This window comes from Mus caroli, chromosome 11, assembly GCF_900094665.2.
Source record: "Mus caroli chromosome 11, CAROLI_EIJ_v1.1, whole genome shotgun sequence".
NCBI classification, from domain to species: Eukaryota; Metazoa; Chordata; class Mammalia; order Rodentia; family Muridae; genus Mus; species Mus caroli.
The window spans coordinates 57,671,361-57,741,907 of NC_034580.1; the positions used below are offsets into that span (position 1 = coordinate 57,671,361).

At 45.1% G+C, this 70,547-nt stretch overlaps 2 protein-coding genes and 1 long non-coding RNA gene across 5 annotated transcripts in view; 2 read left to right on the plus strand and 1 right to left on the minus strand.

The window, feature by feature from the left end:
• The first annotated feature begins 1,998 nt into the window (after positions 1-1,998).
• Positions 1,999-32,441, plus strand: Cdrt1 (CMT1A duplicated region transcript 1). 2 transcript variants are annotated; one of them, XM_021178080.2, is made up of 13 exons: positions 1,999-2,708; positions 5,661-5,831; positions 8,031-8,231; positions 8,343-8,470; positions 10,328-10,450; positions 12,735-12,844; positions 14,914-15,114; positions 17,773-17,894; positions 22,508-22,656; positions 23,995-24,137; positions 28,340-28,531; positions 29,916-30,163; positions 31,580-32,441. In XM_021178080.2, the coding sequence occupies exons 1-13, from the start codon at positions 2,195-2,197 to the stop codon at positions 32,371-32,373; spliced, it is 3,096 nt and encodes a 1,031-aa protein (XP_021033739.1). In that variant the 5' UTR covers positions 1,999-2,194; the 3' UTR covers positions 32,374-32,441. The 2 variants fall into 2 exon arrangements, with proteins under 2 accessions (XP_021033739.1, XP_021033740.1); XM_021178081.2 differs by having other exon boundaries at positions 28,373-28,531.
• A 1,901-nt stretch (positions 32,442-34,342) lies between these two features.
• LOC110304838 (Golgi apparatus membrane protein TVP23 homolog B) lies at positions 34,343-49,055 on the plus strand. Of its 2 annotated transcripts, none has more exons than XM_029484071.1 (7): positions 34,343-34,604; positions 36,867-36,949; positions 38,552-38,696; positions 40,177-40,266; positions 41,270-41,401; positions 45,792-45,920; positions 47,997-49,055. In XM_029484071.1, exons 3-7 carry the CDS (start codon positions 38,649-38,651, stop codon positions 48,021-48,023), a joined length of 426 nt encoding a protein of 141 aa, XP_029339931.1. In that variant the 5' UTR covers positions 34,343-34,604; positions 36,867-36,949; positions 38,552-38,648; the 3' UTR covers positions 48,024-49,055. The 2 variants fall into 2 exon arrangements, with proteins under 2 accessions (XP_029339931.1, XP_021032117.1); XM_021176458.2 differs by having other exon boundaries at positions 34,343-34,483.
• Positions 49,056-70,475: 21,420 nt separating this feature from the next.
• Positions 70,476-70,547, minus strand: part of LOC115032562 — a 2,695-nt gene continuing 2,623 nt past the window's right edge. Inside the window, exon 3 of the long non-coding RNA XR_003838207.1 lies at positions 70,476-70,547. This exon is cut by the window's right edge and continues 384 nt beyond it. This is a non-coding gene — a long non-coding RNA (uncharacterized LOC115032562).

Genomic DNA, 70,547 nt, shown 5'->3' on the forward strand with positions numbered 1-70,547 from the left:
AGATAGTACAGTCCTATAAAATGGCAATATTTTGCAAGAGAGGTATCACTCACACGCTCCATCACATATTACGGTGCATTGTTCTAGTTCATGCTTGGTTGTTGTACTGGCTAGTTTCATGTCAAGCTAGAGTCATATGGGAAAAGGGAGCTTCAACTCAGAAAATGCTCCCAATAGACTGGCCTGTACTGGGAGATTTTTCTCGATTGATGATTGATGTGGGAGGGCCAGTCTCACCATGGGTGGGGCTACCTCTGGGCAGGTGGTCCTGGGTTCTATAAGAAAGCAAGATGAGCCAGGCCATGGTGGTGCACAGCACTTGGGAGGCAGAGGCGGGCAGATCTTTGAGTTCAAGGCCAGCCTGGTTTACAGAGAGAGTTCACATTGTCTCAAAAATCAGAACAAAACACAACAAAAAGAAAAGAGAAGAAAGAAAAAGAGAGAGAGAAAGAGAAAGCAAGCAGGCTGAGCAAGTCACAAGGAACAAGCTGTTGCAGTAATTTCTAACCCCCGTAAGCCTGTATAAAAGACATATAAGCCAGTTATACAGCTATATGCCTAGATTGGGCAGATCTATCACTATACTAACTTATTCTCTAGCTATGAGACCCCTTGCTGCTTGCAGCTTCTCCAGTCCATGTGCTTCTGCTCCATATTGGCTTCCACCTCCTCTTCCTCTGTCTTCTCTCCTTCTCCTTCCTCTGAAACCTCCTGTCCCACCTTTCCCTTCCACTGCCCAATCATAGGCTCTAGCCTTTATTGACCAGTTAGAATGGGGGAAAGGTCCAGTGAGATCAAGAGAGTACTTGATCACTCCTTGTGGGGGTGGGGCAACCCCTCTTGAGGAAGCAGGATTAACATCAAAATACAAACAGCACCAGGGCAATCCACACCAGCAGGCTAGAAAGCAATGCTCCTCTCTGGCTTCCCCACCAGTTCCTGCCTCCAGGTTCCTGCCCCAACTTCCTTTAATGCTAAGCCGAGATGTGGACGTGTGAGCATCATAAGCCTCCCCAAGTTGCTTTTGGTCGTGGTGTTTAGCACAACAATAGAAACAGGAACTAAGACAGTTATTGCTGAATTTTTCTTACTTAGCCTTATTTATTAAAGTGTGTAGGAATACACATTATTTAGGGGTTGATATTACCTTGTAGCTTTTGCCATCCTCTGGGGTCTTAGAACACATCTTCTATGAATAAATGGAGAATCTTGCAATGGTGACAGTGACAACAGAGAGACAGTTAGTGTGTAGTGAGGGCTTACACTACCCTAACTTACACTGTGCTATGATACGCAGTCTTTTTGGCATTGTGTGCAGTGTCTCAGTTCTCACCCATCCTAAGTGCTGTGTGCACAGCGTCTCACTTTATCCTCTGCAAAGTAGAAAGCATCCCCATCTCCACTTTCAGACAAGGAAACTGAAGAAGATTAAACAACCTGCTGGTGTTCGTAGAGCAATGGGCAGCTGGGATGGGGTCCAGACTCAGAATCCATACCCCAGACTTCATAGTCTTCACTACAAAGCTATGGTGAGACCTTCTGCTACATGGATAGGCAGCTGACTGTGTCTAGAAGTCAAGTCCCAACATATCCTTAGGACAACTGAAAATTCTGCACCAGAGAGTGGTTCCCTGTGGAGTCACAGCTAGCACTGACTAGTTAAATAATTTACATTATTGTTAACACATGTGCTTTTACTGTGGCGATAACCAGAGACTGAATATAATATGCAGGGCACTGGAATAGACTCTAACAGCCACAAATGTAAGAAGACTACACCTAAGTTGTATTTATGAATATTTACAAGTCCTTAATAACAGCAACTGAAAGATGCTAACATTTTCTTTTAAATGGACCATGTTATGTTTTACATTTGGTTAACAGAATAGCTGCTATAGAAATGAGATGACCAGCTCTTCCAGAATATACAGCAACTGTCTCTACTTTTGTGGTGCCAGGGTTAGGAGATTTACGGTAAAGCCATGTTTCTAAGGAAGTCAGTACAAAAAGCCAGACTTCTACAGGCAGTTTCTGGGTCAGATCAGTTTACCATCCATCGCAGTGGCTTACGGTGTCTCCAGATGTTCATCCCGAAGAGGCTCCAAAAAGGCTATTTCTCTGCTTACCCTGTCCCTCTGGTGTTTGGTGGGGTTGCTAACGGGCCAGGTTTAAATGAACTGGTCATCTCAGAGTCATGGAAAACACGGAACCAAAACTCAAGCAGGCCCCCTATTTTCGTTGTGAAAAGGGACCCAACTGGGTCCCCGTGTGCCAGAAGTGTGAAGCCTGTGTCTTAGCATGGAAGATCTTTGCCACCAAAGAGTGGTTCCGGAGGGTCAACGACATATCCCAGAGGAGATTTCTAGTCAGCATCTTGGGGCAGTTAAATAGCCTGTATTTGTTACAGTATTTCCAGAATATCCTAGAGACCACCCAGGGCAAGGACTTCATCTACAACAGGTCTCGGATCAAACTCAGTAGGAAGGGGGGAAAGGAGGAGGAGGTGGTAAAGTCCTCCTTGAACCAGATGTTGGATAAAACGGTGGAACGGAAGATGAAGGAGATCCTCTACTGGTTTGGCAACAGCACCCACCGAACTAAGGCAAATTACACTCTCTTGCTGCTGCAGATGTGCGACTCAAGTTTACTGCTCACTGCTGCCAATGTGATCAGAGTCCTGTTCATGAAAGAGTGGAACAGTATCTCAGGTGAGAGCAGAGGGCCCCAGAGACCAGACACAGGCTTGGAAGGGGGCACAGGTGCAGACAGACAGGCTCGGAAGGGCAGAGGCTGCCCAGAGGGCTGGTATGGGACTGTGAACCTTATCCTGACATCCTATCATTTACCAAAGGAGGAGCTGCTGTGTGGCACTTCATTCTAGAAAACTGGCCACTGAGAAAAGCAGAAGGAAGGACAGAGCTTTCCCACTGAGCACTGAACACAGTGTCCTGCCTGCCTTGGGCCCAGATCACTGCAAATGGGTGTCACTTCTTCCTTGCACTAGGGTAGGAGGGATGTGACGGGGAAGCTGTGTTTTGTTTCTTAACTGCCATGGGCAGAAACCAGGTCAAACAACAAAACTTACAGCTTTAAAAAAGTCTCATCTTACCATGCCGCTTGCTTAAGCATGAAACCATGCTTTAAGAGGCCAAATGTGGCTAAAAGTCCAAAATTGCCCAGGGTACTAGTTTATAAGCAATAGTTTGCACCCGAGTCTCCAAATGGATTTGATAAACAAACAAACAAACAAACAAACAAACAAACCAGACTGTGGTCCTCAGCCAAAGCCTGGCCTAGCAGCTGGTCTGAGACCATGTCAAGCTGTCTGTTTCTGGCTATACAGATATTGTTGGACCCAGCGGGGAACCTTCTAGGTCCTGGGTATTGACTGGAAAGTCTTGAAAGTGTTTCACTGGCTGGTTCTGGGCAGCAAAAGAAAGCAGAGGAGAGGCCAGAGACCTGCAATTAGGTCAGAGGTCAGATGTCAGAGACCTCCGAAGGTCTAGAAGGTTTAGCCAGAGGTGGGTAAAGAGTGGGAGGGGTGGTCTCTAGGAGGAATTTTCAAGTTTGAGCTCTGGTCCCGAAGGATATTTGAGCTGTGGTCAAACTTGTAGACTAATGAGTCCCTCCCTGCTTCACAGATAGGGTTTGCTTTTCTTGGCTGGCCTAGAAACTTAAGCCCTTTCCTCCTCAGTCTTCCAAGTCCTGAGATTACAGGCATGGGCCACCATGCATGATTTCTAAAGGAATGCCAAAGCTAGGTGACCTAGGATGATGCAATTAGATCCTTACACAGGAAACTGATTGGTTTCTTTAGGTTTGGTTTTTTTTTTTTTGATATATTTATTTGTATTTTGTGTTTTTTCCTATGGATATGTATGTCATATGCCTGTGGAGATCAAATGAAGGAGTCAGAACCCCCTGGGACTAGAGTTACAAACTGTCCTGAGCTGCCACCTGAGTTTGAGGAGCCAAGCCTCAGTCCCCTGCAAGAGCAGCTGAGCCATCTGTCCAGCCCCTCTCTTCGTATCTTTGGTATCAAGGACGTAAAGGGTCACAAGGATGCTTGTGAAAAAGCGAGAGATCCCAAGTGCACTAAAGCTAAGATTAGTGTGCGGCTCCCTAAGTCTGGGGAATACAGTTACCTAGCAAGGCAGCAGAAAGCCTGCATCAGCCCCCAGCGTCCTCCACTGCAGTGTGCTCTACTGTGCAATGTGCATGCCATGCCCATTCTTCTGTTGGGATGGCTCCATCTCATGCTGTAGGAATCCGCTGTTTACATCGGGGCTGTGTAAGCCTAGTTATAGATTGTAGCAAGTTTCTTCATAGGAGAGCATCTCTCTTAAAATGTTAAAAGTTCTGGGGCTGGAGAGATGGTTCTGTAGTTAAGGGAAGGCTCTGGTTTGCAGATGTCTCTTCTGAAACCCCAGGGCATCTGCACGTAAGCGTACATATCTCCATACTGAGATATAATTAAAAATAATAAAAACAGATATTTTTAAATAGTTGTGATTTCTAATCTGATACAGGGACAGTTATATGTTGAAGGAAATCAGTCAGAGCATCAGAAGAAAGCGGCCCTTCCTGCAGCTCTTTCCATGATCACTCCCCTTTGCATCCTTACGCAAAGAATGCTAGTGAAATCCACAGCATAGATTTGCTGGCAGGGCCTCAGTGGAGGCTTTCTAGGATTTTTACTTGGAAACGCAGAGGCCTTGAATCAGAACAGCAAGCCTCTGTCTCTCTTCTTTGCTTGCTCGCCTTGTGGGACTGAGCAACTGCTAGATTCTTGGATTTCCATTCACAGATGCTTCTGACCATTGTTGGGAAGTTGGACTACAGACTCTCCCAAATGACATTCACGATTCAAAAAGAAGAAGGAGGAACAGAAGTGGGGGGGGGGAGGAGGAGGAGAAGGAGAAGGAGAAGAAGAAGAAGAAGAAGAAGAAGAAGAAGAAGAAGAAGAAGAAGAAGAAGAAGAAGAAGAAGAAAAGGAAGAGGAAGAGGAAGAAGAAGAAGAAGGAGGAGGAGGAGGAGGAGAAGGAGAAGAAGAAGAAGAAGAAGAAGAAGAAGAAGAAGAAGAAGAAGAAGAAGAAGAAGAAGAAGAGGAAGAAGACTATTGAAGAGTTTTACTTGAAGAAGACACTAAGAACCTGGGAATACATGAACCAGAAGACCGTCTACAGAACAGCAAACCTCTGCTTTTTTTTTTTTTTTTTTTTTTTTTTTTACATACATCCTTGTCTCTATAACTGTCTCTGTGTGTGTGTTGGGGTGGGGGTGTTGATTCCAGGCCCTCGGTATTCATAGATGCTCATGTTCTTTTTAACATAAAATAATCTTATATTTGTACAGAACCTATGTAGCCCTTCCAGGAATGTTAAAGTGTCTCTGGCTCATTTATAAAGCAATTACAGACCCAGCACTATGGCCGCTGCTAAGCTGGACTGTTCATTGACCAGTGACCAAAACTCCCTGCCTGTTTGCTGCAGATTTGGGTTTTTAATTTTTATTATCAGTTTGCGGTTGGTTGGATCCAAGACATTCAGGAAATCGGCTATATTCAAACAGAATGAGGAAGGTTAAGACCTTTTCTCTCTACTTCATTTCCCTCCACACACCTCCTTCAAAAGCAAATGTGTCTACTCTTTGTCCTTCAGGCCTCCATGATGACATTCCTGATGTGATGTTCTTCCCTGAGAAAAAGTACAGCGGTATACAGGACACCTCATATGTCTCTTGGTCAGCTAGACCCAAACCTGGGTCATTCCCAATGTCCAGACATTTAGGTAATAAACTCGGGACTGAAACTGTGGACAGAGAAACAACCGGTAAGTCAGGCTCTATGACGACATCTGACATCGCATTAGGGGAGTTAGGTGGCTCACCCTACAGTTTTAAAAAAAAGAAAAGCTTTTGTTGGGTCTTTTGTGACTTGATTGCATCCTACATCAATAGTTTGACTTAAGATTTGTTTTTTTTTTTTCTTTTGGATGGTTATGGGGTAGCAAAACCATTTTCTGAGTCAGTCTTAGTATGTATCCTAGCTGGCCTTGAACTCACGATGCTCTTAGACTCACTCTCCATCACAATCATGGGCACGGACTACTCATGATGACCTTTCCAGGACCTGCGTCAAAGAGCTTCTCTAGATGAACTTGGAAACTCTCAGTGGTGTTGGAGGCACAGGCAAGGCCAGAGAAACCAGGGGCATCAAATGTTAGAAACTAACCTTCATTTAACAATAGGCGTTGGGCTGTTTTTTTTTTTTTTTTTTTTTTTCCTCAATTAATCCTCACGGCTGGTAAGAGAAGAAGGATAAAAACTGGTCAGTATTACCACTAGTGCTCTTGCTTTCACCGCCATGGTGTTTCTATGATACTATTGAAATAGAGATCAGAATGGAACTTTCTAGAACTTCCTTGATTTCTTTTCCTCCTCTGTCCTAGGCTAGTGTGCCCTCTGTGTCCTGGGCTCTGGCTTGGTACATGGTGGCCCTCTAGAGTCCAGTTCAGTTATTGTTTTTGAAGCCCTGGATCCAGTTTTGTGGGGAAAGTAATGTAGTGAATGAATGAAAAAAAAAAAAGAAAGAAAAGAAAAAAACTGAAAGGATATGACTGCCCCTAGGTATGGAGGAGGAGAAAGATTTTTGTTGACAAGAGGAAGAGCAGAGTCAGGCAGAGACATTTAGGAGAGTCCAAGTGAACATGACCTGAGATGGACTATGTGAGGAGAGGGGAGAGGAAGGAAGAGAAAACAAGGGGAGGCTTGGGCCAAGAGACTGCGATAGCCAAAATGGCTGTTATAGGGGCTGGAGAAGTTGGAGTGGGAAAAGCCTAGCTCAATACCTGGGCTGGAGAATTCAGGTATGACAGCCAGGAGGGCCCTGTAACAGGTAGACTGAGGGATGCTGGGAGAAGTTGGTGGCTAGCGGCTGCTTTGATAATTAGTGGACACCTCAGTGAGCCCTTTGTCCCAGGTTTGAGACCTAACAGTGAAGACTGTGATTCCAGACCTGAAGACCTTCCCAAGTTGATCTTTGAAGCCAGGCAAACGTGGTCACTCATGTGGACACTAGTCCAAGTTGGCCTGGAATTTGCTATCCAGCTGACTCTGGGTTTGAACTTGTAGTTCTCACCTGAGCCTCTCAAGTGGTGGAGGTACAGGTGTGCAGCACCACACCCAGTTAGGGATGTGCTGTGTGAAAGGCATTGCCAGTTGATTCTGTCATGTGTGAACCTCATAAAGTCTGCTTACAGAAACCTGGACAGCACAGCCTACTATATACCCAGGCTAGGTCATACATGCCATCATGGCGTGGCACACTGTGTCATTCGTGACAGTCCATGAAATAAGCATGAGAAACACACAATACCTTTTACATGAAGGCTTCCAATTTTAAAGGTACATAGAACAGCATAATATCTAGTCACACACCCTCCTGTAGCTTCAGCAATGGTCAATGGTTTAGCAGTCTTAGTATTTTTATGATGCTGGTGACTGAGCCTAGGATCTCATACTTGCTAGTAAATGTTTTGCTTCTGAGTCAGACCTCTAACCTGGCAATTTTAATTCATTCTACTTCCTGATTCTTAAATTGCTTCAATTTTTTTTCACTAGAGCATTGGTGTGTGTGTGTTTGTGCCCCTCCCCAGTGCTGGGATTACAGATGGGTACCATTGCACCTGGCTTTTAAGTTGATGTTTGGGATCAATACCCAGGTCTTTATGTTTGTACAGCAAGCACTTTATGGACCAAGCTCTCTCCCCAGTCCTCACCGCCACATTTTACAGGAAATTCGGGAGAAGATGCCAGCTCAATCTTTGCTGCTATAACTATCTTGAGCTGAAAAGCACCTGTACATTTGAATCAGGAGGTTCGACTTCAGGTGGGAGAGAGACTGATTAGAATATTCAGTGGCCTAGCGATAGACGTGGAGATCTATTTGGGGGCAAGCTTTGCAGTGGATTTGTTCGGGGACTAGACTTACTACAGACTCAACCATCTACCTTTCTCTGGCTTTGCTCTAGAGGGAAAAGGGGAAAGTTCGCTCCAGTGTATCCATGAAATGAATAGACAGATTTTTGGAAAAGGGGGCACGTCCAGGCTGGGAGATGATCCGTGCAACCTGCTGCTGAGCCTGGATCATGTCCAACTCCTGTCTTCTGGGTACAGCAAATATCGGGACTTTATACGTGACCTGCCTCTCCACCTCTCCAAGTACATTCTAAGTATGCTGGGTAGATGAGGGCAATTCTCAGAGACTTCCCACCTGGGCCTAGTTGGGGTTGGGGGTGGGGGGGCGTGTGTTTCTGGGTCCATCTTCTTTCTTTTTCTCCCAGGAATGCTGGATAAACACAGTCTGAACAGGTGTATCTTTGTAAGCCAGCACTGGGCCACTCTGGCCCAGCAGGTCAAGGTGGACCAGTCCATGCACTCCTTCATTCAGAACCAGATTTCTCTCCTGCAGGTACTTTGGGTCTGAAAGGGGTGTGCCTTGGAACAGCTTTGTTCTCATACTAAGGTTGAACCTTTGTGTCTCCAGGGTAGACTCCCCCAAATGGCGCCTTATCCATATTTGCAGCCTCCCCTCCCCCCCTGTGCTATGGCCTCCCCTTATCTGTCCCTTCAGCTAGCCTGATGGGATGGTTCTGTGGGTGTGGGTGCCTGCTACAAAGCCTAATGACCTGAGCTCAATCTCCTGACCCTACAGGATGAAAGAACAAATTTCTGCAGGTTGTCCTGTGACCACACATGCGCCTTGGCATAAGTGTCGTTCCCCCCCGCCCCCACAACATACACAAAACAAACAACTATACGAAGAAATTCTTTTGAAACAGAATTCTCTCAGGAGCACAGGGGTTCCCTCACCCTCAGAGGACTGGGGCTCCAGCTCAGCGGTCTAGTATTTGTCTAGCATGTGCAAGGCTCTGGGAAGTTTAGGTTGTGAGACAGTCAACTGTCATTAACTAATGAAAGCATCATCACACACAGGAGAGAGAGCACATTACTCTGCACTTTAAAGACTATAACTTACTGTCCTCATCTACTGTAAATTTACCAAAAATAGCTCTCTTGAATGGCCATCTCTCTAACTGAAAGGTCCCAAGCCAACCCAAAGGTAGAAAGGCGGAAAACTCTCCCTCTTCATGAAGAGTTATAGGGGTTACCACAATCACAAAGCCACAGATGAACCTTTGAATCTGCTTCAAGCTATCTACATTCTTCATGAGGCCCTAATGTACTGGATTTAGGTGAACAGGAAGTTTACTCCAACACCGAAGCATCTCCAGCATTTCTACCTTTGTTTCTTGCCTGAGACCTAACTGTGAACCATGTCGCCCAGGTGGTGACAAAGGAAGAGAAGCAGGCTTACACAGTAAGGCAGGCCCTCCTCTTCCAGGCGCTTGGTAGTCATTAGCCATCTGTCCACTCATGATCTTGATGCAACGGAGCAGGCCTGGGCTTTCAGGGGTTGACCATCTCCAGATTTCATCAACAACTAGTTTTCCCCTTCCTCTGGAAGAGTAGAAATGAAGAGGAGTCGTTTCTTTTGTGTGCATGTCTATCTGTGCATGTGTCTCTCCGAGTGTGTGTTTGTGTGTTTGTTCTAAATATATATTTAAGGCTGGGGGATGTATCTCAGTAGAAGAGTGTTTGGTTCAGCCTCTGCACCACAAATTTTTTTTTTCTTGAGATGACAGATGTCATTGTTATGTATTTGTCACACAGAATATGATGGTTTGAAGTATGTGTACATTACGGAATGGTTAAATGTCACTAATGAATGCATTGCCTCACACCACAGAGAGAGCACTTAGTTTTGTATTTAAAAATACAATCTATTATTAGTTATTGTGAATGTACCATGCAATAGATCTCTTGAACCTCTTCCTGCCTAACTCTATGTGTCCTTTGACCATAACCTCTGCCCCTCGCTCCCCGGGGAACCACCTTTGTCTCTGGTAGTCACTATTCTTTCTACTTTCTATGACATCAATTTTGTTAGATTTCATACAAGTGAGATCATGTATTTGTTTCTATGTGCCTGGCTTATTTCAATTAACATAATGTCCTCTACTTCCATGTACACAGTTGAAAATAATATTATTTCTTTCATTTTAATGGTTTGTTGTATTCCATTGTGTGTGTTTACGTGCATACATGTGTACATGTTTGTATGCATGTGTGTATGTGTGTGTGTGTGTACACATCTTTAATGGATACTTACCTTAGTTTTATATTGTAGCTATTTTAGATAGTGTGATAATATACGCAAGGTTACAGATGTCCAAGTGTAGTCTTTCTTTCTCTCTTAACCACATAGGGGTCCTACACAAGGGGAATAGATCCTAATTATGCCAACAAAGTCTCAATCCCAGTTCCCAAGATAGTAGATGATGGGAAGCGTTCACGGTCAAAAAGTCAGAAGTGGAAACTGAGAACAAAGGTGGGTTTCGGTGTTGTCCGAGGTAAGCAGCTGAAGGTGTCATGTTCCCATTGCCCCCACTGTGAAGGCTGACACCCACAAGCGAGCACACAGGCTCTTGGGAGGCACCACTCCCTGAAAAGGCCAAAGTTCATTTGTGTTACTACCTACACATAAGTCTCTCCTTCCACCTAAGCCCTGATGTCATCATCTGCTGATGGTGGGCTTCATCGGGCTCTGCTCTCAGTGGTCTGTGTCAATGACAGCAAGTCATCTGGTGGAGATTTCAGGGGCTGGGAGCAGTGGCAGCCATGCCTCTGATTCCCCTGAGTCCTAGGAGTCTACCCATCTCAAGGGCTACTCGAGCCTGCTGCTTTGGAATGGGAAGGGCACGGAAAGAGGGCTAAAAATGCCAGACATCTCACTACCAGGTTCATTCTGCTGCTAGATGGAGGGAAGAATCAGTCACTTATAGCTCCCCTCACCAGTACTTAGGCAATAATACAAAAGAACAAAGGGAAGAAATCTGGAGCACTGAGCATTTAGTACCTAGGCATTGTAGTTACCCTTAGAGCATTCCATGTCTGCTCCTTCCTCTTTGTTGAAGTTCCATTTATTCTAAAGTCTATTCAGTTGGCAACAAAAAGATACCTAATGAGGGGTGGTTTGACTTGGGTTCCCATAGGGAAGCTGTGGAGTATAATTTAGAGATGATGATGATGGTGTATGTGTGTGGCCAGGCAGAGAACCCAGAGGGAGGGCATGATAGCATTACCTATGAAGGATGGTGAGACTGGGGTTAACTGACAGCCTGCTGCCCTCCCAAAGGCCTAGTGGCTCTGCAGCTCCAGTTAATCATGCCACCGAGGACTACAGAATCTGACCTCCCAGACCATTTGAATTTTCGGGAGATGGTAAAAATTGGTGTTAGGTAAAATTTCTTGTATTGCCAGGTGTGGTAGCATAGACCTGAAATTTCAGCTGAGGGCAGGAGGATTGCTTAGGCTACAAAGTGAGTTCAAGGCCAGCTAGATCTGGCTCAGACACAAACAAAAACAAACAAAAGGAACTTCTTGCTTAAAAGAAAAATTGATAGCAGCCAGTTAAAAGATTTTTTTTTATTTTTTGTTTTCCACAAATAATGTAAACTAAGAAAAGACATTTATCAATCTTATTTACCTGTAAGCTTTCATCTCTGAGTTCGTTCATCTACCTATTTTGTCAGGAAAGAAACTGAGGCTCAGAAAGCTCAAGGGCTTCCACACAGTCTAGTGACTGACTCACACGACTTTTCTAAGTATGTTTCTCTTTTGTGTGTGACAAGCTCTGGAGATAAGGCGGGTTTGCAGAGCATCTCGATGTGATTAAAGATTAAGACGAGTGGACGGAGGGATGAAGCATCTGAAGAAGAGTCCAGGACATGGAGGAGAAGGCTTAGGTTCAAAGAGGCTCAGCAGGGGATGCTCTCGGGCCTGTCTGAGGCAGACAACATGACGATGGATGACGACGTAGGCTGCTCTTGTGACAGTCGCTTTCTTTCCTACCAGCCTAGTGTGACTCCTTCCAGCTTCCTGAAGGGCTGGGGAGAGGAATGGAAGTGTTTGGTTCAGTCATCGATACTGGAAATTTTCATGTCTGACAGGCTGAAGCCATTCAGAAATTGGGTGGTGAATGGCTGGAGGGAAGGAAGGAGGAAAGGGAGAAGAAGGAAAGATGGATTACCCCATTGAGATTTGATAAAACTCAGGTTAACTCCCTGAGTCATCTCAGAAATGTCACCTGTAAGGTGATGAGAGCTCTGTGTAGGCAAGTGGTCGACTTTGTAAGTCAGCTGCAAGCACGACGAGGGTCAAGCATATCTGAGCGCTGGACTCAAAGGCACGGAGGGCAGTGCACTGTCGGGTACCTGGACTGTAAATACAAAGTCCTGGCTTTGTGCGATGGTTGGTCAAAGGCAGCTGTGATTTGGTGTATGTATGCCCATGCCCACATGAGTTTGCCTATGTGAGCTTGCCCGTGTGAACTCATTTTCAGTTAAGTTGTGCTCCAAGCAACGCTTAGAATTCAGCCACAAAAGTGTAGAAAACCAAACTGTAGAAAATTCCAAGCTCAAACATGCGCTAGTACCTTCATCTCAGTGTTTTCTAATGCACAGGTAACTTAAACGTCAGCTTATGGGCCTCTCCCCAACAACCCCAAACATCAGCTACATCCTTGAAGGGAAAAGATTGGGGGTGGGGGCAGTGCATCTGGACCAGAGTAAAGGCTATGATGGCGCTGACTCCATTATCTATCTCTTCATTAGACTGATTACAACTTGTGGAATGCCTACCAGAACCAGGAAACCCAGCTGGTCCAGATGGAGGAGAGGAACGTTTTCTGTGGCACCTACAACATCCGCATCCTCTCTGACACGTAAGTGTGGTGTGAGAAGTTAGATCTTTTAGGACCTTTGAAGACCCCTTAGGCTTCTCTAGACCATCTTTGGCTTGAGAGATAGTGCACCTCCTGCTAGGCTCCAGGCCTAAGAACCTGTTTGAACAACAAATGTTTAATCTGCGCCATTCTCTGCTGCAAGCCCCAACTTCATTAGTTTTGGATATTCGATCAACAGACATTTGACAGGTTACACACATGAAATCTTTGGTTCTTTACAATTTCACTATTGCCTGATTCCAACTTGAGAGCTAATGCGTGCTGACTGGGAGAAAAGTCCTGTAATCCCAGTTAGTGTGTAGAGAAAGTCTCCTGTGTCTGTGCCACTGAGAGACAACCACCACTAATAATTGTCTTAGTTAGTGTTACTATTGCTGGGATGAAACACCATGACCAAAAGCAATTTGGGAAGGAAAGGGTTTATTTAGCTTACATATGCTGAATCAGCGTCCACTGAGAAAACCAAGGCAGGAACTCAAAGTAGGCAGGAACCTGGAGGCAGATACCAATGCAGAGGCCATGGAAGAATGCTTCTTACTGGCTTGCTCCTCATGGCTTCTTCAGCCTGTTCTCTTACAGAAACCAGGAACACCAGCCCAGAAGTATCCCCACCCACAATGAACCCAGCCTTTTCCTGTCAATCATTAAGAAAACGCCCTGCAGACTTGCCTACAGCCTGTCTTATGGAGGCAATTTTAATTGAGATCTCCTCCTCTTAGATGACTCCAGCTTATGCCAATTTGACATAAACCTAACCAGTATAGTATTGAACTATAATCTCCAGAATCATGTTTTTAAACACATAGCACATACTTGAAGGAAATGGGAATATATATATATACATATATATATGTATATATATACATATATATATATGTAATACATTTCTGTAACACAACACAGTAACACACTCTGGTATCTATTTTAAATATGAAAACTTATAATAATGGAACCACATGACATCATCTAGATATGCCACAAAAGACTATTTGTGTGTGTATGTATGTATGTATGTATTTATGCATGTATTTATATATGTATGTATTTGATGCTGGGTTAGAACTCGGGGCCTTACACATGCTAGGTCTGTATGCACCTGCCACTGAGTCATAAGCCCAACTATAAGAAAGTATTTTAATAGTTTTTTCCCCCCATATTTTTTGGCTTCGTTCCTTTCTCTTTATTCACAAGGTTTTGTTGAGTTGCCTATATCTTATTTTTGATCAGCGTGGGGATAGCTTGTCAAATTGTGTGGGGACAGCTGCTCTTTACATGTATGTAGGGGGGTGTCACACTTTAGATGTGACATCAGGGATCAGGAGGTAAATACCAAGATTTCCTCCTGTTTGAAGTGGTTTCACCTTTCTGTTTGCTGGGACATTGCCTCCTTACTCTGCGACTGTGTTGTAAGTAATAGCAGTGTTCTCGATCACAATTAAAGATGGCTCTTTTTGGACAAATTGTTTGGCCATCCTGTTCATATAATACCTAATTCTATAGTAGTTTTCTGATTGGGAAATCCATTCCTCTCACCTGGCAGTGGTGGACTGACTAGAAAGCTCATTACAAGCAAAGGGCAACTCACAATTTCCTATATTGCCAGTGGCGCTTATTAGCACAGAACCCCAGGCCTAAGAACTGCTCCTTAGATGCTGGTTAAGGGGGAGAGACAGGAAGAGAAAATGCAGTGCACATGGGACTCCCCAGCTATATTCCTCTGAAGTTTCTATGAGAAACAGACTTCCACCGTCAATTAAGGTTGGGGACTTTCCACCCAGACTAATCTGATATTGGGGGATTTAGCATACATAAGCATTGTTTTTTAAATATAATTTTATGAATGTGTTCAGGATTTAATCCTCCTTGACACAGACTTCTGTAGAGTGAAGTAGGGATCATCAGACCCTATCATCGCTTGGCCTTGCCTTCTGAACGGCACTGAATTTCTTATTACTCCACCGCTGTAGGCAAAAGTCAGGTGCTGTGTGGGCCTAGGAAGGACACTAACTCTGTCCTCTAATCCATTCCCACCATCTCCTGAAACCCAGGTTTGACCAAAACAGAATCATTCACTATAATGGGGGAGAACTAATGGCCATATCATCCAATCGGAAGATCCACCTCCTGGATATCATGCAGACCAAGGAGCTGCCCATCGAGTTCCGAGGCCACGCCGGCAGCGTCAGGGCTCTCTTCCTGTCTGAGGAGGACAACATTCTCCTGAGTGGGAGTTACGATCTGAGCATAAGGTGAGAGCTATAAGGCCATGATCGTTGTCATGTCTGGGGCCAGCCAAAACTAGGTAGCTTTTGGGAGAAGCAAGCATGGTATGCTTTGTCCATTTTATATTTATGTTGTCCATTTTATATTTATGTTGTCCATTTTATATTTATGTTGTCCATTTTATATTTATGTTGTCCATTTTATATTTATGTAAAGGTTATCCTGAGTTACATTACTTCTAGAATATCTATAAAAGCAGGGTTCTTTTTGCAAGATACAAGCCAGGATTTTACTTACTGTTTAAAATAGATTTGTAAGTTATCAGATGTCGGCGTTGAAAATCAGAATTTTTTTTGTTTTTAAAAAATATTCTTTTCTTTTTTTCCTAGATAGGGTTTTTCTGTGTAGCCCTGGCTGTTCTGGAACTCACTCTGTAGATGAAGCTGGTCTCAAACTCAGAAATCCACCTGCCTCTGCCTCCCAAGTGCTGGGATTAAAGGCATGTGCCACCATGCCCGGCCTAAAAAATATTCTTAAACAAACATGTCTATATATATCTATATATTTAAAATAAATTGTTTCAAGAGAAATTAGTTTTTTATGGGTGGGAAATATAATATGGAAGCAAAACCATGTTCAAACTGGGTATATTCATATATTTTAGTTTTAGAGATTTATTTAAAAATTTAAAAAAATGTATGTGTGTGTGTGTGTACATGCCTGTGGGTGGGTACATGGCTGAGTTCAGCTGCCCTTGGAGGATAGTAGAGGGTGTTGGATACCCTGGAGTTGGACCACTGGCATGGGTACAGGGATCCATCCCTTCAGCCACTCATCTTAAAGAATGTAATAAATATCCCTGCGCCCATTGCTCAGACCAGGAAAGAGCCCTTCCCTGGCTTCTGAGTGATCTCCTCCTCCTTGTTTCTTTTTTTTTCCAGACAGGTATTGTTGCCCAAAGTTTCATACTGATCACTGTCTTGTGTTTCTTTATAGCTTTTGCTTCTTGCTTACATATTTTCAAAAGTCTCAGCTATTTGTTTATACCTCTGCTTCAAGTCAAAATAGATGGAACTGTACTTTGAAAATGCCTGGTCTTGACCTGGGCCCTTTTGAGACTCACCATAGGGTGTGTTCAGCAGTCATGGCTTATTTGTGTGGAGCCATGGGATTTTACCTGGTGGATATTTGTGCAGATGAATATTTGTGTAATTTTGGGTGTCCGGGTCTAGAGTGCTGCTAGGGATGACCTTGGCTATGTCACCTGGTGTCCAAGTACACAAGCTTTGGGCTGTGGTTGCTTTCTTTTCTAACTGTCTAGCTACATAGTCCAGGCTCACAGCAACCTTCCTGCCATAGCCTCCTGATCGCTGGGATTATAGGCATGCAGCGTCATGTCTGGCGTTGCGGTACCTTTGTAAAAGCCCTGTTTTATTTTATTTTTGCCTTTCACTTTCAGGTATTCAGTCTACCTACAATTCATTATTGTTATGACAGCTTCCTGTTTTAAGAGGCTCTTTGTTTGTGTCCCCAACTGTCTCAGCATCATTCATGAAAAAAAAAAGTCCCCCGCCAGTCTGCAAGGCTGGCTGTGCCCTAAGACTCACATCCTCATCTCCCATTCCTAGGCTCTCTGTTGTATTTCACTCTTCCGTGTGGCTGTCGTTGCTCAACAGTGTTTCAATTACTTTGGTTTTAAAATGCGGTGGGGTAAGTCCTCTGTCTCATTCGTCTGTGGCTACTCTCTGACTTTTGTTCATTCTGGTTTATTTTCAGTTTTCAACTTTAGGGAGAGGGAACTGAGCTGCCTGTACATTTCAGTTCACACCATGCGATCATTATCGGTCTGCACGAGGCTTCATTTCTATTTATTCATCCATTAGTTTACTCTTTCATCTCTGCCTTCCCCCCCACTCCTCGGGGTACTACCTAACCTCTACCTCAGTGCTGGGGATTGAACCTGCAACTTCACAAACGCAAGGTACTGAACTCCAGCCACAGCCCCAACCTAATCCTTCTCAATGTGTATCCACCTTTTCTTTTTCTTTTTTTCTCTTTCTTTCTTTCTTTCTTTCTTTCTTTCTTTCTTTCTTTCTTTCTTTCTTTCTTTCTTTCTTTCTTTCTTTCTTTCTGAGAGAGTGTCACTGCTCAGAACTCACCTAGCAGGCTAGGCTGATAGGTTAGTAAGACCCATGGATTTGGCCACCTGCCCGCTGCACGCACTACAAGCACAGGTCACCACACTAGCTCTTCATTATATAGGTTCTAGGGGTCAGACTCAGGCCCTTGTCTTTCTTTCTTACTCAGTTATCTCCCAAGTTCCCTTCTTTTTTCTGCTTAAAACTCTCATTATAACAGTCTAGTGCACTCTTATTAAACCTCACACAACTCCATTCCATTCGGAATGGCATCCTATCCTTATGCTTTCCAGTCAGTTATAGATAGAGGAGTGGTTTTGAGTTTTGCAGGTTGACGTGGGGCCAATGAACTTGCTTACCTGTTACTGGTTCTAACGCGCACACAGTGATAATCTACTTTTTCTATGAAGATAATCTTACCAATGCCAACAGTGACAAGACCCTGTTGCCTATTTAACTATGTAGCTACCTAAAGGAACCCTATATAGTAGGATCCTCTGGACAGTCAGAAAAAAAAATCTCTAAAATGCGCCTTCATTTCTGCAGATACTGGGATGTGAAAACCGGGGCTTGTGTACGAATCTTTTATGGTCACCAGGGGACAATCACTTGCCTGGATGTCTATAAGAACAGGCTTGTATCTGGAGCAAAAGATGGACAAGTGAAAGGTGAGAAATTTGCATTAGTTTCTTTCTTCCCCTCCTTCCCCTCCTTTCCTCTTCTCCTTCTCTCCCCCTTCCTTCTTCCTCCTCCACCTTAGACAGGGTTTCTTGATATAGCCTGGGCTGCTTTGAACTCATGATCCTCCTGTCTCAGCCTCCTGGGTTCTGGGATTTCAAGCACATTCCACCTCACTCACTCATTTCTATAACTAGTCTTTATTTTTAATAGGTATTTGCACATCTATTCATGTATCTGTCAATCTGTCCTTTCAACAACACCTGAGAATCACCTGCCTAGGGAATGCTACCACCCACAGTGGGTGGATTATTTCACCTTAATTGATGTAATTAAAATAATCCCAAGCACACATGTTCTGAGGTTCATCATCCAGGAGATTCTTGATTTTGTCAAGATAATGATAATTAGCATTACCATCACAATCACCGGGACAGAAAAGTAGCCACAATCAGAGCTACAATGAGAAAAATTAGGATTTGAACTGGACTGCCTGGCTCTCAGTCATGTGCTACTAACCACAGGCAGCATTCAAAGGGAACATAGAAGTAAGAGTAAATGAGGAAAATTTTATCAGCAGGACACCACTTGAGTGTGGTCTTAAGGTAGGGAGTAGAAGATACTCCAAGCAGAATGGACAAGGATAGACAGTTGTGCATGGATGGACAGGAGGATGAGGAAGACTGTACTAAGTACTTACAGTTATTTGATATGGCTGGACTGTTGTGTGTGGTGTTGAATATCGGTCTTCTAAGCTGGTTTCAGGGACTGGTTCAAGGGCACTTCCTGCATCATGATGCAACACTGAACCTTAAAGCCATAGGTGTGTTTTCAGTTTGGACCTGACATGCTCTAATGTGTACTTGAGACAGTAAGTCAGATGTGAGTTTGGAGGAACATAGAAGAGGGTGACTATGTGGAGATAGAGGACAAATTAGGACACCTTGCACCTTAGAAAACTGCTGCGGTATCTTCCAAATCCTTGAGAACAAGCTGCATGAGGAAACTCAGATGGATGTGGCTTCATGTTCAACAGTCCAGGCTGAAGAGAGACTTCCAGAGGTGGTAACTGCTAGGACTTTCTCACCAACTGGATACAAAAAAGAAGGCTATAAAAGCAAATAGTAATGCCATTCAAAAAACTCCAAGCTGCCCGGAATATAAAAACACAATTAATGGAAATAATAAAGACTAGAAAGGGAGAACAAAGTAGGGAAAAACTGGAGGGGAGGGCATAGGTTCAGTTTTAGACAAGTTGAGTGTGGCAGGCAGAGCAAAGATCGAGGGAAAGTGTTTACATCCTAACTCTTGGAACTGGTGACTAGATTATCTCATTATCCTATGCTTGGATGTGTTCCCCTAAAGATTCATGTGTCAGAAACTTGGTCACCACTGGGGCAAGAGGAAGGGACATCGGGCCTGGTTGGGAAGTCTTTGGGCCAACCAAGGGCACTGCCCACAGAAAGGATTGTGGAACTCCTGGCATCCAGTTTGGCAGTGTCCCTACACACACACACACATTTCTACCATGAGGTGATACAGCTAAGCAGACCCTCAACAAACCAGAGCTGATGTTAGCACCATGCCCTGGAATCCTTAAGCCTTTGGGCTGAATAAAATCTCATCATAAATACATGATGAGTATTTTAATAAATCAATGGCATATAGGCACATGATAGGTATTTTGTTAAAGCAGTGCCATATAGTCACATGATAGATGTTTTATTAAAGCAATGGCATATAGACACATCGTAGGTATTTTGTTAAAGCAATGGCATATGGATTAATACATCTTGGGAAATAAAAAAAGATTGGTTTTAGATATGATTAAATGAATATCTCCACCTTAGAATGTAGAGGTTATTCTGGATTGTTGATGTTGGGCCAATGTATTTGTACGACTCCATAAAAAAAAACAGAGAAGTGTTCTTGACTGTAATCCAGTGGAGATGTGACTGCTGAAGAGGGTTGGAGAGGTGGAAAACTGTTGACATGAAAGGTGGAAGAATGGATAATGAACCAAGGACAGGGTGGCTTCCAGAAGACCATAGAGAAGGATAAAGGAATGGATTTCCTGCTGTATGGGAGCATATTTATGCTGACATCTTGACTTCAGCCACATGGTATGGTATCTAACATCTATAAAGGACAATACATTTGTATTTCAGCCAGAAACTTTGAAGCAATATGTTCTAGCAGCCTTGGAGAGCAAATACAACGAAGGAGAGATTTCTAAGGACTTTCATGTGAGAATTCCCCAGAAATGGATGCCTTGGCCGAGGATCCTAGATAGATGGATTCGATGGTTGCCAATTTTAGTTGTTTCTCTGTGTCCACAGGAGACTGATACCAGGAGCTCCTCCCCTGGATACCAACCACATCTGAGGATGCACGTCTTCCTATGTGAAATAGCACAATACCTGTATTGAACTTCTATTCATCCCCCTGTATGCTTTAAACCACCTCTAGTTGATATATAATGCATAGTACAATACAAATGCCATGTAAATAGTTGTGGTTCAACACTGTTTAGTACCAGTGATAAAAAGTCTATGCATACTTTCATGTATGCAGTGTCTAGTACAGATGCCATTTTGGCCACCACATATTTTGATTTGTGGTTGGTTAAACCAAGGATGTGGAACCTATGAATATGATGGTGTGAACTCATAATGAAAGATGCAAGACCTAAGTGTGGATGAAATTCCTTCAGGAAAGCAGGAGAAAGGAGAAGAGAAAGCAGAGGGCTAGGGAGTCACTGCCTGTCAGGGATAGGCAGAGAGGAAAGAACATAGGAAAGGGACCCAGAGGTGCTCAGACTTAGTGAAGGGAGGAGTCACGCTCCCGGCTGCCATATATATTCTCACCCACCCTAGTGAACATTGCAGCCATTGGTTTTTGCAAAAGCCATGGGGAAAACTGTCTAGATGAGGGTTTGAGACAAAAGAGCAGCCACAGCCTGGAAGCCATCCAAGAGTCTTGGTCTCCAAGGTCCCCAGTTGGGGAATTCTGACTAAGTACAGGGTTGGAGCTCAAGTCCCAGCGTTATGACCCATGGTGTCACAGGGCTGGTAAGGAAGGCTGCGTGCTTCCTCAGAACCTCACAGTGGGGCTGGGACTGGGGATAGGGCAGTCAGACCCTTACCTCTGGCATAAAATTTGAAGGGCACCAAAATAACTGAAGTGATCAAGACACAGATTTGAGTCCAGCATTTTAAAAGGCAAACTAAGGCTCGAAACCCACAATTAGCAAAATACCATTTCCATCACTCTGTCCTGGGCTGTGGCCCCTAGCCTCTCTGGTCTTTCAAGAGCTCTGCCACCTTCCTGGGCTACCAAAATTTCTTTCTTTCTTTCTTTCTTTCTTTCTTTCTTTCTTTCTTTCTTTTTTCTTTCTTTTCATTCTCTCTCTGTCTCTCTCTCTCTCTCTGTCTCTCTCTCTCTCTGTCTCTATCTCTGTCTCTCTCTATCTCTGTCTCTGTCTCTCTGAGACAGGGTTTCTCTGTGTAGCTCTGGCTGTCCTAGAGAAATTACTCTGTAGACCAGGCTGGCCTCGAACTCGGCAATCTCCCTGCCTCCTCTGCCTCCTGGGTCCTGGGATTAAAGGCGTGCACCACCACTGCCTGGCTAACTTCTTTTTTTCTTTTTTCTTTTTTCTTTTTTTCTTTTTTCTTTTTTCTTTTTTCTCTTTTCTTTTTTATCCCTGGTGATGTTATAAATGGGACAAGATGTCCATGTGAACAAACAAGGGAAGAAAGCACGCTTGCAGAGTGGAGTTCAGCTCACACAAATCCCAGCGGAACAGAGGCCCACATACCTTGGTTTCAGTTCCCAGCTCTCCCCCTCAGTCCTTTTCTAACTTGAGGAAGTTCCCTGAACTCCTGGCCTCAATTTCCTCATCTGTGCAGTGAAAGTAGAAACAATGTTTGCCCCGAGACAATTCCATGGCAGACACCGTAGTTCCTTGCTTAACGTTAATGTTTTGCAAGTCTCAGTTCTGGCCATCCTCCTCCTAGGCTGTCACCTCAGGACAAAGGTGTTTCTAGGGGCTTGGGGAAGTAGGACTTTTTGCTCACATATCCATCCCCTCCCTTCCCCACCCAGTCCCCAGGGAACTAGACAGTGCAGTTGCTCTAACCCAGTCTGCAGAGGAGCAGTATCAAACCCACCCTTGTCTGTGAAAATGATGCCATGAAATCCCCAACGTCTGTCAGAGTCAGGAATGCCTAGAGAGGAGGACAGCTCGCTGTTTGTGGACCACAGGTGTGGATCAGGAAGAGAACACCGGGAAAGCTCATCCCACTAGCCTTGCCTTGGTTCTCGTGAAGTCTGCTCAGCAGCAAAGACAATCCAGGCTTCTTGGGCACGAGTTGTCTAGCACTGCAGTTCCAAGGCAGAGTTCCAGGGTCAGAGTCCTCTGCATTGCTGGTTTTCTCAAGGGCCAGTTGTCAGGGGGCTCCATGCCACTGCTGGTGAGCCTGGAGGGGTGCCCACCAGGTGAAGGTTTCTGGGGGAAGAGTTCCTAAGCGTCGTTTTATGACAAGAAGCAGATCTTCACTGTAACCTTCTCTCCCTCGCCTTCCCTGTCACCTCTCCTTGTCAGAATGGGACATAGAGACAGGGAAGTGCCTGAAGACCTTTAAACACAAAGATCCCATCTTGGCCGCCAAGATCAGTGAGACCTACATTGTGAGCAGCTGTGAGCGAGGCATAGTCAAGGTGTGGCACGTTGTCACAGCTCAGCTGCAAAAGGTGAGTCATGAGTGAGCTGGTACTGGAGGCGGGGGAGGGGGAACACTGGGGAATGGTTCCAAGGACATGAAGGTCTGCTCCACCATGTAGCTCCCAGGACCATCCTCAAGCAATTGAGTTACATAACCAGCAAACAGGGCAACCCATAACCGGCCAAGAAAGGGTCCCCAAAGACAGTCAGAGTCGGTCAGGAACAACCCCCCACCCCCATGCCACCACATCATGCTCCACATCGTGAAACACTGGGTGGATGGAGGCTGCATTCTGACCCTGCACAGTCACGGCACATGAGTCCCAGGGCCTTCTAAGAGAGGCAGAGGTACCCTTCCAGTACTGGCAGACAACTCTCCTAGAATATCCTGCCATGGCCCTAGCTGGTGGTCCGGAAAAATAACACATTTTTTAAAAAATAAATTATTGGTTCTTTTTCTAAGGACCAATTATTTTAGTAAAGCAAAAGAAAAGAAAGTGCTGGAAATGCATTAGAAATTGTCTTAGTCTATTCAGCATTTTGTTATTCTTAACAAAATACCCAAGACTATAGTTTATAAAGAAGAGAAACTTATTGGTATATAGTTCAAAAGTGCAGTTGCTGGCATCCAGTAAAGGCCTTTAGGATGGGCTATGACATGGCCACTGCTCTTATAAAAAAAGTCTCTCCCAGGACAAGACACAAATCCCTGGCTAGATCAATACATTACAGAGAGCACAGCATCACAATGCTATCACCTCTCAGAGTTTGAACATTGGCTTATGGATTAGAAGATTTAATATCTAACGCATGGATTCTGTGTGGTACGTCCAAACCACAGAATGTGTCCACAAACACGTTCTTGCCAGATTTGGACTCCTGGCTTTAGTAGGTACTAGTAAAATCTTGCTTGCAGTAGGACCACATGACCACAGTGAAATGTGGGATCTTTCCACAATGGTCTTGTTTGTAGTTGAGCCTCAGCTACAGGCACTAGAATGCCCCTATATGTCCTCTGAGTTGTGGCAAAGAGCTGAGGATGACAGCCGACAAGAAGGACTTCAGGCTTCTCTGTGCTCCAGGGAGATGGTGCCTGGCCCAGTAACTGACCCACCAGAACAAGAACTTAACTTTAGTCATATTCCTCCTAAGTGTGGAAGAGTCACTGCCAAGAGGGAGGCATTGGCTTCTCTGGCCTTCTTAGAGGAGAAGTTAAGTTAGCTGAGGGACATGCTACATGAGGGGCAGTCACGGGAGAAGTGGGATATAGCTTTGGGGTTCCTCTAAAGACACCTCCAACTCTGGTCAGTGGAGGAGTCATGGTCTAACTTGAGAGGGTCTGAAAGTACTGGCATCTTTTCTTGCAGACTCTCACTGGGCACGAGGGAGCTGTAAAGTGCCTGTTCTTTAACGAATGGCATCTCGTCTCTGGAGGTGCTGACGGCCTGGTCATGGCCTGGAGCATGGTGGGAAAGTACGAACGGTGCCTGATGGCCTTCAAGCATCCTAAGTAGGTGCTGGGGAGTGGGGTGGTACATGTGCAGTCTTCAGTGGATCAGACCCTCTGTGTGCTGCTGCTCTAGTTGGGTGGAGTGAGAGAGTAGGTCTCCCTGTGTAGCCCAGGCTGGCTTGGAACTTGTGATCTTGCTTCAGCCTACTGAGTGCTGAGGTTAAAGAAAACATGTGACACACAATAAACTCACATCTGTTAGCTATCTGGTGCACCGGCAGATTGTCCCAAATAATGCCAACTCTAAACTTAGTATTCTTGAACTTGGTCTTTATGCCAGAGAAATGTGCTTGCAAAACCTTAAAATGATCCACATGTCAAGGCCTAAAAATAACAAAAGACATTTGAAAAGTTTATACTTCAAAGTTTATGGACTAGGTTCTGTTCCAGGCCTGCAAATGGGTTTCATTTTTCGACGCCAGTCCAGATTTAGTGCTGATGGCTGCTTGGTGCCTATTAAGTATTCTGAAGTCACAGCTGGGCTCACTTGGAAGGGCTATTGGGGCCAATTAATGATTCTGCTGTGCCTATGGTTTTACAGACTACACAGATAATGCTTCTAACCCCCCCCCCCCAGTGCATTAGAGTGCCAAGATGCTCTATTACTTAATTAAAAGAGTTAGTGGATTCCTTAGGGGAAGCTATCTGAGGATCGTCATTTAATAAGTCAGGTTCTAGATTTCTGGACACTCTGTACACCCCAGCCTTGTGGGAGGCATGTGGTATACGATATAAGATGTGTGTGTACATCTGAATGCTCTTTGTGGCACATGATAACTACATTATTAGCAGGTGGATACTAAGAACTGTCTGTGCTCAGTGGATTTACCAAGTCCCTGGGAACCTGTGGGGAAGCCTTTCAGTGTAGCACCCGGACAATCAAGCCGTGACCTCAACAAGGGAGTCATCTTTACGATGTCCCCTGAAAAGTATTAACTGTATGTTGTTAATTCTTTCACCGGGTAAGACTTGGCTACCGGAATAACGCTTCAGCCAACCTCACAGTTTGTTATCTCACTAATCCACGGGCCTTCTGTCTGCTAGCAGACAACGTCAGATACTGCCACTCTCCACGGATGTCACCACCCACGTACGGTTCATCTTTGCTATTTACAGACTTTTACATTCTATTTACTCTATTTTATGTGCGACTGTTTTGCCTGCATGTAAGCATGGACAGCATGTGCATGCTTGGTTCCTGTGGGGGTCAGAAGAGGGTGGAGTTCCAGGTGTTTGTAAACCTTATCAGATTTGTGCTGGGAACCATGCCCCATCCTCTGAAGGAGCAGCCAGTGCTGATGGATCATTGAGCCATCTCTCCAGCCTCAGATTGGTTCTTGATACCTGGCAAGGACACAGAAAGACCAGAACTACCTGGAGGATATAGCTAAGGCCTTGCGTGCATGCTCCTCCACCCTTCTGTAATGGTGAGGGCTAGGCATAAGCTGCTCAAAGCTATTTGATTGGCAGCAAGCATTTCTTTATAGAGTGCTTTTTTGAAGGATTCTAGTGATTGAATTGATAATTCATCTTTTGAATATGGTAGACAGTTGCTATCTGAAAGAGGAACTAGAGAAAGGAAACTCCTTTAATTCCATGTTTTCAACTAAAATTGTGATTTTTGATTATAGTGTGGGAGAAGGTTATGAGAGGAGAAGTCTGAGCATGAAAAGTTGGGTTGACAGATGGTGATCTTTTACTCTGGATTTTTTTTTCTTTAAAAATAATCTTCAATGTCTTTCCCACAGTGCACACCATAATTAACTTTTTTATAATTGAGACATAGCTTCCATGATATAAAATTCACTTCACTAGTCTATAGCAGTTTATAGTATATTTAAAATGTTGTACATTACCTACCTATAGAATTTCCATCCATCAGCAGAGATGTTCCCTAGTTCCTTCCTTCTCTCTTGAACCTTCTCTCTTGTTCTACTTCTTTTTCAGTGCTAGGACTTGAACCCTGGGCCTCCCAGCCTAGGCAAGCAGCCTGAGCCACACCCAGGACAGTTCCCCTTGTATTTTCTTGGCCAATTTTAGTAAAGACTTGTTGGATGTCTATCAAGCTTTGTTGATCGTTTCAAAGGATTAACTTTTTGTTCCACTGGTTTGCTGGATTTCTTTTTAAATTAACCCAATTAACTTATGCTATAGTTCTTATTATTTCTTGTCTTCTGCTCGATTTTGGTTTTGTTTTGTTTTGTTTGTTTGTTTTCTTCTAGTAGTAAGGTAAAAAGTTGGAGTAATGTGCATGTTAGTGCTTTCGCTGGTTTGTTTCCACAGGTGGGTCTGGTTATAAAAGCCAAAGCTGGCAGTCTCCTGCTTCATCCTCCTGAGTGTGCTGTATTTCCATTTTTATCTTGGACCTTTCCTTAAGCAGGAGCTCTGGACACGTGTGGACATCAGATTCCCAGGAACACACTCCTGGATCTCTCACTCCCCAGCATTTTCCTGACTTTTTAGCTAGTGTATCATTTGCCCTACTGCGTTTCTGGGACCTCAGGTAGCAAGAGCCCAATTATCTACCTGTGACCATCACCAGCAAACGCTCCTCAGGTAGAAGATCCAGCACTGAAAGAGTTCTTAGGTAACAAAGATAAGCCTTTAAGAAGCCACTAGACAGCACCTTAACTCGTCATGATCGCAGCCAGTTCAGTTCTTACTCACACCAAGACTGTAGCTACTTCTCTCATGGCTATATCTGTAATGAAGAATGGACTAGGGTCAGTTAACACATCACAAAACACGGCATTCTTATCGGCTCTAAGGCCATTTTTCCTGTCTCAATGCTTCTTGGGATACCACAAGCCTTCTGTAGTTTTCCAGGATTCTAAAGAAAAAGTAAATTCTGACAGGCTTTTTTGTTTTGTTTTGTTTTTGTTGCTGTTACAGAAAGGTGGAATTTTGTATAGTTTAGAATAGAGTTCATTTAGGGCATGGGGAGGGGAGTCAAGGGGTAGTAGGGGCAGAGAGAGAGAGAGAGAGAGAGAGAGAGAGAAAGAGAGGACGAAGAAGAAGGAAGAAGAAGAAGAAGGAGAAAGGAGGAGAAAGGAGGAGAAAGGAGGAGAAAGGAGGAGAAAGGAGGAGAAAGGAGGAGAAAGGAGAAGAGGAGGAGGAGAGGGAGGAGGAGGAGGAGAGGCCAGCCATGAGCACATGGAGAGAGAGGGGGGAAGGGAATGGGGAATGGAGAAGGGAAAGCAAAAACAAGAGAAAGCAAGAAAGCAGGAAAGTGAGGAGGGGGCAAACAACCCCTTTTATAGTGGGCCAGGCATATCTGGCTATTGCCAGGTAACTGTGGGGCGGAGCTTAGACAGAATGCTAGCAATGACTAATAGGTTTGCTTTGCATGTGACGTCTAATAAGTTGATGCAATTAAATTCAACTTTTCAAGGACACCAATTAAAAAAGGCATTGTAACGATCAGAATTGAATAAACCAACTTGATCCCTGTAATTGGAGAAAGATCCTTTTGGAGCATCTAACTGAGGTTTTCCCTGGCTCCCTCCTTGCCCACTGGCCATCACAAAAAGGCACAAGTCTCGGGTCAAGGTATACTTTTCTTTAAGGATGTTCACTGTCAGAAGGAACAGAAGTCATTCATTAAAGACCAAAAAGAGAATCTATAAATTTAAGGTGTCTGTTCATATAAAAGTAATCCTTGAGCTATGCAGTGGAGGTGCACACCTTTAATCCCAGCACTCAGGAGGTAGAGGCGGGTGGATCTTTGTGAGTTTGAGGCCAGCCTACTCTACAGAGTGAGTTCCAGGACAGCCGGGGCTATATAGAGAAACCCTGTCTTGAAAACTAGATGATGATGATGACGACGATGATCCTTAGCCTTATGCTGTTCTTTCTTACATACCAAGACTGTTAGACAAGAAACAGTTCTACAAGGAATGAAAAGAAAAAACTCAATGCTCAGCATAAATAAGTAGCTAAGAATCAAAATGCATAGAAAAAATAAATGGCCCTGTGATGTATTAGGCGTCCCTCCTCAACTACCTCTTAAAAGCCCGAAGCAGCACCTTTGTCCCCTGCGACCTGCGATTAAACCGTGAATAACTTACAGAATTGAAGTGGTATGTCTGATGGATGGTACATGATTTAAATCTAGAATTATAAAAGCTGGAACCTCTACCTCAAGGTCAGGGATGGCTCCTATCTCCCAACCCCACCCGAATGCTTGAATCTGTTTCCACCAGGCAGGTGTTGTCGGTCGTTCTCTTCCCTTCCAGGGAGGTGCTGCAGGTGTCTCTCCTCTACCTCCGGGTCATCAGTGCCTGTGGAGACGGCAAGATCCGGATTTATAATTTCCTCAATGGGAACTGTCTGAAGGTGATAAAAGTCGACGCCAGAGGTGACCCCGTGCTATCCTTCTTTTATCAGGGCAACAGGTGGGTGGTAGGCAGGTGTGGAGTGCAGAGGCATAAGTCATTCTATTCGGTCTTTTCCTTTCTCCTCTGGGCTCTGGATTCATTGGCAGAGCACAGCAGGCTGTGCTTTCTTCCAGCTTGGCTGAGGGAAGTAGTCTCCTGGGGGACTAACTGGCCTTTGCCGCAGACTTAGTGATCAGGGTCCAGTCAGAGCTGTGTTTACGCTTAAGTGGGGGCATAGTGGCCAGCTTGGAGGGTTTCCTTTAAGTCACCAGAGTAGAAAGAAACCTGAGGGAGACTCCTTAATCGGACCTGATCCCCCAAACTCTGGATCAGCATTTCCAGCCCAAACGAGGCACTTTTCCAGAGTTTACATTATAGGTGAAAGTCTTAAAAATATAGCACTTAGGGAGGAAATACACACACACACACACACACACCATGGTGGGGGGCGAGGACAGGAGAGTATTTCAATTCTTATAGTTCTAGGAAACCTAGACACACAGAGGAAAGCAGTTTGCTTTGTACAAATGAAAAAAAAAAACCATCAAAGTGAGACGGGCAGTTGTGGCGCACGCCTTTAGTCCCAGCACTTGGGAGGCAGAGGCAGGTGGATTTCTGAGTTTGAGGCCAGCCCAGTCGACAGAATGAGTTCCAGGACAGCCAGGGCTATACAGAGAAACCCTGTCTTGGAAAGAAAATAAAAAAACACAAAACAAACAAACAAAAAAAAAATCAAAGAGAAAGAAATGTGTGGGGGATGAGAGGTGTCCTGGGAGTGAGAAGCCTGAGTTCTAAACCTGTGACGTGAGAGCAAAGAGTCAGAGGCAACAGAAGGTCAACTTGCTTTATAAACTGTCTCCACTATATCCAGAGACCCCGGAGGATGCTGGGAAGTCAGGTGGAAGCTTAGCAGAGGAAAGGAGACTTCCCCATTGAGAGGTTTTGTTGTTGTTGTTTTAATTTCAAGGGTAAAAATAGAAACACTTGAGTCTAGATATTGAGCTCAAAAAGAAGAAAAGAGTGAATTTCCTGACATCTGTGTGAGGAGTGTCGTCTAAGCTTTTGTCTTGGGCATCCTAGGTACTTGGATTAGGTACTCCAGAACTGGAAATTCACTGGAGAGGTATTCCAACCTGAGTGGTAGAGGAATCAGAACATGTGTGTCCCTTTCATGATTAATTCACAAAGAAAAGAGTTACAAAACTACCCACCCCTGCCTGATGCTCCACTTCCTCCTGGCAGCACCCTGAACCAGCCCATTCCTGGGGCCACTGCCTGGCCACAGCTCCCTCAGCCTAGGGATTAGACAAGACCCAACTGCCATGCATGTTCTGGTGACTGCCATGTATGCTCTGGTGACCTCCATGCTCCTTCTGTGGGCACTCTCTCATTTTGGTTCCAGGATGGTGGCCCAAACGGACAGCAACATTCTCGTGTTCCAGTTTGAAAATGTCAAGTGGCAGTACAGCTCAGACAAGAACAAAGTAAAGAAGAGCAAGGACAAAGAGGAGGAGAGGGAAGAGACCAGCCTCGGGGATGATCATTCCAAGTCTACCATTCAGGGGCACAGCCTGAAGGACTCTGTGTCTAGTAGACAGGAGTTCTCAAAGTCCTGGGTTCACCTGAAACAAACCAAGAACCTATCTTCCGGTGAAGCAGCAAAATCAGTTTGATTTTGGGGCGTGTGTGTGTGTTGAAGGGGAGAGATGGGAAGAACTATTATGGACATTTAATTAAGTTATTACTTATATCCTCAAGAGACAGACCCAAAGTTACTATACAGGGAAAAAAAATTTATACAGAATGTATTATCCTTAGACTTCTGAGAGAGAAGATGTGCACCTGAAAATGACAGTTATAAGGCATGTGTATGTGGCTATGTGGGTGGGGGTACATATACTGTTTAAGCTATTTATGACATCTAAAGAGCAAATCATGTGGGTTATGTTTTGTAAAGTCAGTGATGTGTGTTGTAGGTGTGGTGTGTGGGAGGGGATGCCTCAGCAGGTCCATGTTGAGGTATCCCTCATTCCACTGAGGTACCAGCCATATGATGGGTCTGGTATAGAATAGGGTTTATTTGGGGGCATGGAAAGCGGGGGTTGAGAAGGGAGTAGAGGCAGAGAAAGAGAGGGGAGAAAGGGAGAAAGAGACACACAGAGAGAAACAGAGAGAGAGAATAGGCCAGCAGGAAACACATGAAGAAGAGGGGAAGGGGAAGGGGAAGGAGAGAGAGAGAGAGAGAGAGAGAGAGAGGGGGGGGTCAGAGAGGGAGAAAAGGGTCAAAGAGCAAAGAGAGGCCAAACTCCTTTTTATAGTAAGCCAGGCCTAGCTGCTGTTGCTAGGAAACTGTTGGGTGGAGCTTAGAAGGAATGCTGACATACTAACATTCCTCCATTTTGGTTTAATTTAAAAACTGAGAAACTAGAAAAAGGAGATGGAGAGGCAGGATCCTTCCTGTGGCTTCCTGCTGACTTTGTGGTGATGTGTCTTTGGGGATCCTAAGAAAGTGGGGATGTTTGTTGGTTTTCAGTCTCAGGAGAGTCGGCTGCCTCCTTGCTGTCCAGGGTCTACAGACCCCGTGCAGGTAGGAAGGTGCAGGCCTAATGGAGGCATCTGTGAGAATAGACTGGAATATCTGTGGGTTGCTTCTTTGGAGCTGTCCTGGATGTAGATTTTGAGTAAACGCCTGAACTTGGCAAGATGCTGAAACATATATACATATTAGAAGCAGAAAATAAAGTTAAGTAGGTTTGGGGAAAAAAACCCCTTTTTCTTAGTCATACATTTGAAACCCTTAGGTCTTTGTGGTTGGGGTGAGGGGAGTCCCCAAATTCGGGAATAAGGGAGGAATCCCACTTTCTAGAATAGGTAACAGGTAGGAACTTAAGTTATCGATTGGCTAGTATACTGCCAAATACTGCTTTCATCCAGAATGTTTGATGGCCTGCCCTTTTCAGCAACAAGACCTCAGTGTGCCTCAGACTGGCTTCAAATTTCATGTATTTATGGCCCCTCCTCTCCACAGAATACTGACGTGCTTCTGTTTTGTCTTTGAATGAGCAGATGATATGGAAACTCCTGTAGGCGAAGTCAGTCATCCGTTGCAAAAGCCCTGGAAATTCCCTATGACACCTGACCGATTCCTTCTGACTATCAGTGCCTTGCAACAAGCCCACAATTCTGAAGAGTTTGCCTATCCCCATAGGCCCAGACCTCAAGTCATTGATGCTTGGGGGCCTTCCATTCCATATCCGAGGAAAGTCCTAACACTCAAAGGAAAATCAGTTCAACACGCAGTTGATCAGCTGCGATTCAGCAATCTTCCTACAGGTGTGAGACAAACCAACATTCCCCTTGAAATCCAGAAACTTCAGCCCAACTTGAAAAAGTCCTTGCACAGTCCCAGAGTCCAGGCCACTGTACCCCAGCCCAGTCTCATCCGTCCCAAGGTCTCTGACAGCTTAAGGGGTGACGAGCACTTGACCAGTTCAATTGATGGGACAATGCGCCGTGCAGGCCCCCTGACCAGCATGCAGGTCATTAAACCAAACCGAATGCTCGCTCCTCGAGGCGGCACAGCCACCCTGTCTCCCAAGAAAGAACGGCCTCGTTTCTACACAACCCTTGATCCTCTGAGAATGAACACTGGGTTCATGCTGATGACTGTGAAGGAGGAAAAAGAATTTGCCGAAGCCAAGATGAAAGAATATGAAGCCAGTGTATCCACTAAAGAGGTAGACCCAGGAAAAGCCAGCAAAGCTGCATGGATCCGTAAGATCAAAGGCCTCCCTATTGATAATTTCATGAAGGAAGGGAAAACAGCGGCCCCCGAACTTGGACAAAATGTGTTTATCTAAACCAGGCTTGGGAAATTACAGCAGCATTACAACAAACAGAAAACCAAGTGAGTGTTGGTTGTTCAGACCTTTCTTTTTTGACATTGCTTTGGCAATTCATATGAACCTTTCTATGGCTCAAAGAATGGGTAGGGTTACACCAAGACACCAGGAGACAGGGAGAGAGTGCCAGCATCCCACTCAGTGAGGTGTAGGCAAGGTCACTGACAGGCATCTGTGAAGAGGTGGCCATGTGCAGTTAGACTCCATTCATCACTACCAACTTAGAGCTATCCTTGCTTCCAGAAACTTTTGAACAGCAGCTGTCAGGATACTATATAAAAATCTCCTGGTATTTTTGCAAAGACCAAAACTCAGTTTTGGTAAAGGATATGGGGAGATGAAAAGGCAAACTTGTATTTAGAACACTGCATGTGATCTAACGGGTCAGAACACACTCCATCAGAAGAAAAGGAAAAAAAATGAAGAAAATATGCTTCATTTTCTACAAAGGAGCCTTTACTTTCAAGTATATTGAGACTCCTATTTAAATACTCAGGGGGTGGTGTCAGGGGCAAAGTAGGTAATTTTGTAAAGAGTAGTTCACGGACTCACTGAAGGGCTCAGGACCTGGACAAAGAGTACAGTCCCTACATAGAGGCTCAACACCCCAGGCAGACTTTCCCCGTCATTAAGTTCCAGTCCTTTGGGGGGGGGGGATAAGGGCAAGGCAGGAGGGCAGAGCATCTAGTCAGTTGGTACTAGGAGGCAACACCCTGTTTCAAAAGCAAGCAAAGAACCACCCTCCCCCACCAGTCCTTCAAAAAGGAAAACAAAAATCCTCCTAAAAGGTGGGAAATTCACTTTCTGGTCAAATGTTCTATATCTTAAAATATGGTAGTGAATTCAAATTGCATTCATATAAAAAGTGAGAACCAAATTTTTTTTCCACACAACCTCACAACATGGGGTGAGTCACCAAAAACATTGTCCAAGCAGGTTAGGACATAGGTCATCTGTCCAGCTTCACAGGAAGATGCACAATTACCTTGCCTGCCTTCTCTTTTTTGGGAATTAGGTCATTATTGTAACACTGGGTTTGACATAGTGCTGGCAAAGAACGAGATAAAACCCCGGGTTCTGTGAAGAGTCCCTTCAGTGAAGAAAAGGTGAGAGGGACATTGCATGAGCCTCCAACAGTCTGACATAGTTGAGCAAACAGAATATCTCTATCATTACAGTTGCAAAGATGGCTTTAAATTCTCTGAATTTTAGGTCTAGGCATGATCATGCCATCAGCAGGTGACTTAAAATAAAAACAAATTTGTGCCACTTTACTAAATGCTCTGTAAAGCCATCACCATCCTTTCCACTTTACAGCCGAGGAAGGATGTACATAGAGATTGGTTATATAATTGGTACATAGAGTACAGATGCGCCGTACTGGCCTCTCTTCTTCGTCTAAGGTTATGCCCCTTACAGCAGTACCCCCACTGCTTACGCTAGTCCTCTTGTCTCTTTCTTACTCGTTTGTTTTTTTATTCCTTTCCAAGGATACATTTATTTCTCAATTATCTTTTAACATTTAAATCGCTTAAGAAAGACTATACTAAAATACTTTTACAAGGTTAAATTACAAAGCCCAACCTCTCTCAGGGCGTCCCCGCTGGTGGTAATGACTCACAGTTTGTACTTCTTTGGTAGCAAAAAACATTTTCCATTCATAACCCAAGAAACTTCGCTTTAGAACCCATTAAGTTAGCCAGTTTACTCCCAAGCGTTTTGCTTTTCCTTAGAAGTGCAGCCCTTGCCCCGGCTCACGCTTGCCCCGCCCACCCCCACCTCGGCCCCCTACTGAGTCTCTGTGGCAAGGCCCCGCCCACACACCCCGCCTCCTACTGCCAGCGTCCGCCGCGTGGACCAGCTCTTCCCGCCCCGCCCACCATGGAGCCCCGCCCCCGTGGCATGGACCCGCCTACCGCCTTCCGGTCTCTGGAGTTGCGCCCTCCCACCAAGTGGCTTCCTGGTGCGCTTGTGACGTCGGCTGTAGAGCTGGATCGCGTGGCAGCTGCGCTGTCGTGGCTCCCGGAAGTGGGGGGCGGGTTGGAGCAGGGTCGTCATGTTGTCGCAGGTGAGGGATGGCGGCCGAGCGCCGGGAGCCGGTGCTTGCGTTGGGGCTGGGGGTCTTGCCCAGTCGCCCGAGGCTGTTGGGTCGGTGTGCCCGCCCACTGCCTGAACTGTAGGAACTGCAGGTGGGTGGGTAGGAGGGCCGGCCCCGGGCAAATTGTCGCTAGAGGGTTTGTGGACTGTGAGGGATAGGGTGCACCGGTGACCCCGGAGGCACAGAGGCCTCCTGTCAGCGGGTGTGGAGCACACTGGCTGCAGGATCTCTGGGTGTGAGGTCGGGGGTAACCCGTCTCCCCATAGCCTGCCCGGATAAGGGGAATGGCCAGTAGGGCCCTGATACTCAAGTGCAGGGCGGTCCTGTAGGGAGAGATTGCCAGAGCCTTGGGTTCCAGTGTTACCACGCTGTACACAGATAATCACGATGGTTATCGCCTTTGTACCCGTAGAGGTCGATGTAGCCAATTGTCTTTCGGCCAGAGATTAGTACATGTAATATATTTTCTTCCTTTAAAATTTTACTGTGAAGCTGGGCGTGGTGGCGCACGCCTTTAATCCCAGCACTCGGGAGGCAGAGGCAGGTGGATTTCTAAGTTCGAGACCAGCCTGATCTACAGAGTGAGTTCCAGGACAGCCAGGGAAATCCTGTCTCGAAAAACCAACCCAACAAACAAAAAAACAAACAAAAAAAACAAATTTTTTTTTTTTTTTTTTTTTTTTTACTGTGAACTCCCATGTAGATTGTGTCACACAGGTTTCATTGTCAGGTTGGGGTGTTCGAGGAGATGGGATCTGCAAAGGGTAGGATGGCCGGCGGTGGGGGTTGGGGTGGGGAGAGGTTAGGTTGGGGAACAACATATTTTCGGATCATAATAATGAAGACATAGTGACATACCAAGTGTCTCAGGATGGGCCAACTAGAATCTGTGATAAGAAAAGTCTACTTTGTGGAAATGTGGAGTAGAAAAAAATTCATTGATGGTTTCAGATCAGCTCTGAAGGTGCACTTATATCAAAGGAAGCTGTGGAAAGACAACCATGCAGCCTTTTCATACTCTTAAGTCTGTGACCATAAGTCCTTCCACCTGCTGGGCATTTGACATCTTTATAGTCATTACCTTCCTTCCCCCAGGCAACCTGTGCATTAAAATATCTCTGCAGACTTAAACATCTATTCCCTTGTGTTTTTTTGTTTTTTGTTGTTGTTGTTTGTCTGATAATTTTCTTTCTTATTACCTAGAAGCAGCCCCTCCTCCTGGGATTTTCTTACCAACCCCCTCCCTGCATCTTTGCTAATCACCCACAGGTTCTTCTGTGGATCCTGTGTACTCCACTGTTGGGTTACAGCTGATTCACCTTTGTTCACTGGGAAGCATTCATGAGATGCACTGTTGGTAGCCTTCCATTGTTCCCCCCCCTTCCCCGTCCCCCCCCTTCCCCGTCCCCCCCTTCCCCGCCCCCTGAAAAATCTTGTTGGTGTTAGCTCAAAGCCATGCTTTAATTTCTTCTATTTTTTTTCACCCTTCTCCAACTGACTATAACTGTCTTGACTCAGTCTTTCAAGTGCTGGCATTACAAGCAGAAGGGGCCACAAGTGTACTCTATAATCTTAAAAAAGTAAAAGCTCTCCATATAACTTGGAGAGTTATATGTCTTGGATGTCTCTCCATTCATTGTCCTTACATACTTAGAATTCGTTCTCCTCCATTCTAGTTGGAAGTTCTCCGTTCCCTGCTGCTCTGTATCCGTTCTTGCCTTTTCCCATGACTTTATCACTTTACATCCCGACCTGTTCTTAGGAGTTCACAGAAGGATGTTAGAAACCCAGCAGACTTTTAGGAGTCATCTTTGGAGTAGCATTCTTCAGGTGTTGGGATCCTCCTGGGAGCACTTTATCCCTCGTCCAGGATCATCGATTTGGTGTGAGAGGTTTTATATATTAATTAGAAAGAGCTACTTGAAAGAATAGGAAGAAAATGATGGAGCAAGTCCTAGAGGCATGATGGTGGTTATTCAGCCTCCGATAAGAAGAGAAGGCATTGTGAAGGAGCCAAAAGCCATTTAAGTGTATCCCCAATAGCTTCAGTTTTCTCTGTGACTCGGGAGAGATTAGCTGACAGTGGATGTTGGTATTGGGGAGCACCATCTGCTGCTCCTCTTTCAGGGCTCAGGCTGCTGTTAACTGATTATTAGATTCTCACAGGGGGTTTTCTTCCAATGACTGGAGTGGGGGTAGAAGATCTCTAGGTGCCTTTTTTCCTACGCTGTGAATCCCTAGTACTTGTGACTCATGACTTCACCTTCCGTTTTGAGCATTGTGTAGGTTTGTGTGTAGTAGGCACACAAGCACTGGATTTCCTTTTTATCATAGATATTTACTTTGCTAACAGGACAGTAATGATGACACTGAAGATGTCTCACTGTTTGATGCAGAAGAGGAGACAACCAATAGAACAAGAAAATCCAAAATCAGGTACAAGGTTGAGTTGGAGTTATGTTACTGTCTATTCTGTCCAAATGTTGGTGCTAGCTGATGGGATTTGTGTTGGCATTTTATTTATTTTTTTGTTTTGTTTTTGTTTTGACACAGTTCCACTATATAGATTTGGTTGGGCCAGAATTCAGAGAGATCGCCTGTCTCTGCCTCCTTAGTGCTGGGATTAAAGGTGTGTGCTACCACACCCAGCTCCCTGTCCCACTTTTTGATATGAGAAAACATCTGACAAAATCAGAAAGAGAGGGGGGAAGGTGTAAGGTGTGTTGGAAGTCTCAGTGCGTGGTTGCTTGCAGTTTGGCTTTGCTTCTGGGCCCTTGGTGATGCAGGACATTGTGGCAGAGGGCGTCATGGCAGTCTAGAAACAGAAAGAACCATAATCTGCCTTAGGTGACCCACTCCTCCTAGATAGGACCACCTCTTAGGGTCTCCCACACCTCGAACACCAGTACTGCTGTCTAGGGGGCAGGGAGGTTCTGAGGTTCAAAACAAGGCAGAGTAGGTTAGGCATGCCTGTTGGTTTGGCATAGGATGAGGGATAGGTAACTTGAGATTAGTAGCTGGCATGCAGATTTTGTTCAACACTGAACTTTCAGATTAGCAAACCTGTAAATCCGTTATTTGAGCACTGATATTTTAAAGTCCATGCTGACCGCTGTTTCCTGAAGATGCACTATTTCTTTAGCTCAGTGGTAGAGCTCAAGGCTCTGGGTTCAGTTCTCAGCTTAAAAAATAAAAAACAAAAAACAAACGAAAACTACAAAAATAAGGAGATTATAATTTTTATAGATACATTTTGATTTCTTTTGTAAATTTCAGAATTACATCTTGTATAAGTAGCACAAAATTAAATGTACATCTAAATGTATTTCCTGTAAAGAAATTAACTTAAGTCAAAATTCTACTTGAATCTTGAAAACACTGTGCTAAGTGAAGGTGTTGGTCACAGGAGGCAAAATGTTGCATGATTTTACTTTGATGGAGTGTCCCTAATGGGTGAATTGGCAGAGACAGAAGATGATTGGTTGCTTAGGTCCAGGGGGTTGGGAAGAACAGAGGGATGATTGCCAGTGGGGACAGCTTTGCTTTTTGGAGTAATAAAGTATTGTTAAATTGATTGTGGTGATGGTCACACAACTGAATAGATTAAAAAGCATTTAATTTACAAAAACCCCATACATACGTGTATGATGATGTGTGCATGTACTCCCGGAGGCAAGGACAGGAAGAGTATGAAGGTGAGGGTGGCCTGAGCTACCTAGTGAGATCCTATTTGTCATGAGGGCAGGGGGAGGGAAAGAAAGAGACAAAACTGTACGATGACTTTGTCGTAATGCTTGAAGTGATTTCTCACCCTGGGGCTCTTGTGGCGTGATTAGATAATCTAAGCTGGTAAGATAGTTTATACTCAATGAGGTGTTAGAGTCAGTTCATGTACTCTGTTTTCTTGTGACGGTATAACCTAGTGTAGTGGTGGGCACTTGAGGGTAAGCTGCTGGCTTCCTCTTCCCCTTATCTCATGGTTGTGGGTTGCTGGCTCTTGCAGTGAAGTGTAACGGCGCTGCTGTGCCTTGCTTTTAGGCACCCCGTGGCATCCTTCTTCCATCTGTTCTTCCGGGTCAGTGCGGTTGTGGTCTATCTCCTCTGCGAGCTGCTCAGTAGCAGCTTTATCGCCTGCATGGTGACAATTATCTTGCTGCTGTCATGCGACTTTTGGGCAGTAAAGGTAGGTTCTGTTTCTATTTTAAAACTGTATTTAATATGAATTCAAATAACGAATAAATTGAAAGGAACAGGACAGCATTGTGGATTGCTGTTAGTTCATTCATTACTTTAGACCTTCTCTGTGTTGAAGTGCCAGGCACACCGTTCACATAAACACTGCTCAGTTGTGGTGCCCTGTGCGAAGCTACAAATATCACTAGCAGCCATAGAATCGACATGTTTTATTCTGATGAGATTTATGAATAATCTGGGTATAGTGTCTATGTAAAGTTCCAGTATAGTTTGCAGATGTTTAAGAAGTATCCTTTTCTTTTTTGTTTTGTAAAAGCTCCAGGAACTTGGGCCCTGGGATCAGTCTTCACAGCCAAGGGCAAGTTTGCCTCCATAGGTTATTTTTCAATGTCTGAAGCATTTCCATGCTTACAAATGGGGTTTAGAAGTAAGGGCACATTTGTTTCAGTAGTAAAAAATATACTCTTAAGGAGATAAATATTGTTCAAAATCCCATTCTGAAGATAAGAATTCTGAGATTGGGTCAAAATCAAGCTCTGACCAAAAACAGTGACATTAGATAACATCAGACCAATTCAAACACAAAATACCTTGGTACTGTAAGACGAGAAGAACTGGGGCCTCGGATGGGCATGTGCTGTATGCCTGTAATCTTAGCGCTTGGGAGGCAGGAGCAGAAGGATCACAAACTCAGACTAGCATGGTCTACATAGTGAGTTCTAGGTCTATGATATGGGACTCTGTACTGGCTAATTTTATGCCAGCTTGACACAAGCTAGAGTTGCCAGAGAGGAGGGAACCTCAGTTGAGAAAATGCCTCCAAAATACTGGTCTGTAGGCAAGCCTGTAGGGCATTTTCTTGAATAGTAAATTATAAATAAATAGTAATTCATCAGGGAGAACTCAACTCATTATGGGTGCTGCCTCCTCTGGGCACACAGTCCCAGGCGCTTTACGAAAGCAGCTGAGCCGGCCATAAGGAGCAAACTAGTAGGCAGCCTCCTCCATGGCCTCTGTATCAGTTCCTGCTGTCAGGTTCCTGCCCTGCGTGAGTTCCTGCCCTGACTGCCATTAATGATGAACTATAACCTGGAAGTGTAAGCAGAATAAACCCTTTCTTCTCCAAGTTGCTTAGGTCATGGTGTTAGTCTTAAAAATTAATCTTAAGATTAAAACTAGAAAGAAGGAAGGAGACGTAAGAAGGAAATAGGGATGTGGCGGAAGGACAAGCATTCCGTCCTAGGGAGAAGAAAGAGTGCTGCTGTGGGTGTGCTCGTTGCTTATCCTATGCGCTGCATGCACCCTGCTCTTGGCATGGCCATTTTTGTTTAGTTCTTAGTCAGGCTTGGAATGTAGGGTTAGCTGGTTATTCTGGGGAGAGCTGAATTAGTGAAGTAGTACACTAAGAAAGGATTTATATTGCTTCAAATAATCATTTAAAAATGTGTGTTCATATTACTCTTTCCCAGAATGTCACAGGTAGACTAATGGTCGGCCTGCGTTGGTGGAATCATATTGATGAGGATGGGAAGAGCCACTGGGTGTTTGAGTCCAGAAAGGTAAATAAATAGTGTGTGCACGTTCCTCCTGGGGACCGAAGGGTGGAAGAGTCCAGGCCGAAAGCACTGTGTATATCACCTGCCCTGTTAGCACGAAGTCAGGTAGCCACCAAAGTACAATGCTTCTGCTGCTTCTGTCTAGAAACAAGGCGGACTCAGGCCAGGCTCCTGAGAGCAGGGCAGGCTGCCTGTCGGCCTGCTGACGAGTCTTCCTGGTTGCCCCCAGCTTTGTTGCGTTGCTGGGCATCGCCTTGGATCTTTCTGTGTTCAGCAGACACTTTCTCCCATATATTTTTCTGTCTTTGCCCCCATGGTCATTTCCCATTTGTCCAGAAGAAGATTGCAGCTGGCTTCAGGGTCATGATTGGTCTATTCTTTAAGCCGGTGCCCTCGTAACTGTGGGGAACTTGTTTGTTTTGGGTCACCCTGCTTCCTAATAGTGAACATTTCACTTTCTTGTGGAATTTTTTTTTTTTTTTGGAGACAGAGAAGAAGAATCTTGGCAATCCTACCATGTAAATTGCCTGCCCACTGCTTAGAAGAGCCTTCCAAGTTCTACATCTCAGAAAGCAACCTCGTGCTCAGTGAGCTTACATTCCTGACATCAGTCTCCTCGGAAATCACTCATTTCCTTGTCACTTCCTGGGTTTGCTGGGACATGCAGTCTCTGAGAGGATGCACTGATTTCCTTACCTCACCTTTCTTATGAATGAACAGCACTAGTGCAAGAAGAATTGAGTTTCATGGCTGTGAAAGGCCATGTCTTCCTAGTCTGTCCTGAGTTGCAAAGTTCCTGAGTCAAAACAAAGTCTAATAACTTGTTTTATTAAGGTCGTTTAGTGGCAGAGCCTCTAATTTGTGCATTTGGTTCTAACTTTGGACTTGGATCGCCTCTATCAAACTTAGAATTTAAGTACAGTGTGTTCTCTGTTTAAAAAGCGACTTTTACTGATAAATCTGACATCAGTGGTTGAAATGATGCTTGTGTTGTTTGTTTTTGTAGTCAACGCCTCAAGACAGCAAACCAATTTCTGAGGCCGAGTCACGAATCTTTTGGCTAGGACTCATCGCCTGCCCCGTGCTGTGGGTGATCTTTGCCTTTAGTGCCCTCTTTTCCTTCAGAGTGAAGTGGCTGGTGAGTATCAGCGTTCAGGGATAACTGTAGTTAGTCATCATCTGACCCATCCGCCAGGCCCAGCCTGACTGGGCAGCTTTCTCTTGTAGTTCTGAGTTCCGGTCCTCACCTCTGTTTTCCCTTGAGCACAGGGCACAGCCACACACCAGCCTCCCTGGTGTCAGTGGTTGTTGTGTTTTTTTTAAGGAAACTGGTTGGTAATCTATTCTGCTTGCTTATTTTGGCTAGTAGATCACCAGAGACCTCAGGAGCTTAGAACAACTGTGTGCTGGCTTCACCGGCGATTGGGTCAGGGCAACCTTTGGGGTGTCCAGCTCACTGGTTGAGTCGCCGTGTGAACCTGTCACTATTGCTGCCGCTCACCGGGGTCAAGGAGTGGTCATTGGGTTCTCTTCTCTGGGCTTAGGAGGATATGGAAGACCATATGAGACAGAAATACTATTCCTGCTGTGTTTGAAACCTACAGTCTGTCACCCGAGCCAAACTGAGTCTCTGTAACAGTAGAGTTTGCTGCATTTGACAGGCACAGGCTTCGTGCACTGTAGTCGTAAGTGGATTCCTGCTCCCCAGGGGTTAGTGTGTCCGGCCCCTGTCTTGTTGTGACAACTTGGTTTTGTGTGTGTACACTCATATTTTCCTGTTATGTAGGAGTTTTGTTCATTTTTATTTTGTAATCATGTCTATATATTTGTATCTAATCTTTTGCAAATTAGGCAATATCTTCAGTGTTTATGGATTTTCTGCAGTATAGTGGAGTCAGCATTTATGGTTTCTCACTTGTGGGTCTTGTGATTTTAATTTAGGCGTAGTGCTTTTATTTATCACTCCAAGTACTAAACTTGAATGTTTTTACTGACTTAAAGTAGTGGTCCTCTGCCTCCCTAATGCGGTGACCCTTTCCTCATAGTGTTGTGGCCCCCAACTTTAAAATTATTTTTGTTGCTACTTCATACCCAGAATTTTGGACTGTTATGAATCATAATGTAAATATCTGATAGGCAGCCCCTAAAGGGGTTGAGACCCACAGGTTGAGAACCACTTACTTAAAGACTTGCTGTAGATGAAAAGAAACCTTCTGCCCCTGTCTTTTTTCCATTTTTGTTTGTTCCTGTGTTGTTTGTTCCTGTGTTGTTTGTTACGATTGAGAATAATTACCCTTTAAAGTACTTTCTGATTCTTTGTTCTTGATCTGCTCGTGAGTGTGCATGTGTTCCTGTGTTTGTGTCGAGGCAGCACATGGGTGTGTGCACCTGTGCTTTGTGGAAGACAGCACAACTGTTTCGGGAAATATTATAAAAAACGGCACCATCCCGTGCTATACCCTGCTATCTACTGCTCCGGCAGTCAGTCAGTCTCTCTCTCTCTCTCTCTCCCCCCCCCCCGGCAGTCAGTCTCTCTCTCTCTCTCTCTCTCCCCCAATGGTAAAAGTGCCACAGACAGGATATGTCTGCATTTATTGTGTACCAACCATTCTGGTACCCTGTGCCCATTCACTGTGCAAACTCATGTTTTGCTTTAGCAGGAAAACTGGCATCAGTTAAGCCTTGACTCTCGCCTTCAGCTTCTGTAGGCCCACAGCCTTGGCCCTTCCAGCATGGATTCTGCCTTGCCTTTGGCAGTGTGCTGCTTCGCTGTCTGCTGCTGGGGTTTTGTGGAGTGGCTTTTCTTTTTCTCTGTCCATTTTGCTGATACTCACAGTGGCAGCTCTTCTGTGACCATCTTGCCCATGCTGCTGCCCTGTAGGGGGATTCTTGATGTTTTCCATGCATTTACTTAGGTTCATGGTCACTACTGTTATCTGAATGGTAATGCTGTGATCAGGGGTCTGCACATAAATGTGAGAAAGAGTGCAGCTAGGCCCTGCTGATTTGGCTAGCTTGTGTGGGGCTTACCTTCTAGGGATTGCCATTTCTGTCTTCCGGTTGGCTGTGGACACTTGCCTGAGCCTCTGATTCTGCCATGGCTGCAGCTCGAGAAGCCTCAGTCCTGTCTTGCATTTCTGCATTTTCTCTTACAGCTGTGCATGTCCTTTGACTTTGTGCTTCTCTTTGAGTTGTAAGGTGATAGTCATTAGTTTCTCTTGGAGCTTCTTGCAGAGTGACACCAGACTGACCCTTTCTCTGAGCAGCAGCTCTTCTCTGTGTTTATCTTAGTTAGGGTTTTATTGCTGTGAAGAGATAACACGACCAAGGCAACTCTTATAAAGGACAACATTTAATTGAGGCTGGCTCACAGGCTTAGAGTTTCAGTCCATTATCATCATGGTGGGAAGCATGGCAGTGTCCAGGCAGACATGGTGCTGGAGGAGCTGAGGAGTTCTACATCTTGATCCAAAGGCAGCCAGGAGAAGACTACTGTCTTCCAGGAAGCTAGGAGGAGGGTCTCCAAGCTCACTCCAAAGTGACACACATCCTCCAAGAAGGCTACACTTAACTCCAACAAGGCCACACCTCCTAATAGTATCGCTCCCTGGGCTGAGCATATTCAAACCACTACACTGGCTTATTTGTTTTCTGGGATGACAGCTCAGGGTAAAGTGCTTGCTGCTCAAGCAAGAGGACTTGAATTGAATCCTAGCTTCCCCAGTAAAGGCTGGTGCAGCAGTGTGCCTCTGTAGTCTCAGTGCTGGGGAGGCACAGGGGAGAGGAACAATCCCTCGGGCTTTTTGCCCAGCCAGTTTAGACAACTTGGCAAATTCTGGATTCAGTGAGAGGCTCAGTTTGGAATCAGGTGGAGAATGAATAGGAGAATGCCCAGTTAACGTGAGCCTTTACATACATGTGTACACACGCATGTACACACACATACACAAGTAGAATTATAATCATTTTAAAAGCCTACTTGTTGCCTTACAAGGAGAGGGAGATTATGATGTGTGACTTCACTCTCCGTCTTCAGTTTAGAAATCCATTTTAAGGTTTATCTTCATTTAATCTGGTGGTTCGGCAGGATCCATGCTCCATCTGCAAGTGGATTTGCCCCATGGCATGGGCACATATGCCCAAGAGCAACCCAGTGTGAACTTGGGAGGCTACCGAAGTAGGCATGAGGTTTTACATTTACCTAGGCATCCGGTAATTATCTTTAATCTTCTATGTGTTTCCATGAGATGTAAGATTAGAACAGAGTATAAGCTCTGCTTCTTTTTGGTTTTCATTTTAATAAAGTTCTTTCAGATTACCCTTAAAATATATGAGCTAGTCAGGCCATTTTCCAGTGTTTCCCAACTTGGCTGATTATTTTTAGGTTTATACATACTTGTTTCCTTACATGGTGTCTTCTTAGATCCTGTCTAGCTGTTTTGTTTTTCACAGCGGTGGTTCCTGCATGTACTTGTTGCTAGTACAAGGACTTAGAGCAGGGGCAAGCGCGCTGTGGATTTGAGGCCGGTCCAGCGCACATCTGTTCTTGCACACGGCTGCTGAAGCACAGCTTGCTCTGTTTGCATGTTGCCTGCGGCTGCTTTGAACTAAAAGTGGGACTTGAGAAACAATAGACTTGAGTGACAGGCCTTGCTTTTGGCCCATGGGATTTCAACTGTGTGTTGTTGACTGAAGTTGTTCGCTGAGTTTTGTAGAGTATTTAATTGTAGGATATCAGCTTGTCAGTTAGTTCTTTTAAAATCATGTTTAAGAGTGAGCATGAGTCTCCTGTCTCCTCTCAGTTCTAGGTGTCTGGGGTGGCCCCAGGGCCAAGCAGCTTTGCACAGTACATTCCTCCTGCTGTGGGAGAGCAGCCTGTTCCCTTCCCATGAACCAGCTGATCCGTGCTTTGTCAGTGCACTGCAGCTCTCCCTGACCTGCCCAGTGTGCTCAGCGTGAAGGGAAGATGAGGCTGACTGTGGATGTGTAGTGGTTGCTCCCTACAGTTTCAGGATTAAGAACCATGGTTGCCAGTCGGTGGTGCTGTTTGGCAAGGCTTCAGAGTTGTGTGCCAGCATTAGTGGGTACAGGCCTGGGGAGTTTAAGGCCCCAACCTACCGCTGGTTTGCTCTCTGCTTTGGGCTTGTGGTTTGGGGTGGGAGCCCTCAGCATGTGCTATAGCTGCCATGCCTGCCTGAGCTCCTGCCTCGCCATCACCAACTCCATCCCTCTGGAACCATCAGCCAAAATAAATGCTTCCTTCTGTCTGTTGTCTTGGCCGTTGTGTTTTATCATGGCAACAGGAACATAGCTACAAGTGTGGATGAAAATGGCGATTCCCAGTGAAGGCCAGTGCCTTGTACGGAGCAGTGTCAGTGAGGTGTCTTCTGCAGGCGGAGGAGTCTCATTGGTTTGACCTCTGACATGCAGCACCTTGTTTTATCACCACAGTCAACCCGGTCTCATTTATCAGTGTAGAGAAAAGTTGGTTTGGGGCTAGTAACTGTTGCGTGATTCCTCTCTCCTAGGCTGTGGTGATCATGGGTGTGGTGCTGCAAGGTGCCAACCTATATGGTTATATCCGGTGTAAAGTGGGCAGCAAGAAGAACTTAACCAGCATGGCTACGTCGTATCTTGGAAAGCAGTTTCTAAGACAAGTAGGTGTTCTCTGGGTGTGATCTGGGACTGATCGAATCATGTCTGACTCTTGGAGAGTTTGCTTATTTTCAAATGGTTGTTTTCAATCACTAATTGTTCTTAACGTACAACCTCTATGTCTGTAAACCACATGTGCTCAGTGCCCGCAGAGGCTAGAAGACAGCATTGATTGGATGCCCTGGACTGGCATTGCAGACAGCTGTGAGCTGCTATGTGGGTGCTAGGAATCAGACGCTGTCTTCTGGAAGAGCGACCAGTACTCTTAACTGCTGAGCTGTCTCCCCAGCCCACCAAATGCTTTGTAGCTCTTTAAGTTTCACAATTATTTTGTCATGAGTTAATGACAGGGATATTTTACTTGTTCTTTGGAGGCTTTTAGGACATTCCAGAAATGTATCATTAGTTCTTAAAATTATTTTGAAACCAAGAGAAATAAACTATCCTTGACAATCACCCATTTTCATAGATTATCTCAGGTTTCATTAATGATGGCTGTTTTAAATGAAAGGTCTGGAAGAATGATTATTGTATGTTTTTAGGCTTTATAAGCACAAATAAATTAAAAACACTTATCATTAGTGTTGCTTTAAAGTAATCCCCAGTCCAGAACACAAGATTTGTTTGTTCATTCACTCATATTTTGTTTTGGGTGTGTATGCGTGTTCTGCCTAGCATGTCTGTGTGCTACATCTGTGCATGGTGTCCACAGAAGCTAGGTGGGGGTGTCCAGAAGACTCCTCTGAGACTAGCGCTATGGATGCTTGTGAGCAACCATGTGGATGGTAGGAATTGAACCTGGTCCTCTATAAGAGCAGCCAGAGTTTTAACCCATTGAGTCACCTTTCCAGCCCCCACAAAGCTTCTTTATTTTCTTCTTCTCCAATATGATGGTTGAAATTAAGGCTTTCCGTGGAATAATGAAGTAGTTATGCTTACACATTTGGATAAATGTCTTGGGAAAATCCTCTAGATTTTCACGTGAATATCCTCAGTGAGGTTTAGTGTAGTATCAATGTTAGGAAGGACAGTGGATCTCAGAACACACCCAGGAGGCTTCTTATTCAGCAGATATGGGCATGGTGTCATGGTTAGCATTTCTAATGCATTGATGGCCGAGCATTACACTGAGTAACAGAGTCCCTGAAAGGTGCCTTGCTCAGGAGGGCGGAGCCTGATGGCCACCTGTGCTCGGAGAGTTAGTCCTCATTCCACCTCGCAGTTCTTGTTATAGACGATAAGGACTAGGGAGAACTAATAGTTTTTTAAATTACACTTTTTTATTAGTGTGTATGTATGTGTGTTTATGTGTATATATACATATCTGTCCGTATGTATGTGTATACATATACACACACACATATATATAGGGGGTTTGTGTGTAGGTATGTGTGTGTGCAAGAGCATGCATGTGGAGGTCAGAGGACAACCTCAGTTCTCTCCTTCCCACTCGGGTCATGGAGATCAAACTTAGACCATCCAGTGTGGTGTTGTACAAGGCACCTTTACCTGCTGAGCCATCTTAGAGGGCCATGATTTCCACTGTTGGATTTTACATGGCTAATGCTCTGGTCCACTTGTTGTGTATGCTTTAGTATTGTGGGATTTTCTTTTTGTTTGTTTGGTGTGGTTTTTTTGAGATATTGTCTCACTGTGTACCCTTGGATGGCTTGGACCTTGCTATGCAGACCAACCGGGCTGGCCTCGAACCTCATGGAGATCCACCTGCTAGCTAGGATTAGAGGTGTGTGTCAGCACATCTGACTGTAGTGTTTTTAGTTGGGAGGGACTTTGGCGATTGAACCTTGGTAAAATATTACTGTTTTATCTCATGAAATCTGTCAACACTTTAATATGACAAGTTGGATATCTGAGTGGGTGATGGAATCCACAGGTTTTCTTTTACATTGTGTCTACTTTTTAAGCATGAAAATTATTATAATAAGGTATTGAAAGTAATGTAATGAAGGAGCTGGCACAGTGATAGATGCAGTTTTCCTTGGTCTGGTACTGTGAGCTCCATGGTATGTGAAGTGAAATAATGTTGATATTAAGAGGTAGTTTTTTCTCTATTGCAGAACACTGGAGATGGTCAGACTTCATGAGTAAAGATGAAGACTGTCATGGACTCTGGGAGCAATGGACAAGATTCTTGGTGTTTAGAGCTTGGTCTGTTGCAGACTGGGGTGTGTTTGTTACTTAGAAGCTTATTCAAAAGAAGGAAACCCCATGGGACCAGGAAGTCTGTGTGTCTGGAAACAGTGTCAGGTGTGCCTTGGGTATCTGTATGGACGGTCCTGTAGCAGCAGCAAGTCCTTCGCACGTGTGAGTGGACCTTCGCATCTTGACCCATAGACTGTAGGAAGGGGTGTTCAGTCTGTCTCAACTTCTGTGTTTGCATAGCATTCCTGTACATGGTTTTTGGGGGTAAGTTTTGAATCAGTGGTAAGGGTGAACATGTTGGTTTATGTATGAATTAGAAAGTTATTAATTTTAATGTGTTCTGTATGGTAAAGTTCCTTATCTTAGACTTATATAAGCAAGTAAAAGCTAAATTTGGGCACTAATGTTAACTGATTTCTAAAATTTTGGTTTTAGTTGGATATGAGTCATTTACTCAAGGTCCATTTGGCGTAAGTGGACCTTTGTAGCTGTGGTGGGTATACAGGGGCTGCTGTTGCTATGTTTCTTTGTGACCATAGATCTCTCTGGAACTGTCTAAAATCTCTTCGTGGTCTTTTCGTTAAGTTAATGAAATACTACCTTTTAATAAGAACATCATTCTTATGAAATAATGAGAGTAATTACTTAAGTACTTGGCATAATAAATGCCTATAAAACATTGTATGAATTTATTTTTTCTTTTATAATGGGGATATTGTAAATCACATATTTGTATTAAGGTTATTTCCTAAGACAAAGCAATATACTATAGACTAAACCAAATGTAAACTACTGTAGGCAGCTGGATTCTTTTGTAGTATTGTAAATTTTGTTGGAATCTTTATATTATGTCGTGAATACACTTGTCCATTGTTGGCACATTTTAAATGTCTTGTTTATTAAGTATCTTTATTGGATTGTAGCTTGGCAGGTGTATAGCTTTATATTTATATAAAACTGCTGTTTACAAAGCATTAGATGCGTGGTCCCATTTAGTCATGGCACTGTGACACCTTTGAGGGGACACAACCTGGGGATCATCTGTGGGATCTAAAGCAGGATGAGGCTGGGGAAGAAAAGCACACTCCAAAGCCATCGTCTTCCTTTGGATGGGTTTACTAAGTGCTTGTTCGCCATCAGACTGACCAACGAGGATGGCCGTACTTACTAAAGATTGGTTTTTATTTGATCAGAAAGACTTAAACCTTGAGGATTGGGAGGCTAACTGGCATCAGTTGGGAGTGACCATAGTTTTGAGTCTGAAATTCTAAACCAGGATGGACTTACTTTTGGACTCTGCAGGATCCAGCGCTTGCCCCCCTTAAGTTTGTTTGTTTGTTTGTTTGTTTTAACTTTATATCTCGATCACAGCCCCCCCCCTTCCTTCTTTCTTTCTAGTCCCATCCTTACAAATCCCTCCTCCCATTGTCCCTCCCCCTTCTCTTCAGAGAAGGGGAACCCCTCTTGGGTACCACCCTCGGACATCTAGTCCCAGCAGGACTAGGTACATCCTCTCCCACTGAGGCCCAAAGAGGCAGTCCAGGTAAGGGCAAAGGGATCCAGCGGGAAGGAACAGAGACAGCTCCCACGTCACTTGTTAGGGGACCCACATGAAGACCAAGCTGCACATTTGCTACAAATGTGTAAGGTCCAGGTCCAGCTCCTGTATGCTCCCTGGTTGGTGGCCCAGGCTCTGTGAGCCCCATAGCCCCAGGTTAGTTGATGCTGTGGGTTTTCTCATGGTGTCCTTGACCCCTCCTCCTTGCTCACTTCTATCCCCAACTCTTCTACAAGACTCCCTGGACTCCTCCTGATGTTTGGCTGAGAGTCTCTGCATCTGCCTCCATCTGCTGGATGAAGCCTCACCAGGAGACAGTTACGCCAGGCTCCTGTCTGCAAGCAGAGCAGAGTATCATTATTAGTAGTGTTGGGTTGGCTCTCTCGCATGGAATGGGTCTCCAGTTGGGGCAGTCATTGGTTGGCTGCTCCCTCCGTCACTACTTCATCTTTATCCCTGCACATCTTGTAGGCAAGACAAATGTTGGGTTGAAGGTTTTGTGGGTGGATTGATGCCCCCGCCCTCCTGGAAGTCTTGCCTGGCTACAGCAGGTGGCCACTTTAGTCTCTCTATCCCCCTCTGATAGGAGTCTCAGCTAGAGTCACCCCCATAGACTCCCCATATCCTCTCCTGTCCCAAGCCTCAGTTACCAGAGATGCCCCCCTCCCCAATACACACTATTTAGTTTCCCCCTCTGAGTTTTTTTCCTTCCCTGCTGGAGCATGGCAACCGATTCCTAAATTTCATCAGTGGGACTTGGTGTGGCCATGTGGCCAGGTTCTGGCCAGTGGCTACACTTGTAGGAAACAGCTTGGATACCCTCATCCCCTCCTCATTTTCATCTTTCTGTCTGATGTTTTGAGGATTCCTTCCCTGAGGAGATGGAAGCATGTTTGCTCCCTCCTTAGAAAGGCCCAGTGGCAAACTAAGGGTGATTTTCTCAAGAGTTCAGTGTGGTGAGCCAGTGCGTTTCTTGGCTTCCCTACACCACATGCGAACAAGCTGTGGTGCTTACTCACTGAATCAGTGGAGAACGGGTCTGAGAGAGGTTGCCGGTTAGTGGTGGTTTCTTGGTTTCTTCGTACTGTCCCCATCAGCCTGGATCCGATAGCTGGAGTGGATGCCACCGCAGCCCCTGGTGTTTGCTCCTTGACTTGTGTGGTGTAAACAGAGGTGTGCATAGGCGTGAAGGCACACTGACTCCATCACATTGTGGGCTCAGCATTTTAACCGTGTGTCCTCTCAGTGTTTAGTGAGGGTCCCCTATAACCTCAAGAGGGAGGAAGGAAAGGATTGTCAACCAAAGCTAAGCAAAGCAAAATGATCACCAAAGGTTACTTGTGGTAGGGACACTCTGCCTACCAGGGACTCCATTTGTTGTTTCCCAGGCCCCTTGATTCGTTGAGGTCTTGTCTTTGTGGCTAATGAGATTGGGGTGAAAGGGCTGGCTACTGTAACTGATTCTCCAGTCTTTCGTTCCCTATCCTAGCATCTAGTAGTGCTCAAGGTGGTGGGGCCTCAGGCAGCTGTAGAGACTGGGACAACAGAGTCCCTCTGCCTGGGTCAGTGGGGCCAGACTGTTAGCAAGGAGAACAAAAAACATAACCCAAAAACCTGTGTTTTGGATTCGATTGAATCCATTGGCTTTCTGGTTAATTGGTTACTACAGCCCAGCAGACGCTGCATGGCAGAACAGCCTGCTGAGCCAGCACAACTGCACAGCCAATAGAGCACAGTTAGTATTTATTGTATTTGTTTGGTGTTTGCATGTGTGCCTGTGGAGGTCACAGGACAACTTGCAGGAACTGGTTCTCCCCTTCTACCCTGTGGTTACTGTGGATCAGACTCAGACCATCGGGCATGGCACCTTTATCCACTGAGCTGACTCACTGGCCCTAGAAAACATGTTCTAAGAAGTCTCAGCTCAGCAACTTTCCATTGTTTGATGCCCTCTCCTATTCCAAAGAAGTTGGATTCCTTGTCCCTTACTGCAAGGTCACTGTTCAGGTGGGGCCATAAAGACTTTGATGGGTGAGGCCCACCAGGTCCCTACCCCATCTGAGTTGATAAGATGCTTTGCACCTCCAGCCTGTCGTCACAGACCATGCCACCAGGACTTCCAGGTTCTCAAGAGAAATGGAGAATTAATATGAAATCTGACCTATATGAAATGTAAATTCAATTTAAAAGGGAGGAAAATACATATGGAACCAAATTAAATATACTCGCGGGTCATATACAGCCGAGCTCACTTTGGGATAGTGTAATAATCTCTAGACCTTCACACTTAGTGGGGCTCCCCCTGTGTCAAAGCCTGGCGGCACTAATCAAGCAGATTAGCTCCTGTGAAAGCTTGCTTGGAGGTTCCGGAACCATGTCAGCCCTCGCCACCAGTTTTCAAACAGCTTCCTGGGTTTCTTGGGAGAGAAACCAGAGTCTATCCTGAAGACTCTGATAGTCACCTGAGACTTTCAAAAAAGACCCTAGAACACCAAGACCTATGGAAGTCGCCAAACCCAGCTGAATGGATCAATAGAGTCAATAGTCTTTAGCTAGCCTGGTAAGGCAAGAGGGAGGACTACGATTAAAGTTAGAAGCAAAAGGGGATGTCCCTGCTGCGGCAATCACTGAGCACCACGTACATCTGGATGGAGCACGGAGTGTTGGCGTCTGCCTAGGTACTACCCTGGCCGGTGACTAACCTAGTGCTTTCTTCACGTCCCGTGAATTGTTCCCTCGTTAGTAAGCAGGAGCTGTCGTATTGAACAAAAGGTAATCCTGAACACTGGATCCACGTTTCCACCTGGCTGAGAATCTGCAAATCATCAGAGGGCTTACGGTGAGGCAGGAGGTTGAGCCATTCATGTTTCTGTGCCACAGGGGAATAGTTCCTGAAGATTAAACAAGAGGATCTCTGTACAATGTTCTGAGTAGTCCAAAGCCTACAGTGATCACTGCTAGTGGTCATGTAAGCAGAATGGGAAACCGTTCCTTAGGTGGCTAAAGGCCAGAGCTCAGGAAATCCAGGCTCACCTTAGGTTCTAATTCTAAGCCAGGACAAAGCACAGAGGCTCCGAATGGAGCGAAGCAGTCAGTTATGGGAAAGGAGGTGGACCTTTGTCCCTAGTTTGCTTAAAACAAGTTAGGGATGGTAAAAAGTGTGCAAAACACGCAAGTAAGTTATGTGCCCTCAGGATGGGCACAGGTCCGGCATGCTCTGCTGTGAACACAAGCACTTGGCAGAAGGAAAACGCTGAAGAAACAAGAATGAAGATTGTCAGCTGACTGGAGGCATCACTTAACTCTCCCCTGATTTCACAGATGGTCAGAGGTAAGTGTGGCTTGGTGTGGACCGCTGGCAGGAGGCGCTCTGACTTGATTTTTTTTTTTTTTTTTTCTTTTAGAAGTTTAGGGGAGGGTTGGAGAGATGGCTCAGCGGTTAAGAGCAGCATGGATTGCTCTTCTGGACGTCCTGAGTTCAAATCCCAGCAACCACATGGTGGCTCACAACCATCTGTAAGTGAGATCGGATGCCTTCTTCTGGTGTGTCTGAAGACAGCGACTGTACTTATGTATAAGAAATAAATCTTTAAAAAATTAAAAAAAATTCGTTTAGAGATGAGCTCAGTCCAAATCAATGGTCCCTGAAAGGGTTTTGAGAGATCTAAGATATGAGCTGGTAGTGTACTGTAGTTGTTTGGTCCTAATTATTTTTATAGTTGAAACACATCCTGCTCTCTGTTCTGTTCCTTGACAGATGTTGAAGCTTGGTAACGTCTTTGCAGTGTTTAAAATTATTATATTATTTTATTTATTTACCTTCTGTCTATGCTGATCTCACCCTGAATGCCCATGATCTCGTCGTCTTTGCGGTTTTAAATAGCTCTAGGATGATTCCTTTCGCTGCCGGTTGATCTCTCTTTGTGTAACTCGAATTTGGTTCACTAGATGGCAGTATACCAACGTATGCTGTACATTGTTGGGTACTTCGGCTGCCAATGGCTAGGTCTACTTGGGAAACAGTTGAGTTCTAGTTTGCCTTCAAATGATGCAGGGCTAAGTTTTTTTTCCTCCTGTTGCTCTGTTAATTGAAATCACTGTTAATGGGTGGATAGATGCCGAGTGACTAGTATGGTGACAAAGTGCCAAGTGAGGTGCTGCAGACAGAGACTCGGGAACCGCTGATATGGCTGTATGGCTTGTGCCTTCCCTGTTATTGCCAAGATCTCAGTTGGAAAGTGAGAAGACTGTGGCTGGTGGGTCTGCAGCTTTCCCAGGGTCCTGTGAAGCTGGGACTCCTACAGGGAAAGGGAAGGTGAGCAGGTAAAGGAAGTTTGGGAAGAGCCGGTGTGGAGGACAATGGGTTGCCACTAAGCAGAATGTAACCTTGGGACTGGCTGGGCCAAGGCTACAGAGTTCAGGACGTCTCAGTTATCCAAGCAGAAAATCTAAGACCCTATGGTGTCTGTAGCAAAAGTGGTAAGAAATATTTCAAGTGCTAAGGGGCAAGAAGATGAGCCGACAGCCGAGGTTAAACGTGGGTTTCCTAGTTACCAGTTGTGTGCTCGTGAGCAAAACACCTCTCTGATTCCTCTCAGAGTGACTCCAGGAACATTCATAGGCTTAGAGAATGCAGTGATAGATCCAAGGTCTCAGAACAGCTAGACTAGACGGATCTAAGATTCGGATCTGAACAGTCTGCCCTAGATTAACCATCACTACATACAAGGTCTCCTTAACCTGTAGCACCCAGGACTGGCTGTGCAATCTCCTCACATTAGAGTTTCCCAGAGACACGTGCGAACACAAAGAGGTTTAGGTCAAGGGTTTGACTTTAGTGACAATGGCAGTTGGCAAATTCCAAACCCGTAGGGCAGGTTAGGTAGGCCATCCTTGGAAACTGCCTGTTGTAGCCTCAAGGACAGCTCTTCTTCAGGAAAAGAAGTCTCTTGCCTTTAATGCCGTCAGCTGGCCAGACCTACCCATTTAAATGGGCTAACTTATTTTTTAGACAGACTTTCATTCTTTAGACCAGGCTGGCCTTGAATGTGTGACAATCCTGCCTCAGCCTCTCAAGTTCTAGAATTTTCTAGGATTACAGGTATGAAGTACTATACCAAGCAGGGTGTATAATCTCTTTGATGATGTTAACTGTCTACATAATACTTTCACAGTAATAACTGAGGTTGTTTGATTAGCTATCCACTATTGTAACATTGACACAGAAACAGCACACCCGTACAGTATCTGTGGACAGTGACATCAGGGGTCTCCCTTGTCATCTGCATCCCGTGCATGGGCAATTTACCTGTTGGCATTCAGCAAACAGTAGGTGTGTGCTACCCCATTCCAGCCTTGGTGAAGGCCACCATGTTCTCACCTGTAGATGTGAGCTAGGCACAGAGGCTCAGTGTGTCTAACTCATGCATTGCTTTCTCTTGGGCTCCTTCCTTAGCACAGTAGAAGGACTTATATGGAAGCAGGTGGGTTTCATCTTTGAGCATCCTTGTCTCATGGTAAAAGCATGAAGGTTTAAAACAACAGAACTAACTAACGTAGGCTAGATCAGCATGTGTGATTGTGGATCTGAGGGTATCTGTAGCCATGGTGTTAATCCTTTTGAGGTCAGGCTGTCCTTTCCGAGACAGCAGATAGGGTTGTGGAGAGCACCCACTTGGGGTGAAATTATCCCTTGGACAACCTTTTGTTTTATTCTTCTATGGCTATGAAGAGGCACTATGACCAAGGCAATTCTTAGAAAGCTTTTAATTGGGGGCTTGCTTACAATTTCAGAGGGTTAGTTCATGAACATCATTGAAGAAGCAAACAGACATGGTGCTGGAGTAGTAGCTGAGAGTTTTATATACTGATTCACAGGCAGAGAAAGAAGAGAAAGAGGGGGGGGGAGGAGAGAGAGAGAGAGAGAGAGAGAGCGCGCATGAGCACGAGCTGAACCTATGGGCTTCTGAAACCTCAAACCCTATTACCAGTGGACACACCTCCCCCAACAAGGCCACACCTCTTAATCCTTCCATTGCCTGAAGACTAAGCATTCAGTCTGGGAACCATTCTCATTCAAACCACCAAACCTTCTTAAGCACCTAATCACATACCTTGCCTCTCCACCCCAAAGAGAAAGACATCTTGTAGTTGACGAGTTTAAACTCATCTTAGAACACTGTCTCAGTGCGTCCTCTCTCCTCTTCCTGGGATTGCATCATACATAGGCTCCTAGAACCCACATTACACTCCTTTCTTGAGATTGTATCCACACAGATGATCTGGCAAGCAGCCATCTGTGTGCTTGTGGCGGTTGCAGATTGCCTAATAAAGCAGGGAGAGCCCATATTGAGAGTGAAGCACTTCTGGAGGGTGTTACTGTTCATAAAAGGTGCCATGTTTTAAAAGGTGTCCAATAGATGGTGTGAAATAAGCCAGAAAGCCATGCAGAGGTAGCACACATCTTTAATCCCAGCATTTGGGAGGCAGAGGCAGGCAGATCACAAAGCCAGCCTGATTTATAGAGTGAATGCCAGACAGGGCTACACAGAAAGCCCCTATCTCAAAAACCAAAATAAATAAAATAATAAAAAAATAAAGGAAAGAGAGAAGGAAGGAAAAGCCAGAGATGTGTCAAGGAGGGCAAAGCAACATTTCAGGACATTTTTACTAATTCTTGGAATAAAAAAGGACATACTGAGTCACAGGGGCCATACCTGCAAAGTGGGGTTCACAAGAACATGTACATGTGTGCACAGATGGACGCGTTCTGTTCCCCACCCCTCTCTGCTGCAACTACAGGGAACACCTGCATGCTCTCAGAAAGTGCCAGGCTCACTTGGCACAGTGCTTTCCTGTGTGTACAGGACATGTCCCAAGAGTTAAGAATATGTTTCTCTGGTCTGTAACTTCACCTGTAACTGTGTTCACCACCAGCTCCTGCACATAATATTCCTCTCCAATGGGAAAAAAAATCATTTTCCTCACTATTCCAGCCCACCACGATCCCAATCATAGGGACACAAGCTGCTCAAACGCTGTAGCCATGTAGGGGAGCTGGCCTCCCCTACCCCCACTTTTCCTCACTGCCAACTAATCCCTGCCCTTTGCCGCCTTCTGTGTCAGAACTGCACTCATTATTCGCAGTCTCACTGGCATTTCTTCCACATTCCTGGAGCTGTTGGTGACTCATTCTCTCTTGTCATCAGGGACCATCACTGTGCTGTACACGGTGCTCCACACGAAGTTCCTGTTAGCTGTTCTCTGATACAAAATGTCACCAAGGGGCTCTGAAGACTTCATTTGATGACCCAGAGGCACACCTTGATGGTCTCCAGTTTTTATAACTGGCAGGGTTAAATTCAATAACTTGCTTGGCCCCTCTTGGGAGGGAGCCAGGTCCCAGGGTCATAGGACATTCATTTGAGTAAGGGGACATCGTGTCCCTAGCTCCCCAGGCCTGTCTTAGAGGGATCTGGTTGAACTTTCCCACCAAAGTCCTATTGACACACAGGCCTCTTACTGTAGTGTCCTTAGATTCCCTGGGAATGTTTTCACTTCTCTGAAAAGAAAAACAACAACAACAAAAAACCCCTGCTCATTCACTCAGATGAATAGAAACTCAGAAGGCTGCTGTGAGAAAAGCACCATGCGTCTTCCTGGTGCTGATAAAGCCATATAAAATAGCAAAGTCCTAGAAATTGCATTCAGCATCCTAGCTTCATGGCTGCTGTGGTAATCTTCATTGTCAATTTGACTGGGATTAGATTTATCATGGAAACACACCTCTGGGTGTCGGTATGAGGGTTTTTCCAGAGAGGTTTGACTAGGGTGGGAAGACCTCTGTGGTGGTTTGAATGTGCTTGGCCCAGGGAGTGGCACTATCAGGAGGTGTGGCATTGTTGGAGTAGGAAGTAGGTGTGGCCTTGTTGGAGAAAGTGTGTCACTGTACTGGTGGGCAATGAGACCCTCCTAACCACATGGGAGCCAGTCTTCTACCAGTGGCCTTCAAATGAAGAGGTAGAACTCTTGGCATCTCCTGCACCATGCCTGCCTGGACAATGCCATGTTCCCACCTTGGTGATAATGGTCTGAATCTGTTAAGCCAGCCCCAGTTAAATGTTCTTTGCTGTTGATACACATTGCAGATGTCACTCTGAACTACTGATGAACACTGAAGTTATCAGTCTCATATAGTTTTTTTTTTTATCTGTCATATCTGAGAATCTCTTACCCTAAGACTATATTCTCCTACATCATGCCTGAAAGCTTCAAACTTCTGCCTGTAAACTTCTTACATGAACAGCCTTGCTTTAGATAACGGGATATGATGTATGGCACACATACAATGAATGTATGGTTTATCCCCTTCAGTTCCTCACCTGCAGCAAGAGAGGTCCTGCTTGCTCCAGGCGGTCAGTGCTCCTTACAGTTCAGCTCAGAAGGCATTGTGTTGTATACTTTTAACATCGACACTCCAGAAGCAAAGCAGGTAGAGTCTTTGTAAGTCTGAGGCTAGCTTGTGCTATATAGTGGGTTCCAGTACAGTCAGGGCTACCTAGAGAGACACTATCTTATCTCTAAAAAATTAATATAAGAGACACATAGCATGGACCTGTATCTAATTTGAAATATACCAGTTGACTTGGTTGAGATTTGTCACATAGCATCATGGTTGTAACATGCTGGCTGACACAACATCTAGTTTCTTGTCATTTTTCATAAGGATAGTCGATTGCTGAAGCATCCATTCTTCCCACATTGATCACCTGCATTGGCTCTGTCACATACCCTCTGTAAGGGCACCTGTTGGCATTTCATCTAGGCTTTGCCCCATAGTTACCTAGCAACAGTCAGGTATGCCTGCTGAAATATAGGCAGGGCTCCTTACTATCTTCTCCTCTCTTCTCTTGTTCCTGTACCCTCTTCCCTCATCCCTTCTCCCCCCCCCTCTCTCCACACACTCATGCTGACCTCTATTCCTCCCCCCTACCCCTTCTTTCTCTGTTTTTCTCTGTCTCTACTCCCTCAACTCCCTTTCCCATGGCTTAAATAAACTCTATTCTACTATACTTTCATGTGGCTGGTTCCTCACGGGAAGGGATGCCTCAGCATGGGCCCACAGAGGCACTCCCTTTCCACACAGCATACCAAGCATCCACCAAACATACCCCTGTTTTTTTGTTTTTTCTTACACAACAGTGTCTGTGTCTGGATTCACTTTTTCCTTCTGTCCTTCTATCTGAACATCCAACAGCACACTAAATCAGTGTAGACCTTTTTTAGTTAATTTTTTTTCGGATTTTAAAATGTTATGTGTATGAGTACGCTGCCTAAATTTATGTATGTGCACAGTATGTGTGTCAGGTGCCTGTGGAGGACAGAAAAGGACATTGGAGCCCCTGGAACTGGAATCATTGATGACTGTGAGCTGCTATGTGGCTTCTGGGAACTGAACCCAGGTCCTCTTATGAACACCCAGTGTTCTTAGCCTCTGAGCCATCTCTCCAGACTCTGTTGGAGGGCTAAACTACTCTGTAAGAAACAGCTCTTAAACTGGGTGTTAGAATTTAGAATCTTTATCATTTTGCATTCTTCTATATACATTTTATAACCAACTTTGTTAAAGACTAAAGAGCCCTGTTGGCTTCTCTCATAATTTAGTTGAGACTGTGAGTTGGTGGAAGGTCCCATGTTTGCAATATTGAACCTCCTGATCCATAAAACCTGTGACTCTCCATTTCTTGATTTCTATCAATAATGTAAGTTTTTCACAAAGACCTTTCATCTCTTTGTTAGGATTTATTGTTGGCTTTTTATTTATTTTGTTGCTATGATTAATAGTATCTTTTATAATCATATTTTCTATCCTTTCCTTTTCTTTCCTGAGATAGGATTAAGTTTGGACTCCTCATGCCTTGGTTGCTACAATGCTGGTGTTATGGGTACCTGCTGCCACACCCAACTATAATCACATTTTCTTAATGTTTTTAAAAGTGTCCTTTGGGATTTTTTTTTCTTTTTGAGTATAGATATATTTGCTTTTTCATTTCCAATATTTATCAATTTATTTATTCTTTGTTATACTAGCCTGGAATTAATATTATAATAATATTAACATTATATTAATAATATAATATAAGAACACGTCAGAGTCAAGAATTCTTGCTACCAGTATTAGAGGGATTAAAAATAATAATATCACATTTAATGGTAAGAATTTGAAAGTACTGACTTAACACTGCTAGTCACTTCCCACTGTGGTGTGGTAAACGGGAGGCCTAACTGGCTAGGAAGCTGGGCACATGCATTGGACAAGAGGCCATAGGTGCCTGGGATCCAGAGAAAGGGCAAGTCTAGGAAGGAGTGTCAGGGAGGAGATGGAGAATGGTCCAAAGATCAAGCTCAGGGTAGGCTAGGTGACTGGGAAGTCACATCGGTAAGATGGGAACAGGGAAGATGCAGCAACAATGTGAGAACTCTTCGGAGGCCACAATCAGAGGTCACAGTGACGGTCGTGCTGAGCATGTGTCCTGGAAGACACCTTGGGAACTACTGGAGAGATTCTGGCTGAGTTCCAGCAAATGCTTTCTAGCCACCATGGTTGAAGAGGCTTGCTTCCTGCTCCTGGGGGAAGAAGGAACGGAAGGAGCGTGCAGGTTGATGCTGGTTAACTGAGCCCACTCTTAGACAGGGACACATTCATACTTAAATTTTTGTGACTTGATGTTTACAACTTGGCCTCTGGAACCAAACTCACCATCACATTGTGAATGGTTTCTGGCAGCCTTGCACACCCTGAATTGGTAGATGAACACCTAACCTTTTCATCCCTCATCATGGGACTGTGCTCAGAGATGAGGAAGCTGGAGAGATAAGGAGGGAACTCCAATCCAATGTAACTGGTATCTTTGTAGAGAGGTTTTGGTACAGGCTCACAAAGAGAAGCCATGGGAAACTACAGGGAGAAGCTGACCACCAACAAGCCAAGGAGAGCAGCCTGGGGTACCTACTGATACTTGGGTCTCAGACTTGCAGTCCTCAGACAGTGAGAGAGGAATTTCTTTCAAGCCCTGCAGTGGTGTTGCATGTTACAGTAGCTCTAACACTAATAATCTGAGCATCTCTATCCCAACTCTTACATCCAGTTACTCTTGTGACAATCGCCAACATCCCTTCTCCATTTCTGTCATCATGTCCTGGCTCTGCACTGCTTCTGTGACTTTAACCCATACAGGGCCTTGAATTCACCCTGCTAAGGCCTTTGGCCCAACTCCGTAGTCCATCAGAGGGGTGCATTTGTGTATGCATCTGTGTGTTGGTGGGGAGGCATGTGATAGCTGGATTTTAGGGTGACTGTAGTCTTCACTTCTTCATCTGCTTTTCAGAGGCGTATAGTGATTGCTGGCTTCATAGTTCAACTCTTCACAAGTGAAACGATTAAAAATACTACCCCGTTCCCACTCCTACCTGAATCTAAGCCTCTTTGGTGACATTTCAGCATGAAATGTTTCCCCATTGTGTGTCTCAGCCTTCTGCTTAGGCCTCTGGTTCTGCTCCTGTGAATGATGGATTCCCCAGCAGCACCTGGCCTGGTGTCCACTTCACACAAGTGTTTGGCATGGGCCATCTCCAGGAACAGATACTGTGTGAATGTTCCTGTGCAAACTGAGGTAAGACTCTCTTAAGAGCGTGCTCACCACTAGGCTGATCGTCCACATCAGCTCGAGGGTTGAGCATCTCTGCTTCTAGCAGCTAGCTGAATGTAAGTGGCTGCTATTCCATTCATGGTTAAAGAAAGTGCTCTTGGCGGAGTACAGAGTATTTCTCTTGCTTCTGCGGTCTCCTGGCTGGTGACAGGCTCTAGGTTTTATGGTTTGAATGTGCTGTGTTCCCCTGATGACAGGTCTTGGGTGTTCTGGTTAGAATCTGGTGTGTCCCCCTGGTGACAGGCCCTGGGTGTTACAGTTTGAATGTATTGTGCCCATGGGATCGGGTATTGAAGGCTTAGTTCCCAGTTGATGGTGCTAGAGGTTTTAGTAGTTATTTTATCCTGAACTATGCCTAGCAGGAGGAAGTAGTTTACTAGGAAATGGGTCTTTGTGGGTATTTTATCTTTGCTTCTTGCCTCATTCTCTGTTCCCTGTCCAATATGAGATTAAATAGCTTTTACCACGGTCTATTCACCATGATGTTCTATCTCACCATGGGCCCAGAATCTGTGGGGCTAAGCAATATGGACAGAAACCATAAGCCAAAATAAAGTTCTTTTCTTTTTAACTCGTTTATACCAGGGATTTTGTCATAGTTACAAGAAGAATTAGCTAACTGAAATTCCAATACTCAGGAGGCTGAGGCAAGAGGATAGCAAATTTGAGGCCAGCCTGGGCTACATATCAAGATTCTGTCAACCACACTAAACCAAACCAAACTACCACTTCCACTATAGAAGCTACCAGCCACACAGGTTCTGGTCACGGTAGCTAGAAGGGCTGTTTTGCCTCCTTTTCTGTTGGCCCTTGGATTCAGGCAGGGCTCACTTAAGAAAACCATCTTGGACACTGTATGCATCCTAGCTCCTCTCTTACCTGACTCAGTCTTACTTTGTTATAATGGATATTTGCCTTCCTTATATCTGCAAGTGTACATTAGTGGGGACTAGGGAGAGAAGTTGCCTTTTGTTTCCTTTCCAGTCGCTGTGACACAGTGCTTTGAGAAAGGCAACTCAGAAGGAAGTTATAGTCCATCACTGTCTGGGAAAGGAAGGCAGCAGGAATCTGAAGCAGCTAGTCACACCCATAGTCAGAACAGAGAAGGGAAGGAATGGGCACAGGCATAGTTTCAGCTCTCTTTCTACACTCTTAAACCCAGGCAATGGAATCTTCTCAGGGCAACTGAGGCAGTCAAAAACCTCGCAACCATGCCCACAAGTAGGTCACCTTGATGTACACTGTTCTTCCCTCATCAAGACTCTCCTAGAGTGATTCTAGACTGTGGTATTAGCAATGAAAAGTAGCCATCATTGCTGCATAGAGCTAACATCATGGTGGTAACATAGAGCTATCCTTTTGTCTGGAATGTTTCGGACCATTGACAAGCCCATGATTTGTGTCTTGCTATGGAAAATCAAGCAATATCAGAAACTAAGTACTTGGCAGACACAAATTCGGTTCCTGGTTGAAAATGTAGATGTCCTTTGTCTTGCCGTCTGGCAACAGTGTTCAGATGGGAAAGAACACTGTGCTTCAGTGCTTCGAAAATGCAAATCATTTAAGAAATTAAAACTTAGAAGTTTCTGTCTCCTGCTATGGAAGCAAGGATGAAAAGCCTTTTGGGTCATGATGTTCACCCTAGCCCTATTGGAGGCTCATGCAATCCCAGTGACCATCTAAATGCAGGAAACAGATAACTCTCAAAGAAGAAACACTCAATTGTTTTCACAAAGAACATTTTTTAAAGCACAGTTTAAAATTCAGTTCACTTTTGGAGGATATTTTTAGCATCTTGAGAATGTTCCAGATTGCTGACTCAGTAAGCCCAGGCTCTTAAAAATGCATGTTTTTAAACGCCACAATGCAGCATTGTCTAAGCGCCTTGCCATTTGAGACTGACTGTATATTCTGAAGTCTGTCTTGGTTGCCTAGGGACTGTTCACAGCCTTTCTGGGCCCCAGACACTCCCTCTTTCCCAAATGTGATGAGAGGGCACGTTCCCAGCATAGTACAGAGAAGAGGGGCCCCAGGAGTGGCGTGTGAAAGAACAGAAAGTTACTGTGCTTCTGGCTCAGGACCTAAGGGGTTTTTCATCTAATGAAATTTAGCATCCTAGCTTTGGAGAGAAAGAAATGAAGGCCCGGGAGCAGCGGCCCATCTCCATGAGGTCCCCACTGAGCCCAATTTCTTTCTCTCCACCAGCCTTTTGGGAGGGAGAGTGCCATGAGATGTGTGGACCATCTCCCTTCTGGTTTGGTGCAGCCCCTACTTGGGTATCGTTCTATGGTTTGGTTAGGTTTGGTTAGGTTTGGTCACAAGCAGTAAGCCTGAAGCACAATGGCTACTTCAGGAGCCAGAAGCAGGAGGTATGACTCAGTGGCCCCTAGTCTGAGATACACCACATTAATAAAAACGTATGCACTGTCTTCTCCAGTTTGTTTAAGATGTACATGACTCTACAGACAGGGAAGTACAAGTTTGATTGGTTTGATTTACAATGCTTTGACTTCATGAGGGTACAGAAGCCAACTCATTACCATCGGGCTGCCTGTGTTCAGAAGGTGTTCAATAGTACCCGGCTTTTACCCAGCTGTAGGCACTCTGTAGCACCCTGGCATGCTGAAGGCAGACAAGGCTCAGCTATCGTGTTTAGGAGGCTAATCATATTAAAACACAGTTCCGAAATAGAACACTTTAAACTTACTGTGGGTCTATCGGGATCCTAACTGAGGACTTACCTATCTAGTTTATCCAAGCAGGAAGTTTATCAAAGCACAGCAGAGGGGATGACCCTCTATAGTCTGGGGATAACAGACAACTTTCTGCCACCTGGCAGGACAACAAAACCCTTCCTGTGAACCCCTAAACATTGCAAGGTTTTGAGGGAGAACTAATATTGTTGTATCCTCCCAGCAACCTTGGTCCCACTGAGTTCTTTCAGGGGAGGCCCTGTATAATCCCAGCGTCATATGGAGGCAGAACAAAAGATCTAGGTCTCATAAGTCCTAGATTAGCAACAGAGTATGCCAGGATATGTCTGAGACCGACTTTAAGGACGTGCCATGATTTGACTGAGAAGTGTACCCCAGTGGTTCATGTATTTGAACACTTGGTTCACAGTTTTGCCATTTGGAGAGGTTTTGGGGTCTTTAGGAAGTTGAACCTTGCTGGAGGAAGTCATTGGGATGGGCTGTGAAGGTTTATAGCCCTGCCCCGCTTCCAAATCACTCTCCCTTCTCTTGGTTATGGTTGAAGATGTGATCTCAGCTTCCTTCTCTGGCTTTCTGGTGCTATGCCTTCTTTTACATTATGTACTCTCCCTCTGCAACCGTAAGCCAAAATAAACTCTTCCCATAGCTGCTTCTGCCACGGTGCTTTGAATCACAGCACTAAAATGTAATTGTTACAGGAAGACTATTGACAAAGGTTTCCCAGATGCACCCCCGTCAGCATGCTCTGTGGTACATTGCCTGGGTTCAGTCTCCTCTACACCCTCCCTTCAGCATGCCAACAATCCTTGTCTCAAGAGAAAAGGGAGAGGAAGCCTCTGGATTTGTCCTCACTGCTTCTTCCAATAGCCATTTTAATGAGTGAGTGTCCGAGCAGGTTCCCAGGACCAGTAGTTTTAGCACCATCCTGGGAAGTTTCTAGAGAGATGAAAGACCGTGTCCCATCCACCTCCCAAGGTTGGCCACTCTGGGGACGAGGCACGGTGGGCTGTGTTTGAACACTAAATCCAGGTGAACTCTGGAGAATCACTGTTGTAAATAACCACAGTTTAAGCCACAATCTACAGCCATGAGTCTTCTTGGCTTTTCTATAATTTAAGTCTGATATTGCATGTTAAAGATATCAGGTCAACTTTTACGAAGTAGACATTAGAGAGCCTAATATGATACTAATACTTAATAATATCATACTAGACACTGCAAATATCTAGCGTTTTCCCAGAGAACTTCAAAGTGCCATTTAAAGGGGGGAAATAGAGTGTATTTGCCATTAGAGTGAGTGTGTTAATATAAACTGGGCCATTCTGATTTGGAGAAGGAGAGAAATGGCAACAATTTCCTATTTACAGCCGTAAACATAAAGCTCTCTACAATCTGATTTATTTATGTGTGGGTGCTTACACAGCAGAGCTACGGGAGCCTATCTGGCTACTTTGTATCATTCGTGTGCTCCAGGACCTCAAATGAGTTTGTTCTGGTTTCTGGAACCTAGAAACTTAATGAATTAGATGCTCAACATTTCCAAAAGCTAAAATAGCAGGGCAAAGCTCATGTCTTTAGATCAGGGATGCTATCATCCAAGACCACACCTCAAAACAGGATAACAGGCACTGGCTGCTCTGTGCTGCTACTTCTCTGCCTCGGTGGTTTTCTGAGCACTTGGGCATTTACTCTTCTATTTTGCCATCACAGGAATGTCTTCAGTGTGGACCAAGAGCCTTTGATTAGTGTTTGTAACCCTGTTTCTTTGGTTACAAGTTGCAAGTAGCTGCTGGGTTAAGGGTCTCAGGAGCTGTGGGCGGCGCCTTTTGAAAATAAAAACATCCAGTGATTCTGCAGTTTCATTTTTATGGAAGATAAATAAATCTGTAAACACACACACACACTAAACGTTGCTAGAAGTTGGTGAGTGGAAGCAAGCATCATCTCATCATTTAGTCTGGGGACTCAGCTTTTTGGTGCCACATAGACCATTTGGAGTAAGAATGATAAGAAGACTGGAATAGCTTCAGACTTCTTCCCCCGAATCCTGAGCCAGTAGAGGGCAGCACAGATGACCTCACTTTAATCTCCTGCCCTGGTCTTTGGTCCCTCATCTTATTACCTTGCACTTGTTTTTCTAGCTCCTTTCCTGGGAGGCTACACTAGACTCTTTCCTAAGCCTGGTGCATACAAATGCCGAGAGTGCCATATGTCCCTTGTTCTGATGGGCCGAATAGCATTTATATCTTTTAAGTTGGCTGTGGTAGCACACGCCTGTACTCTCAGCACTCAGGAAGCTGAGACAGTAGGATTGTGAGTTTAAAGACATGGGGCTAGGTACATAGTGAGACCTTGTCTCAAAGTAAGTAATGTAAAAAAATAATGTAATAAAATAATGTCAAAGTCTCTGAACTAAGGAATATCTTACATATGGACACGTGCACTAGTTGTTTTATTGCTGTGGGAAAACACGGTGACCAAAAGTGACTTATGGAAGAGTTTATTTTGGCTTTTGGTGAGAGAGAGAGAGAGAGAGAGAGAGAGAGAGAGAGAGAGAGAGNGAGAGAGAGAGAGAGAGAGAGAGAGAGAGAGAGAGAGAGAGAGGGAGAGAGAAAGAGAGAGAAAAGAAAGCATGACACAGGTGTCCAGAGCAGGGACCTAAGAGCTTACTTCTCATTTGCACAGCGAAGCACAGCAAAGCAGAGAGGGGAAACTGGAAGTACAAAGTGGCTGTGAACCCTCCCCAAGCCCACCTCCAGCAATCTACCCTCTCCAGGAAGGCTGCACCTCTAGAAGGCTCTGTGTCCTCTTCACATAGTACCACTAACTGGAGGCCAAGTGTTTAAATACCTGAGTCTGAGGGCGGGGGCACATTGTTTATTCAGTTCAAACAACGCTGTTTGTTTGAAACACTGCTCTCTTCCCTCTCGAGGAGCCTCAGTCTTCATGGTATGCCTGGAGAGAGTCTGCAAGCCAGCCACCCTGCTACACAGCAGAGAGAGCTGAGGGAGTATTATGGTTTGGATAGGAAATGTCCAACAGCGGGCTCACCTGTTGCCGCAGTTCATCTAGAGGTGCAATTTAGGGAAGTTACGGAGACTGGGAGGTGGGGCCCAGCTGGAAAAAGTAGGTCACTGGGTAGGGCCACTGGGTGTCACATGTTTTCCCAGTCCTCATCAGGTTCTCTTTGCTTCTTGTTTGACATTGTGCAAGTAGCCTCAGCTCCATGCTCCCAACACCATGACATTCTGCCTCTCCACAGACCAGAATCAGTGCACCCAAGGGCTATGGGCTTTCCCCTTAGAAACTGTGAACCCAGACAAATACATCTTCCCTTCGGCTGTTCTCTCAGGGACTTTGGCATAACTACATAAGATGAGCTGACACGGGAGAGTGCCAAGGATGGATAGGATGAGGCAATGAGCACTTCCTCCAGCCCCAGAGAACCAGAGGGTTGTGGATGGGAACTGGATAATCTGAATTTGACCTGAAAGATGAGTGGTATGCTAATGGGAAGGAGTAGGCAGGGGTGGGTGTTGGAGGAGGTAGAACGCCTTCTGGAAACCTGCAAAGGTTTGTTCCGCAGAAGCCACCAGCGAAAGGCTGGCAGTCAGAGTTCGATGGTTAACGTGGCTGGAATCTGTCAACTTTCTGAAATAGTTCTTCACTGCAGATGGGTGTAGTCTGATTTGTGGTGTGAAACTGATGTGCATTCAGTACAAACCATACCTTCAGTTAAGAGCCCCCCTCATGATGGGCAGTGGTGGTGAGCCGAAGCTCTGACCCAGCCAGTGATCATGAGGGGGAAACACTTACACTCAAGTGTCCCATGTTTCTAAGCTACAGTGATGGGTAGGTTGAGTGGCTTGGATTCCACTTGGGCCTGATGTTTTCATCTCATGCCATTTATCAAGACATCACCCATCTTAAACAGAGGAGCACCTGTCGCTGCAGTCAGTGGCTGTCTCAAGCCTTCCCATGTGTGTCATCACCATCAGCTTCCACTGTCCCCCACCCACCAATCTACCCATAATCAAGCAATAAAATCTTGACGCTGCTTCATCCCTGATCCTTTAGGTCCCCTGACTGGCTAGTGCCAGACTTTTCTCTTTACAGTTTAGTGAGTGATTCTCATACTGCTGTGTGTGTGTGTGTGTGTGTGTGTGTGTGTGTGTGTGTGTGTGTAGGGGGGAGCCACTGATGAAACCCGCCCTGAAGCCAGATCCAGAGAATGACACAATCCTGGCCACCAGCTTTTGAAGTCGTGCCCTTCCATGTTTGCTCACCACAGTTGCACATCCTCAGTAGCTATGTGTTTGTTTACAGAGGGCAGCAGCAATTGCCAGGCTGTGCCCAAAGAGAAGTTTAATAGGTGAGATTCAGCAAGGGGAAATCTAAGAGCAGCTTTGGTCCACCCGACAGTGAGCTGGGGTGGGGGGGCGGGAGGGGCGGGAGGGAAGAAGGCAAGCACTCCTCAGTTGCTAAGTTGCTAGGACACTGTTGTGACTCTGCAGACACTAGGGCTAATGCTGGTCAGCGGGGTCCTCGACTCTTCTCATTGAACAATTGAAATAGGATCCCACATAGATTTGCAGAAGTAGCAAGACCACTTCAGAGTGAAGCACTAGTACAGATCAGAGAGGGGCACCTCTCAAGATTGTACCAATGGGTAAGAGCACGTGAACCCCCACTACTGTCTGGGTCTTCCTTGTATGGGGTTCAAGAGGAAGAGCTTAGCTCCTAAGGGGTACAGTGAGGGCGGGTCTCTGCTTTGACTGCACTTAGATTACATAAGCCCTTAGTCACTGAGCGCGACCCCTCTCTATGCATCTGATTTCCATCATAGACAAGCCCACTTATGCATATGCATAAGATGGTGAATAGGGGATTCCTTCTCAAAGGTCACTTGAGGACTCACTTTTACCTTACTGTGCATGTACCCCAAATCAGTTCAGGTTGGCTTAGCCCTTCAGCCTGAGATTATATTTGAATAGAAACTGTCTAAGTTTGACAGTCATTCGGGGAGGAGAAACCTGTGCTGTTGTTCAGGTGTGTGTGTGTGTGTGTGTGTGTGTGTGTGTGTGTGTGTGTGTGTATGACCTGATGAAAGTGCATAGTTGCTTTGCATTAGAAATGAGCCAGAAGAACACAGCAGAGAGAGTGGCCAATAAAAGACCTGGCCAAGAAAGAGATCCAGAAATGTTTTCAGACACTACAACCACACCTTGTCCTGGCCATTTAGGTTGTTTTGAGGCTATTTTCCTGGTCCAAAGCCATGTTACTTAATGTAAGAGAGTGGTTTAATAACCCAGCAATGGTCTGGGTACCATGAAAAGTGCCAGTGGTGTGGAGGCAGAAAAGGACTAGAACAGCCAGGATGGGGTCCCTAGCTCCCTAAGGGGCAGGAGTACAGCTCCTGATCAGGTAGGAACAAGGCATGAGTGTCTCAGAACTGGAGGAGGACGCTGCAGTCTTGGCCTGGGACATGTGGGACAGTGACATGGGTCTGAGCTGATTTAGGTGGGAACAGGACAAAAAGTCGAAGCTGTTCACATTCTTAGCTTTCCATCTCCAGAGCTAATCCAGGACCACAGACAAAGGAATCCAAGGGTGTCAGGACCAGCTGGAGGAGCTAAGATTGCTCTCCACCAGCAGATTGATGCCTTGGACCTTCTTCAGATGGAGTCCACCCTCGGGAGAGATAAAATGCACATGGAGTGGAAGTAGCAGTGTTGGGACTCAGGTCCAGATAATCTAACCACTAGGGATCACTGTCCAAGACTAGCAGGGGAGTTGGTACTCACCTGTGCTGTATAGTTTTATGTCAAGTTGACATAAGCTAGAGTCACTGGAGAGGGAGCCCCAACTGAGAAAGTGTGTCCATAAGATTGGGCTGTAGGCAAGCCTGTGAGGTATTTTCTTAATTAGCAATTGATGGGGAGGGGCCCATCATGGGTGGTACTATCCCTGGGCTGATGGTCCCGGGTGCTATAAGAAAGCAGGCTGAGTAAGCCACGAAGAACAAGCCAGTAGACAGCACTCCTCCATGGCTTCTGTGTCAGGTCCTGCTCTTAGGTTCCTGTCCTGTTTGAGGTCCTGTTCTGACTTCTTTTGGTGATGCACAGCGTTGTGGAAAGTGTAAACCAAATAAACCCTTTCTTCCACAACTTGCTTTCGGTAATAGTGTTTCATCACAGCAATAGTGACCCTAAGTAAGACACTATCCTACTTGGCCCCCTGCTCAAGCTCCCACCCCACTCAGAGACTCACCAGTGACCACGTCTCTCAGGCCAATATTCCCAGATGTGTTGGAATAGCTACTAATCCTGGTAAAGAAATTGACACGGGGCTGTTTCTCCTGCATGATGGGACACCTTTATTCTAACAAGAGAATAAAAGGCGTGGGACCAAGTATTGTCTTACTACCCCTCGTCCATCCTGAGGACTAACTTGCACTGAATGTCGGTATGGCGTTGGGTGTGGCTT

What these genes read in the sequence shown, in the direction of transcription:
- Cdrt1 (XM_021178080.2), top strand. Translation starts at nt 2,195, where the DNA reads ATGGAAAACACGGAACCAAAACTCAAGCAGGCCCCCTATTTTCGTTGT. An exon ending in AGTTACGATCTGAGCATAAG is followed by an intron (nt 15,115 to 17,772) that starts GTGAGAGCTATA and finishes TCATTTCTGCAG; the next exon opens with ATACTGGGATGTGAAAACCG. An exon ending in ATGGCCTTCAAGCATCCTAA is followed by an intron (nt 24,138 to 28,339) that starts GTAGGTGCTGGG and finishes TGTTTCCACCAG; the next exon opens with GCAGGTGTTGTCGGTCGTTC.
- LOC110304838 (XM_021176458.2), top strand. An exon ending in GCGACTTTTGGGCAGTAAAG is followed by an intron (nt 38,697 to 40,176) that starts GTAGGTTCTGTT and finishes ACTCTTTCCCAG; the next exon opens with AATGTCACAGGTAGACTAAT. An exon ending in CCTTCAGAGTGAAGTGGCTG is followed by an intron (nt 41,402 to 45,791) that starts GTGAGTATCAGC and finishes CCTCTCTCCTAG; the next exon opens with GCTGTGGTGATCATGGGTGT.